The 72,089-nt window shown below is 39.7% G+C and overlaps 1 protein-coding gene and 1 long non-coding RNA gene across 8 annotated transcripts; both read left to right on the top strand.

Annotated features, from left to right (window-relative positions):
- The first annotated feature begins 37,621 nt into the window (after positions 1 to 37,621).
- LOC104240167 (uncharacterized) lies at positions 37,622 to 41,904 on the top strand. Of its 7 annotated transcripts, none has more exons than XR_011407607.1 (8): positions 37,622 to 37,760; positions 38,018 to 38,060; positions 39,130 to 39,268; positions 40,551 to 40,617; positions 40,956 to 41,041; positions 41,149 to 41,227; positions 41,381 to 41,500; positions 41,639 to 41,904. It is a non-coding gene; the product is annotated as an uncharacterized lncRNA (long non-coding RNA). The 7 variants fall into 7 exon arrangements; XR_011407611.1 differs by having other exon boundaries at positions 37,637 to 37,760; positions 38,023 to 38,060; positions 39,130 to 39,204; positions 40,963 to 41,041; XR_011407608.1 differs by having other exon boundaries at positions 37,637 to 37,760; positions 38,023 to 38,060; positions 39,130 to 39,204; positions 41,639 to 41,835.
- Positions 41,905 to 44,172: 2,268 nt separating this feature from the next.
- LOC104240169 (uncharacterized protein At5g39865-like) lies at positions 44,173 to 45,491 on the top strand. The gene has a single exon (XM_009794944.2). It carries the CDS (start codon positions 44,411 to 44,413, stop codon positions 45,221 to 45,223), a length of 813 nt encoding a protein of 270 aa, XP_009793246.1. The 5' UTR covers positions 44,173 to 44,410; the 3' UTR covers positions 45,224 to 45,491.
- The last annotated feature ends 26,598 nt before the right edge of the window (positions 45,492 to 72,089 follow it).

The raw sequence follows: 72,089 nt of genomic DNA, 5'->3' as shown, positions 1-72,089 counted from the left end.
TAAGTTTAACGATAAAATACGGGGTAAAAAGAGATAGTAACCAAACCGAAGGTGGGGGTTGTTGCCCGGATGCAGAGATGGTCGATGGGACCTCGGGGTTGGCGTTAGTATCGATCTCGAACTATTGGGGTCGGGGGATGGGATAACAATTAAAGATATAATTAGACAAGGCTCTTTTGGCCGATATTAAGTTATATAATGAAGAACAATTTAAGAGGCGATGAATATGGAGATGGCCTCGAGCCAGTACTAAGTGATAAACAAGAAGAATGACCGAAGATAAATGGCTTTGAGCCAAGGGGAATAAGCAAATTAGAGAATAGAGGAAGAGAGAAGTTATTATTGCCCTTGAGTAGGATGATTGGAGCTGCTTTACAAGATGTTGATGACCCCCCTTTATAGGAAAGGGACGCCCAAACTAAGTACAAAATGTGTAGTATGACAAATGAGATGTGATAGCCTGTTAGCGTTATGTCGCATGTGGGCTGACGTCAAGCCGCTTGAGTAGATTTGATCGACCCCGAGTGTATTCCTCGGGGGGATTCCTGCATTCGTCGGGGCTTCAGCCGATGTTATTCTTGGCAAGGCATCGACATGTTTCGAGGAAAGTGACTGACCCTAGATCCCGTGTTTCTGGGGTCACTCTTCAAAGCATTATGTCAAGGGGAAATCGGTCCACCCGATTTCACCGCACACAGATAGTCTCCGCATTTTTTAGAGGGAAGTGATAAGAAACGGCATCGACATATTATTTCTCAATCTCTTGTAGTGCAGTCATGCCGATGATGTTGCACCCCTTTGATAGGTATCGGGGTGCTTCGCCTTTTCGCTTCTTCAGGATCACCCGAAAAGTTACGACCCTTCGCTCTTTGGAATTGTACCGTTTCTAAGGGTTCATCTTCTATGAACGCATTGATTGCTCCTGTCGTTACATTTTTTGAGGGCGGTAATGACGTCGTCGGTTGCTTTTCCTCCCCTATAAATGGGGCTCCTTGTGGCTGGCTTTTTTATTCAAACTCCCTTCGATTCTTATCTCTTCTTCCTTTCCTGTTGTCTTGCATCTCTACCATCTTACCGTGTTTGAGGCGTGAGGCTTCAGGATTTTACGCCATATGCGCCTTGACTCCTTTCTTGGTCTCTTTTCAGTTGGACAGAGTTGCGTTGCCGTGATATTGCTGTTGTTGTTGTTGCTGCTGTTGCTATTAGCTTGGGGTGACGAGGTAGAGGGCAGATTCCTTTCGAGACTGGGGTATTTTTGGACTATGCATCGCTGCTCAAGAGGGGGCTCAGATTATACACCGTTGCTCACCCTCCTCCCTTAGCTTGGCGTGTTGCACCCCTTTTGGATTCCTGGGAGGTGTGGTGGCGGTACCCGCTGGCTGTTGCCTCTCGGGCCAAGGCAACGTCTCAAGAAGTGTCTTGGTGGGATTGATAATGGCGGGGTTCATGACAGCCACATTTTTCACCCAACCAATTCTCGTCTCCTTCCCTCATCTCTCTTCATTTTGAAGATGCCATTCTAAGGAATCGAGATAAGGTCCTTGAGGGCCTCGGACTTGGAAGATATTGTCTTTGAGGTCATATGCCTGAGGGGATGACGACAGAGATGCCGCATAAAAAGTAGGCTAGACTCTTAGGCTTTTGATGTACGCATATCTTTGGATTTCCTTTTATGTGTGATGATCCCCTTGTGGGCTTCTGTAACCATATGTAAGGACCCCTCGAGGGCCGTTGTTTATGGATCTTTATGAATATGAATATACATTTTCTTGACTCTTGCTTTCAATTATTGCCTTGCTTTTGTATGTTCTCATGCCCTTCGAGGCCCTTGGACGTCTTCCTCCATTGTTAGTTGTCGATGCTTGGCTTGGACGCGAGCATTTTTCCCTATCTTCTGTTGATTGGTATGGCTTCTTTCTGAGCCTATTGTTATACTTCGGATCGAGCCTAAGTTGATCTGATAGGCTCGAGCCGTCGGGTTCTACGAATCGCATGGAATAGTTGGTGGAGTTCTGGGTCTCGAGAATGGTATCCCGAGTTCTTCTCCCTCTACCGGACCTTCCTCGTGTGGGCCTGTGACGGGCTTAGGTCCAATCTGCTTTGTCAAGGGGCCAAGCCTCAAAAAAAATTGGATGAGGGCAAGTCCCTTAGGCTCCTTAGCGAAGAGAAGGAAGATGAGCTGCAGTATTGGCGATATGAGGCGTATCAGAGCCCAAACTACGAGAGCTTTTTGGTAGAGCAGGAGACTTCTTGTAGTATGCACTTCACCCCTTTCTACCTTTAAGGCTTAAGGGCGACGTCAACCACATCAGAGTTGTTTGTGTGGAGCTAAGGGCTCAGGTGCATGCTCAAGCTTCAGAGGGGACGAATGCCTCGGCCAAGGTCTCTGCCTTTGAGGTCCAATTCCTTGTGGCAGCGCCAAAGTTCGACCTGGTATGATTGGGAAACTTCAAATCTGATCTTCCGAAGTTTTAGAGCTAAGATAATTGATGCTTGGGCCAAAGTAGCACTAAGTCGAACCAAGGCTGATTGGGAGATGGTGATTTGTATGAAGGGTGCTGCTGATGCCCAAGCTGAGCTGAAGTAAACCCTCGACCGAGAGAAGGGGATCGAGGAATATGTTCATTGCAGATCCCGAAGAGAAGCACTCTAGGAGGTCGGTGCAAAGAACTCCGTTTTCCCGGAGGAATTGGCTCGAGTAAGGGGAACTAATCGTGGCGCTTGGTCATTTCTTGCTGAAGTTGTGAAGGGCAAATTTTCACAAGCCGTAGCCCTTTTAGTGCGGAGTGTAGATTTTGCAGCTTTGTCGCTTTGTTTCTGATATATGCAGAATATGCCTGTAGAGGGAGAATGCGCCTTTTTTGCACATGTAATATATAAAAAGGAATTTGAAGCTTTATCTCTTCTTTACCTTTTTCTTTGTTATTGCTTTCAACCGGGCGGGCTGGTTTTGATGTTTGGTGGGATCCTCGTAGGTCCGGGACTGATCAGACAGGTCCGGGGGCTCTTAAGCGTGATCCTTGATATGAGCAGGTTTTGGGGCCTCCATACTTGGCCTGGCTATTTAGGCTTGTCTCCGAGTCGGGCTTCGGCTCGAGCCTCCTCAACCTTGCATTTTTTGTGCCCGTGCGGGTACGTAATATTTGCTTTTATCTCCTGCCCCTGGACATTTGCCGTTCCAATCATTTTGGGTCCAGTCTCCGAGTCGCATTGTGACTCGAGCTTCAATTGACCCTCAAGCTCTTTCCTACCTGCATGGGCGGATGATGATAGCCCTTTGTGTTTTGGGTTGAAGTGACCTTACGGGCGCGCGGCCCAGAGGTTTACTCGGCCGGCGACAGTGGCACTTGTGTCGTGCCCTTAGGCACATTACAGTTTTCGAGTCCAGTCTCCGAGTCGCGTTGTGATTCGAGCTGTAATCGACCCTTAAATATTTTTGAGTTTCTGGCCGGCGACGGTGGCACTTATGTCGTGCCCTTAGGCACATTACAGTTTTCGAGTCCAGTGTCCGAGTCGCATTGCGATTCGAGCTATAATCGACCCTTAAATTTCTTTGAGTTTCTGGCCAGCAACTGTGGCACTTATGCCTCTTGGTCGTTGAGACCTTTCAGTATGTGGCTCGGAGGCTTGTATAGTTAACTATTTTGGATCTGGTCTCCGAATCGGGTTACGATTCAAGCTCATTTTAATCCACAAGTTGTCAAAAACAATTTTAGCTGGCGACAATGGCTCTTACGCTGTTTGGTCGTAGAGACCTTTCAATATGAGGCCCGTAGGCTTGCTTAGTTGGCGACAATGGCTCTTACGCTATTTTTGCCCGTGGGCTTTTTATAGGCTTTGTTTCCGCTCGTTAAGGTCTTTTAGAGTATTTTTGCTTGACCCATCATCAGTTCTAGAGGAACCTCGATTTCAAGTCGTTGTCGGCAATGTTTCGAGCACCTCGTAAGGTTTATAGCTCGTAGGTCGAGTAGATCGACGCTCTTGCAATTTGTAGCCGACATGGTCGGATCTCGTTTTTGCCTGTTGAGGGAAGCTTGTTTTAACTGGTTCTTTACGAAGTATATTCGAAGTAGTGGCCTGCGATTTTTAGTGACAGTGGGGCATCCCCCAGTCGTGTTATTTTGGTTGTATCAGCCATTTTGACCGTAGTCATGTGCGTTTGGCCGTAGCCATTTTTGATCCCAAGCGATAGTTTAGGTGTCTACACCGAGGGTATGCCCTTTAGGGATTCTTACAAATGCGATGTATAGCCTAAACTTCGGGGTTTTCATGCCTGTTGAGGTCTTACAGTTTGTCATGCCTATTGAGGTCTTACAGTTTGTGATGCCTATTGAGGTCTTACAATTTGTATGATGTAGAATAGATCTAGTTAAGCCGAGTCTGCCCGCTTGGGGTCTTACAGTTTTAGATTTTCCAGTGCACGGCGATTGGCGGCAGTCTCCAAGTCATCAAGTTTGTTTAAGCTTGAAGACCGCTTCTCGTGAACTCGGAGTTGCATTGTGAGGGCTTTATGAGCTCGGGGTTCTGACCCTGAGGTCGTGTGGGTGTTGAACCGTTTAAGTCTCCGAGTATCTCGGGACGTATTTGGCGGAGAGGCCTTTGCTGTGAATATGCCAAAATAGCCTTTTTCGAAGTATGAAATGCCTAAAAGATATTCTTTATTTCATGGCGTAAATATAGGCTGTAAATACATGTTGTCCTGTTGCTGCGAGCTCGTCCCGCATGGGTACGGCTCCTCGGGCTGCTTGGCCCGGTGCATTGCCTCCTGTCGGGGCCTCGTTCTTCATTTTCCAAAGCTGGGCAGACTGTAAAGGGAGTCTCGTAGGCCCTTTGAATTCTTTTTTAGGGAGTGTGCGGATGTCGCCTTATTGGAAAATCTTGCTGGCAAGAAACCTATTTCGGGATAAAAAGACTGACTGAGGGAAAAAGAGTGCGACGCCTGCTCGAGGGCCCCTGTGGGGTTTTATGATCGGGCGCCCTAACAGTAATACCGCTTGAGCATCGACACATTCCAGTTGCTCGGGAGCTGCTCGCCTTCCATGGTGCCAAACTCATAGGAGCCCTTGCCAACTATCCTAAGGACACGGTACAGCCCTTCCCAATTCTGGCCTAGCTTCCTTTCATTGGTTTCGCGTGTTGACTGTAACCTTCCTTAGGACTAAGTCTCCGATTCCGAAATATCGGAGATTCGTTCTCCTATTGTAGTATCTTTCGATTTTCTACTTCTGGGCAGCCATTCGAACCAGCGAGGCTTCCCATCTTTCATCGAGCAGCTCGAAGGCCGTTGCTATGGCCTCGTGGTTTGATTCTTCGCTAGCGTGCCGGAATCTAGCGCTTGGTTCCCCGACCTCCACTGGTATTAGTGCTTTGGCACCATACACTAGAGAGAAAGGTGTATCCCTTATGCTTGATTTTGGAGTCGTCTGATATGCCCACAGCACCTCGGGCAGCATCTCTCGCCATTTTCCCTTAGCGCTTTCTAATTTCTTCTTCAGGTTTTGAATGATGGTTTTATTCGTGGATTTGGCCTGGCCGTTCGCACACGGGTGGTATGGCGTTGAAAGGATCCTTTTGATTTTGTTTTCCTCAAGGTCTGTGTTACCTTGCTCTCGATGAATTGCCTCCCGTTGTCGCATGTTATTTTGGATGGGATCCCGAACCAGCATATGACGTGTTCCCATGTAAAATTGATGACTTCTTTCTCTCTTATCTTTTTGAAGGCATGTGCTTCCACCCATTTTGAGAAGTAATCAGTCATAAACAAAATAAATCTAGCTTTACCTAGTGCCGTTGGCAAGGGGCCAACGATGTCCATTCCCCATTTCATGAATGGCCATGGTGATAAAATGGAATGTAGTTGTTCGCTGGGTTGGTGGATCATGGGGGCGAATCTCTGACACTTGTCGCATATTCGGATGAACTCCTTGGCGTCCCTTTCCATGCTATCCCAGTAGTAGCCTGCTCTAATTACCTTTCAGACTAGAGAGTCTAACCCGGGGTGGTTTCCGGAGGTGCCCTCGTGGATCTCTCGGAGCACATAATCCGTGTCGCCCGATCCTAGGCATACTGCCAAGGGGCCATCGAAAGTTCTCCTGTACAGGGCCCCATTTTTGTTGAGCAAGAATCGGGCCGCTTTGGTTTGCAAGGCCCTTGACTCTTTTGGATCGGCGGGCAGTTTCCTGTCCTTTAGATAAACGGTGTATTTGTTTCTCCAATCCCATGTCAGGCTGGTGGAGTTGATTTCCACGTGACCTTTCTCGACACGGACTTGAATAATTGGACAACAGCTCCGGGGAGCAGGTCTTCCTCCTCAGCAGACGATCCCAGGTTCGCTAGGGCATCGGCCTTGCTGTTCTGCTCTTGGGGTACATGGACTAAGGTCCATTCTTTGAAGCAGCGCAACCTGATTTAGATCTTATCCAGATATCTCTGCATCCTGTCCTCCCGGGCTTTGTAGCTCCCGTTCACTTGACTTACCACGAGGAGCGAATCGCATTTTGCCTCGATAACCTCGGGTTCCAAGCCCTTAGCCAACTCCAAACCTGCAATCATAGCCTCATACTCGACTTCGTTGTTAGTTAGCTTTGTGGTTTTTATGGATTGTCTGATTGTGCGGCCGACGGGCGGCTTTAGGACTATACCGAGTCCGGATCCTCTGACATTTGTGGCACCATCCATGAACAGGGTCCATACCCCGGAGGACGTACCTGATTTTAGTAAAAGTTCCTTCTCTACCTCGGGGACGAGGGATGGCAAAAAATCGGCCACGAAATCTGCCAGGATTTGGGATTTAATGGCCGTCCAAGGTTTATACTCGAAATCATATCCTCTGAGTTCAATGGCCCATTTGGCTAGTCTACCCGACAACTCAGGTTTGTGCAGTACGCTCCAGAGAGGATAAGTCGATAGGACACAAATGTGGTGGCACTGAAAGTAAGGCTTCAGCTTGCGCGAGGCGCTTATTAGTGCAAACGCATATTTTTCTACATGGGGGTACCGGGTTTCGGCGTCCCCCAAGGTTTGGCTTACACAATACACAGAAAATTGCATAGCTTTCTCTTCTCGAACAAATACACCACTCACCGCTATTTCGGACATGGCCAGGTATAGGCACAGTGTTTCATCCTCCTTGGGCGTGTGCAGCAAATGCGAGCTAGACAGATACCGTTTCAGTTCTTCCAGGGTGTGTTGGCATTTCGGAGTCCATTCGAAGTTGCTCTTTCTTTTGAGTGTCGCGCACCCTTTTTCCCGTGAAATTGGGTTTATGACATTTTCTTGGGACAACTCGTTCCTTTTAGGAACTGGGTTTTGCATTTGAAGAGTCGCCACCTAATGATTTAAGGTGTATTAGGACACCAATAGGGTTAAATTCTAAGTTCGATTGAATAACCAGAGATAGGGTAAGGGATTGAAATTATCCTAAAGGGAAGGTGTTAGGCACCCCTCAGGATCCACTAGTGTGTTTCCCGGCCAGACAGTTTATTGTGAATTTGTGCAATTAACAAGTAACAGATAAGGCTCATATAAGAGAGGATTTAGATTAAACACATAAGAGAACATATAATTAAAAGAAGAGTTTTGAAAAGAAGTTTGCAAATAAAAGGGAAGGGGTCCTAGGTTTATATTTAACATGGATCACATCAATGCGATACCCGGTATGACACTACTCAAAAGAGGGGATACACGTGGTATTAGTGCACCGGTCATCATATCCATATCTAACCTTCCCACCCCGTTAAGGTATTTAAAGTGCGGATTGGTCTCGATCACTAATACATGCTATTACCCGTCCCATTCCTATCAGTCCTGGAGGAGCTTAGGACTACTATTTCCTAAAGGGGAGGGATATTAGGCTGATTTTGGTTTCAAAAGGTAAAAATCTAAAGCGACATACAAAACACATATACTGCATGTTGGGGGAAGCATATAAACAGATAAAGGCTCATGTATACCTCCTCAAACGAAAACACATAAATAGCATGACTTGCACATACTTTTAGGTCTGATTAAAATACTAAAGACGATGAGAGTTTGATCATTGAGGTAGATCAGTTTATTACATAACTCAGATAAGAAGTCTGAGTCAGGCATGCCTGCTGGTTGTAGCAATTAACAAAAGCGAATTCAATTTTATGGTTATTACTCTAAGGCTTGCCTAAATGTTAGATGAGATCCTATAAACATGATATCTAATTGATTCAGAATGTCTCAAAACGAATTGTTTGAAATCCTATAGGCATGCTTGCTAATCCTCGTTAAATAAAGGAATTAGGTTATTTAAAACCGGTTCAGAATAGACTGATTTAAATTAGACTAACTCCAGATTCTGTAGGCGATAGTATCTAATGTTGCTGATTTTAATCCCTATAGGCATGATATCTAACATTGAATGATTTCAACATCATGAACATGATACTTACTTATAGCCATTTAGAACCTAAAGCATGATATCTAAGTGGCATGCAGAATTTTAAATAATTCCTATAGGTAGGTTATCTAGATGTGAAATTGATCATGAAGAAATTAAGATAAACCCTATAGACATGGTGTCTAAAATGCAGAATTGAACACGCAAAATAAAAAAAACAATCCTATAGGCATGTTTTCTACCCTTGAGCATACATGATTTCCCAACCCTTTTCACTAGCCAGCCCCAAGTGTTTATTACAAATTATTACAGACCAGAAATAATGAAATACATCAGAAAAGTTCAAAGAAACGTTACAACCAGAGGAAGCCTGACTCTTGACTTTCTCTCTGAGTTTTGGAATAAACCACCTCAAATGTCATTGATTCAAAGCCTTTCTCAGACTTGAGTGTGTCAAAGTTCCCTAAAGGTCTCAATAGGACCCCGGGCAGTGCTCACACCCAAGTTACATAACCAGAACAGAAATGAGTGTTGTGTGGAAGTGTCAGTCCTTATGTGTCCAAGTTCAGAGAGAGCTCATGGGTCCCAAGGCAAGGCTCACACAAGGGGGCAGAACTTAAGTTCTAAGAAGATAGTGAAAGTGTAGGAAAAGAGTTTCAAAATTGAAGAGATAAAGGAGAGGGTAATGGGGTGATAGGGAGACAGTAATCAATAACATATAGAGTTAATAACTCCATACAAAGGGGGGTCAAAGGTTGGGAATCCATTGCAAGGAGCCCATGCACTTAGGCATGGATCAGTTTTGGGCATGTACAGCAATAGAAGGTGCTGACATGCTTATAAAACAATTAGAACACACAACATCTGGAGGAAACATGGAGGTTATGATCCCAGGGGAATTAGGTTTGGGTCATGCACAGCAATGTCCAATGTTGTCATGCCTCAAACCAACCACAAGAATTAAACACATTGGGGTGGGGATTTAGAATTCACAAGTCATGCTAAGTAATGGTAAAACATTAACTTAGAATCAGAAAAAGGGCAGATTACAGCATGCTTAATAGTGGAACTTGGTTAAATACAAATAGGAGACAAACAAGAATACAAGAAGCAGTAGAGAAGCATGTTGTTGTTGATGCAGAAGCTAAATTAGAACATACCAGTAAAGATGCAAATGAAGGAAAAATAAGCAAACTTCCCACAGCCTATCCTTGGCTTTCAGCCGGCTAGGTAAGGTACAATACAAGTAGCAACAGAGAAAAAGAGAGATTTTAGTGGAGTGTATGTCTGAACCCAAGTGTTTTATGCCTTGTGTTCGTGTGTTTGAAAGAAAAGAAGTACAGGGTATTTATAGCTTTCTGAAAACGAGTAAAAGAGAAGTAATAAGCTACAAACATAGAAATAATCACAATTCAGAATCAATTATACAAGTGATTTCCTTTAATTAAGGGATCACTTGCTTAACGGGCAGTGACAAGTCCAAAATAAGGAAAGAAATCAATTTGTAAGAAAGCTGATAGTTGCCATAAAAGCAGTAGTAAAACAATCAAGTAAGTAATTAAAATAGGTACAGAAATACATTTATTTTGGGAAAGAATTCAGTAAGGCAAAACAAGGAAAATAATCAATTAACCTTAACAGGCGAGTGAAATCAGAATTACACAAAAGAAGGGTTTGAAATCAGTCACAAGATTGAAGATCGATCAAAGAGAGAACTTCAGCATATAAATAGAATGCACAAACACTAGACATGCGAGGCCAAACCTATTGGCAAAAAGAAATAGCATGCAATAGTAGCACAAAACTTAGTAGATAGCAAACATTCGAGACATGATAGTCCAGTAGGTCAAATCATATTGAATCAGTAGTGAAGAAAACACCAAATATCAAAAGCATGCGAAGGTATCACAGCAGCAAGTAGGGAAACCCCTTTTGACAAATTAGGGTTTCAAGCATAATCGAGCTTTAAAGATAACAGAAACCCAGAACCAGAGAAATCACATAAAGGGATAAGAGATTCTGAAACAAAGAACTTCAAATCGAGTCAAGTACTTAAATGAACAGTTTCAGACCCAAAGACATATGGTTTTCAACAATAGCATTCAAGCTTAAAAGATGATAAACAAATAAATTGCACAAGCAGTTTTCAGAAACTCGAATAGACCCCGAAAGAAATTAGGGTTTTTATCATGCAAACTCAGATAGAAGGGAAATACGATCAAACATAGCAAAACATGTCAAAAATCAGAGAAAAGCTTTGAAACAACTTAACAGGAAAACCCTAATCAGAAAAGATAAAGAGTTTTGAAAGCAAAGTTTAAAAGAAACTTCGAGAAAAACACTTAGAAGTTCAAAGCAAGCATAGATCTGAAGCAGATCTGAAAGAAATCGAAAGAACTTTAGAGATTAGGGTTTCAGAAGAACCCCAAGTGATGAGAAAGGCCTCGAAAGCCATCGATCTAAGCAGGAGAGTCAAAGGCTTGACTCGAATGGCCAGGGCTGGCCGGAGAAAGGTCAGAAACGACCAGAGAACAGTCATCGAGCAAGGATTGGACCAAGCCCCTTTAGAATCTGGTCATGAGACCACATAAACGAACACGTAGAAGCCATGGGAGGCTGATACAAGTCTTAGATGATCTTGGAGAGCCATGGATTAAGGTAGATCAAGGTGATGGTGGCTAGGGTTTGATGTTGTTGTAGAGAGGATTTGAGAGAAGAGGGGGATTCAGAGGCGGCGTATGGTGGGAAATGATAAGGTTTAGGGGGGTCGTTTGGGTTTAATTAGGAAAGGGGTAATAAGAGTCGTTGATCTAAACGATCAACGGCTGCGATTAGGTGGGAGTCCGGGTGGGTTATTTAAACGGTATTGGGTCGGGGTTTAATAGGAATTGGGCCAGGGTATTTGGGATTCAAATTGGGGGTCTAATTTAGGCTATAATCGAAATAGAATGGGGCTAACATTTAAATAGCCAATTTTCGCCATTTATTTTATAAAAAATAGCAAATTAAATTCTAAAAATAAATTAAAAGCACTAAAATGATTTATAACATATAATTATCAAATTAAAAATACTGGACTTAATATTTATAGATATAAACGCAATTAAATCTAAAAAGTGGCTAATATCGCAATTATATGCAATTTAGTTTTAAAAATAATAAATAAATTTGTAAAAATGTAAAAAAATTATTTTTAGCTATATTTTGGCACAAATATGAGAATCTGATGAATGAATTACCAAAATGATAATTTTGGAAATATTATTGGATTTTTTATGAATAAAATAGGGGAATAAATTGGTTTACAAATCTTTAAAAATTAAGAAAACAATTGGACATACTTATATGCATACATATGCTATTTTGAAAGTATTTTGCATATAAAAAAATATATAGGAAAAAATTGAGTATCAACATTGAGTAGGGCGAAGAAGTGGTGGCTTTTGTCTGACGACCTCAATATGAATCTACCCAGGGTCGCGATCCGCCCCGTCAGCCGTTGGACGGCTTTCACATTGTTCACCACCGTGATTTCTTCGATGGCCCTTATTTTGTCGGGGTTGATCTCGATCCCCTTGTTTGAGACCATGAAACCCAGGAATTTGCCCGAGCCTACTCCGAAGGCACACTTTTCGGGATTGAGCTTCATGTTGTAGCTTCTGAGGATGTTGAAAGTTTCCTGAAAATGGGTCAGATGGTCCTCTGCACGCAGGGATTTAATAGCATATCATCAATGTATATTTCCATTGTTTTACTTATTTGATGCTCGAACATTTTATTAACTAGGCGTTGGTATGTCGCTCCTGCATTTTTTAGCCCGAAGAGCATCATGTTATAGCAATATGTACCATATTTCGTGATGAATGAGGTCTTTTCCCGATCCTCGGGGTTCATCTGGATCTGATTGTAGCCCCAGTAGGCATCGAGGAAGGTGAGGGTCTCGTGGCCGGCCATGGCATCGATCAGACAATCGATATTAGGTAGCGGGAAGGAATCTTTGCGGCATACTTTGTTTAAATCTTTATAATCTACGCACATCCTTAGCTTATTCCCCTTTTTTGGCACTAGCACTACGTTAGCTAGCCATTCGAGATACTTGACCTCCCTAATGGATCTGATTTTAAGAAGTTCGTTACCTCCTCTTTGATGAAGGCGTGTTTTACCTCGGACTGCGGTCTCCTTTTCTGCTTCATGGGTTTCAATTTGGGATCGACACTCAGTCGGTGGGAGGTTATTTCCAGTGGGATACCTATCATATCCAGGTGGGACCAGGCAAAATAGTCGATATTGTTACGAAGAAATTGAATAAACCATGTCCCGAGTTTGGGGGTCAGCCCCATTCCCAGGTATACCTTGCAATCCAGGAGGTTCTTGATCAGAACGGTCTGCTCCAACTCTTCGACTGTCGACTTGGTCGCATCTGATTATTCGGGGGCGAAGAAATCTTCCTCGTCGTCTCCAAGAGTCTGCATGCTTCTCTCCTCGTTTGAGGCCAAGTGTATGGGGGGTGGATCGCAAACATCTCCCCCACTGCCCGCTGTTCTCCATGTATTGTCGTGATGACGTCCCTTGTGGGGAACCTTATCACCTGGTGCAAGGTCGAGGGCACTGCCCTTATATTGTGTATCCAAGGCCTGCCAAGCAAGGCGTTGTATCTCATGTCGCCATCGATAACCTAAAACTCGGTGCTCTGGGTTGTGCCAGGTGTGTTGATCGAGAGGGTGATTTCTCCTTTTGTTTCTTCTCCGATCATGTTGAAGCCGTGGAGGATTCGAGGGATGGGAACAACTCGATCGAGCAACCCCAGCAGTTCTACTACTTCTGACCTGATTATCTTGGACGAACTACTCGGGTCCACAAGACAGCGCTTTATCCTTGTGTTATTTAAGAGAAATGAGATCACCAGCGCATCGTTATACGGTTCCCCCATGGCCTCGAGATCCTCTTCGCCGAATATGAGGGTTTCTCTGGATAAGCATTTTTGGTCCGGTCCCTCTTCTATAGCGGATGTTTTCATTCGTTTGGACATGGGTCCTTGGAGATTGTTAGTTCCTCCAATAATCATGTGGACACTATGTTGGGGACCCCTCCATTTCGGTCAGATTAAACCTGGAGGTGCACCGGACTCTAGGTTGGTTGTGCCATCTTCTTTGTCGCTTTTGAGGTTTCGGATTCTCATTTCACTAGTCGAGCCAGGCGTCCTGCCCTGAAAGTGAAGATCCTGGGCATGAAGAAGTGTGAAAGATAACTTGCATTTTTGCAACGAAACCAGCAAGAAAATAATCACTATTATTTTTATCCCCATGGTGGGCGCCAAACTGTTTATCATGAAAATGGTAACAACAATTAAATTTGTAAATGGGATTCTAAAAATACGTGATCTATTCTCGAGCTAGTTGTTAAAGTAGTTAATGCTAAGAATGTTAAGTTTAACGATGAAATGCGGGGTAAAAAGAGGCAGTAACCAAACCGAAGGTGGGGGCTATAGCCCGGATGCAAAGATGGTCGATGGGACCTCGGGGTCGGCGTTAGTATCGATCTTGAACTATCGGGGATAGCCGGGGATGGGATAACAGTTAAAGATATAATTAGACAAGGCTCTTTCGGCCGATATTAAGTTATATAATGAAGAACAAGTTAAGAGGTGATGAATACGGAGACGACCTCGAGCCAGTACCATGTGATAAAGGAAGAGAGAAGATATTATTGCCCTTGAGTAGGATGATTGGAGCTGCTTTACAAGATGTTTGTGACCCCTCTTTTATAGGAAGGGGACACCCAAACTAAGTACAAGATGTCTAGTATGACAAAAGAGAATGAGATGTGATAGCCTGTTAGCTTTACGTCGCATGTGGGCTGACGTCGAGCCGCTTAAGTAGATTTGTCGACCCCGGGTGCATTCCTCGGGGGATTCCTACGTTTGTCAGGGCTTCAACCAACGTTATTCTTGGCAGGGCATTGACAAGTTTCGAGGGAAGCGACTGACCCGAGATCCCGTGTTTCCAGGGTCACTCTTCGAAGCATTATGTCAAGGGGAAATCGGTCCCCCGGATTTCACCACACATAAAACGTCAACCAGATGTTGACTTATGTGTTAGAGGGCTCGGCTATGAGTTCCGATGGTTCGAATAGCTTCAGGACGTGATTTACGACTTAGGAGCGTGATCGGAATGTGTTTTGGAGGTCCGGAGTAGATTTAGGCTTGAATTGGCGAAATTGGATTTTTAGTGTTTTCCGATTGATAGATGAGATTTTGATATAAGGGTCGGAATGGAATTCCGAGAGTTGCAGTAGCTCTGTTGTGTCATTTGGGATGTGTGTGCAAAATTTCAGGTCATTCGGACGTGGTTTGGTTGGGTTTTTTATCAAAAGTGGAATTCGGAAGATTTTGGAGTCTTAGGCTTGAATTTGATGTGATTTTGGTGTTTTAATGTTGTTTTGAGCATTCCGAAGGTTAGAACGAGTTTGAATAAGGTTATGGGATATGTTTGTGCTTTTGGTTGGGGTCCTGGGGGCCTCAGGATGATTTCGGATAGTTGACGGAGAGTTTGGGAGTTTGGTGAGGCTGCAGATTTTTCTGTTCTGTTGTTTCCACACCTGCGGATTGGGGGCCGCAGGTACGACATCGCATATGCAGAATGCTGATCGCAGAAATCTAAAGGACCAAGGGAGCTAGAACCGCAGAAGTGGTCAAGGAGCCACACTTGCGATGGCGCAGGTGCGGATTATGCGTCGCAGATGCGGGGTTGGCGATTTAAGTGATTTGCGCAGAAGCGCACCTGGGACCGCAGGTGCGGGTCCGTAGGTGTGAGTTTCAACCCGCAGATGTGGTTTAGCTGGGGAAAAACATATAAATTGTTTCCTTCGCAATTTTTGAGTTATTCCATCATTGCTAAGTTGGTTGTTGGAGCTTTTTGGGCGATTTGAAGAAGGAATTCAAGGGGGTTTCATTAAGGTAAGGATTTTCGACCTAAAAATCATTCCTATGGTATTATTTCACGGATTAGAGCTGTAATTAATGGAATCTAAGGGTTAAAAATTGGGGAAACTAGGGCTTGGTATTGGAGACCTAGGCTTGAGGATTTGATGGACCATTTGTGGTTTGGTACTTTTGATATGTACGAACTCATGGGGAGATAAGGAATCTATTGATGTGAATTTTATCTAGTTCCGAGATGTGGGGCCAGGGGTCGGGTTTTGGTTAAATTCAGGATTCATATTGTAAATTGATTATTTTTGCATGGGCTTCGTTCCCTTAGCATATTTTGACATCGTGGTTCTGATTTTGGATAGATTCGACGCGAGTGCCGATTCGAGGGGCAAAGGCATCGCGGGCTAGAGTTTGAACTGGATTCTGGTGAGTAATGATTTTAAATGTTATACTGAGGGTATGAAACCCCGGATCTGCACATCGTGGTGCTATATTAAGGTGATGCACACGCTAGATAACGAGCGTGGGGTCGTGCACCATTGGGGATTGTGACTTAGTCCATCCCGAATGACTATTTTACCGCGTATTTGATTGAAAACTAATTGATATCATCATATTTTGGGCTGAATGTCATATTTGGGCCTCGTGCCAACTATTTGAACCCTTAGGGGAATTTTACTGATATCTCCTCACTGTTTTGACTTTATACCTGAACTCAATCATGCTATATTCTATTGTTTTCATAACTCAGCCATGTTTACTCTACTTTAACACTTAAATGATATTTTGGGATGAGCACCATGTTTTACTGTTGCCCGAGTAGCTTGTGAGATTCTGACTGAGTAAGGCAGAGGGCCTACGTTGTGAGGAAACACTGATTATGATTATGAGACTGAGGGCCTGAGATTTGTACACCATGAGGTGGCTTGATGATATAAGGTTGAGAACCTAGTGATGATGTCACGAGATGGCTTGATATTGCACTTGGGCCGTAAGGGGCCCCTCTAAGAGTCTAAACACCCCCAGTGAGCGCGGGTATCTATTGTGATATGAGATATAGTCCGAGGGGCTGGTTATTGTTCCATGTGTTGTCCGAGGGGCTGATTCTATTGGTATTGTGCCCGAGGGGCATTTCTCCTTATGTGTTTACCCTTTTTTTAGTTGTATGTCTTTTACTTGCTTAACTGTTTAAAAAGGCATTTTGAGAAGCTTAAACTGAACTAAAATGACTTTGCATATTTTCACTATTTCATTACTTTTTCGGCTTTTACTGCTTCCTTATAGCCTGTGATGTGCCTTAAGTGATTTTCTTACTTCTCAGTCTTTATTTATTATTATTACTCACTGAGTTGGAGTACTTACTTTACTCCCTACACCCCGTGTGCAGATTCAGGCGCTGCTGATCCTGCTTGCGAGGGTTGAGAGCTCCCGGCAGATTTCGGAGTTCACGAGGTAGCTGATCGGCATTCGCAGCCCCGTGCATCTCCCCTTTTATCTCATTTCCTACCTCTTGTTAGTGATTCTATAATAGCTTTGTAGACTCTTCAGACTTGTAGTATATTGATAGATGCTCATGACTAGTGACACCCCGATGTCGGACTGTGTTGGTTTTAATTCCGTAAATTGTACTGTTCACTGCTTATTTTGGGATTTTATCATGTTTAAGACTAATTACTTATTATTTTAATTGCTTAAAATTGAAATGGGAATGTGTCGGCTGGCCTTGTCTTCACGAGAGGCGCCATCACGACCGGGTCCGGTTTTAGTGTCGTGACAAGGAAGGAGGTTGCTTTGCATGGAATAGTTAGGAATGGTTTCTAGGACGGATTGCATAAGGGTATTTCTACCCGCAAGATTGAGAAGCTTAGCTTTCCAACCCAAAAGTTTAATATTCATTTTGTTAATGATGAATTGGTAGTCTTTGCCATTACGGAATTGATTCGATAGGTGAAAACCTAGGTATATTCCAAAATTAATAGAAGAATATCTATTAAGTGTTGAAGTTAAGGAGGCTTGGGTTTGAGAGGAGACATAGTTGGAGAAAAAAACTTCTAATTTTGAGAAATTTATTTTTTGACCTAATTGGATATTCAATATGTTGAATATATTGATAATAGCAAAGGCATACTAAATATCATCTCGGGAAAATAAAATAAGGTCGTCCGCAAAGAGCAGGTGTGAAATTAGCAGCCTTGATCTACTGAGTTTAATGGGAGTCTAGTCGCCATCAGAGTGGCCTGATCGATTAAGTAAATCAAGGATTACATGCAGATGATGAAAATGTAGGGGGGGAGAGGGTCTCCTTGACGAATGCCTCTGGAAGGTTCAAAAAAAGTTGTAGGCTTTCCATGGACCATAATAGAGATAGAAGCTGAGGAGATACAATTCATGCTGAGAGTAGTGAGAGAGGTGGGAAAATCTAAGTTGTGAAGGGATTTGCGAATGAATGACCATTCGAGGTAGTCAAAAGTTTTTTCGAGGTCTAATTTGAGCATCATATTGCCAATTCGACCCGTGTTTCTCCTAATGCAGTTGATGGCTTCTTGAACAATAATAGCATTATCCACAGCTAATAAACTACATTGATTGGGGATGATAAGATTTTTGAGGAAGGGTATGATCCTATTAACGATGATTTTAGCGATGGTTTTGTAAATGGTGTTGCAAAGACTAATTGTCCTATATTGCAAGGCATGCTTAGTATTTTTTACTTTTGGAATAAGGGTAATGAAGGTGCTATTAAAATCTAGTGGTATATTGGAAGTCGCAAAAACATCCATACAAGTTTTAGTCATGCAGCCTTTGTATCAGCCCAGTGTTTTTAAAAAGATTGGGTGGAACCCATGGGAACCTACCTTTAGGGATTTAAAGGATTTAATGGACTGGTGGATTTCAATTTCAGAAAGGGGTCTAGTTAAGTGAAGCTTATCCTCATCAGAGAGGGCATACTCATAGGAGGTCACGAAGGAGGTTAGAGCTAGAAGTTAGTTCAGTGGAGTAGATTGTGTGATAATGGTTTAGAATAATATTTTTTATCTCATTTAAATCGAAGCACAAGTTGCCTATGGAGTCATTGAGTCCTAGAATTATGTTACGTCTACACTATTGAATAGTAGAAATGTAAAAAAAAAACTTTGTGTTAGCATCACCTCGTTTAACCACTGGACTCTTGATTTTAGCTTCCAAAAGTCTTCTTCATTTTTAAGGACAAAATTATATTTGGTGATGAGTGATTCCTCCAAATTATGGTGGAAAGAAGTTTTTCTGGTAATGTCCCTTTTTTGGAGCCCTGCGAGCTGGCAAGCAAGACCTTTATAGTATGGAAAATATTACCAAAGGTGTGTGTGTTCCATTCTTGAATATGTTCTGTAAAGATTTTGATAACATTGTGATATATAGAAGATTCATGCAGTGGTGAGCCACAATGTGCTTAAAGCTGGGATGACTAAACCATACAGTTTCAAGTCTGAAAAGCTTATTTGAACTAGATGTACCTTTTGTGAGAGAAAGAATTAAGGGACAGTGATCTGACTGCGTTCTGCGAAGATAAGTGATACTAGAGTCGGGATATAAGCTTAGCCAAGAAGGATTGGCGAAAAAATGGTCTGATATTTCAAAAATAAGATTTCGCTTAATTTTTCTTAAGTTGGATCAGGTAAATCTAGAACCTGTAAACCGTAGGTCTAGCATATTTACGTTGTGCATGCAAGTGAGAAAGGCATTTGCACGATTATTGTTAATAGGATCACCACAAAATTTGTCAGCAACCGAAGCTATTTCGTTAAAATCATCACTTAGAATCCAAAGGGATTTATGCGAAGCAGAGAAATGTTCTAAATTATGCAAAAGTATTTTCCTATTATTAAAGCTAGTACTATCATAAACTAGGGAAAGGATCCATGGTTGAGCAGAAGGACTAATATGGACATTTGCATGGATCTCTTGGTTAGTAATTGCGATAGGTTCCACCTGAGCTATCTCGTCCTCCCTCCACATCTTGACCAAACCACCTGAAAACCCGATAGCACTAACATGGAGCATGTTAGTAAAACCTAGCTCATGCATCAGAACCTCATGGGCAGGTTCTTACATCTTTGTCTCAGTGAAATAGACCATGGTTGGATCGTTCCAGGAAAGGACAGCTCTACGGTTCCTCCTAAAGTCAGCGTCGTTTTCACCTCTACAATTTCCTAATAGAATTTTCATTATTAGATTCCGATTTGATGATGAGCTCCCTCCCGAAGCCAGCAAGAAGTTGAGGGTGAGTGTCAAGCGGTGATAGTGAAAGTTTTCTGGGGTGCAGCATTCTCTCTTATAGTTGGGACAACATAATAGAGTAAGACAATAGATCTATTGGGTAGATCCTCATAATGACACCCAGCTTCATAATCAATGGTGGAACACAGATCAAGAATTTTCTTTCGCTATTTTGGAGCAAGGAGAGTGTCAAGGAGTTCGTTTATTGTTATATTCTGGAGAAGCTAATTGAGGATGTTTGCTTAAAAGGGGCCAAGTATAGCTACCTCCGATGGTGGAGGTGGCTACTCTGGTTGTTGTGGCACCTCTTAAAGGAACTGTAAAAGGAGTGGCACCACTTGTTCTTCCACCTACTAGTCTAGTGAAGCGTACTGGTGGATCATAGTGTATGATGAGCTCCATGAGTTGGGTGGTAGAGGTATACTCCAATGTGATGTGGTGTCGCTGACGATGGAGCCGCTACCAATGTTTGCATGTCGAGTATCTAGTTGTGGAGCTCTAGCGCTATGATTTCTTGGACTTAGAGAAGTTAATGTGCATGTTGCATTCTCATGTTGGAGTGCAGCCCCTATGAGACATAGTGGGATATTGTTGCAGTGTTTTCCATCAGCAGAGTCACTTGTTAGAGCATGAGATCGTAGTTCCAATATTGTGGCAGATTGTGGTTGTTTGGTGGTACATCATGTGCTTGAGGCAGATGATCTTGGTGGTTGTGGCGAGGGTATTACTGGTGATATTAGTGGATCTTGTCTTCATAAGCTAGAGGAAACTGGTAGGGATTGTAGTATCTATTTAGAGGGAATACATACCCTATCAGAACAAAGGGTTCTTGGAGGTAAAAAGTTTGGGTAATGGTGTGGATTTAGGTGTCCATCATCCTGGGGAGATGATGAGTCGGAAGAGACACATGTTGGTACCTGGTGTTGTTCCCATAGATTCTCCGGTGGTGGTTTCCGTAGTTCCTGCTTTGTTGTTCCTTAAAGGTGAGTGAGAGATGTTGTTGATGAGTTGGGGAGTTTTTTTATGGTTTGTTTTGTGAGGGATAGGACACAGTGATGGTGGTGATATATGAAGAGGCATGGAGGGGGTAGGGGGTGTAGGGTTTTGTAGGTGTTCATTATTGAGAAGGGCGGTGATGGGATTTGAGTGATCGGTGATGGAGTAGGTTTTTGCCATAATAGGTACTGGTGTAGGTTTTGTTGCAGGTACTTGAGGAGGTTCCTTAAATGTGTTTGCAGAGGTAATGATTGTTCTTTTGAGTGATATGTAGGAACACGTATCAAGGATATATAGTTGGAGTAATTTTCTAGGTTTGATGTGATTAATTGCATGGTAATAGTAGCAATCTTAGGAATTGTGTTTTTGTTCTTTTTCCTTGGGTGAGGACTTTATCTGGAGTAATTTTATATTCAAGCAGTGAGGAACTAAGGTGGGATAGGTTTGGATTTTTGGTAGTGGAAAGGATATTTTTGGGTAGTGTCGTAGTGGTGTGAGAAAGGGGGTGGGTATGGAGAGAGTGTTTGGAGGCGTAGACAAAGAGAGATGTAGGTTACCTGGGTGTGCAATAGTAGTAGGGGGTATGGTGTTTTGTCAGTTGTGTCGATAAGAGAAAGGATGTAGAAGGGGTTGTGTGGAAGAAAACTTGATAGGTAGAGAGCCACATGGTGTGGATGTGGAAGGTAGCGCCATGTGAGGAGATTTTTTAAAATTTGTAAAAGCTAAGTTTACATGGCCATAGGACTGTGGTATGAGAGAGCCCATATGGGTAGGGGAGTTGTGGTGACGTGGCAAGTTCTCAGTGGTAGAGGAAGTTTGAAGGGTTGGAAAGTTGGGAAAACTTTGGGGAGGAGGTGGAGAAGTTGTGCTGTCAATTTCAAATCAAATTTTTTACCCAACATTTGAAGATGTTGCTTTTTGTTCTGTTTCCAAAATAATTCTTCAGGAGAAAACCTTTTCTGTAGGATTGTTGTATGGAAAGTCTTTTTCGTTAACATCTTGTAATGGATTAATATTGTGCTCTTTTTTATCTTTTTTTTTTTCTAGTTTTTCATCGTCACCAGATTTTGCTTCAACCTGATTTTTTCTCTTTCTTTTTGGGTAAACAACAGTTTTCCAAAATCCATCAGATGTACCTGGAGTGTTGGTGTCATCACTTATGGAAGGGGTGGTATTGGCTTCCCTATTGATTTGGCACTGTTAGCTTTTGTGCCCCAAACATCCACATAATGTGCATAGAGGATTAGTGTCCTCGTAATAAATTTTTTGAAGATGAGTGCCAAGAAGGACTGTTATAGGCAAAGGCCGGCCAAGTGGTGCTAGGATACACAACGACCTCGGCTGGTTTGGACTGTGCAGTTATCTATTTTCTGGAGTGATCCTATCAAGTTTCCAACTTTTTACAAAATTAAAACATCATAAAATTCTGTGAGGAGTTCTTGCAAACGTACCCAGATTGTAGCAAACAATGGCTGGGAATCATGTGGATTAAATTTTGGTTTCCATTATCGGACTGAAAGGTATTGTGATCTGATAAACCATGTCCCCTGATGTAGTGCCTTTGAATAATTTTCTAAATATACAAACTTTATGAGATAAAAATCATTACACAAATCTATAAGATTTAGTGTCTCTAATGAATGCCATAATCGATGTAGTTTATCCTTTAGGAGATTGTAGCCAACATTTCGCCCAAGAAGTTTAATAACGAGGGATTGTTTCCAAAGTGTGTAAAGCCATTCTTTTCTAGTGCTGATATTGGTATGAAGTTTGCGCGATTTTTAGATTTGTGACGAGCGCAAAACACAATATGAAATTATTGTTCTCTAGTCAAAGATAATATAATTTAATTATTGTCTTCACGGGGATTGAATTTAAATTGTGTTTGAATAATTTTTAGTTAATTACTATTCAAAAAAAATAACACTTGATTGGAATGATTATTAACTATAATTAACTATTTAAATTTAAGCAATTATCAATTGATCACGGATGACAAGAGTTGAGCAACACAAAAAATATCAGTAAGAGAAATAAGGGTAATTGACTAGACTGGTGCAAGATACTTGACTCGAGATCCCCTTCTTGAAGTAGTACACTCTATATACTATTGATTCTTGCGAATTCACCAGATAATTAGATTACACTTAAAGTTAAGGTTCCTCTTTTGATTAAACGTTAAATTCCATAAATAATCCAATTGGAGCATTGTGAATACTTTCTATGAACATAATTATGGTTTTAGTCTAAAAGGTGTCACGACCAGGAATTCCCACTGTCGGGGCCGTAATGACGCCTAACATTTCACTAATTTATTTTTTAATAGTTTAGATTAAATAAAGAGAAGAACTTAAATAACTGCAGAAATCTAAAGAAAATGTGGAAGCTAAAACAGCCAAATGTCTGTTAAAATCCCTGGACCCAGCGTTACAAGTGCACGAGCTACTAGAATAGTACATACAAGGGTCTGAAATAAATATAAAGTTGTCTGAAGGAAAATACACAGCTAAATAAAGGGGAGGGGAACTCCAGGAGCTCCGGGCACTGAGCAGTTGTACCTCAAGTCTCTGCAAAGCTGATCAATCCCAGCACGCTAATAACCGCCGTTGGGACCGACTCTAAAATGTGCACAAGAAGTGCAGAGTGTAGTATGAGCACTACTGACCCCATGTACTCTGTAAGTTCCAAACCTAACCTCGATGAAATACTAACGAGGCTAAGACAGGTCACCCACACTACAACCTGTACATAATATATAATAAAAGCAGAAAAGAAAATACGAAACAAAATAAGATAGTCAACTGAAAATAATAGCTACAGCCTCATGAATTAAGCCAATGTCTCTCAGAATTGCCAATCCTTAAAGTTTCAAATGAAAATACTGAAAACCAACACAACTCAAGGAAACGAAAACACATAAGTTGTTGCGGAGCGCAACCCGATCCCACCATACACCACAGAATTTTCCCTTATTTCACCGTAACAATATTAACACACACACACACACACACACACACACATATATATATATATATATATATATATATATATATATATTGCGGCGTGTAACACGATCCCATCATATATCAATATAAGTATCATAATTCACCCTTATTTCACCGTATCAATCCACCCTTATTCCATCTTTTGCGGCGTGCAACCCGATCTCACCGTATCGGTACAAATTCACCCTTATTTTACCATATCAATCTACCCTTATTTCACCTGTTGTGGAGTGCAACCTGATCCCACCATATCAGTACCAAATATTCAGTTTGCATAATCAAATTAAAAATTCAAATCACAAGAACCTTTAAGATCAATAAATACCAGGCTGAACCAAAAAGAAGCCTTGTACAACATGGGAATTCACATAGGTAATACTACACAGCAAATCAAGTCTGATAAATGATAATTTAGCAGGTGCAAGTAAGTCAGTTAAGGCAAGTAGCAATGAATCATGAAAATGGGAAAGGATATAACATTAATAATAGAAGTAAACATTTATTAACATGTAGCAAATAAGCATGGAAGGCATTTAGAGCATATAACATTTAAGACATTAAATAAGATAAATAAGGAAAAGCGAAAAATCAGGGAAAACAAGTAATTCGGTAGTGTATAAATTCATCACCTTGCATATACGCCGCAACACATGAAATTCACATAGCACATAGTCCGAGGGTTCCTAATTCCCTCAAGTTAAGGTTAGACTCAACACTTACCTCACTCCGCAGTCAATTCAGAGCTCTATGTCACGACCCTAAACCCAGACCCGGTCGTGATGGCGCCTCTCGTGAAGACAAGGCGAGCCGACGCACATTCAATTCATTTTTAATCAAATAAAATAATTCAAATTAAGTCTTTAACATAATAATAATCCCAAAATAAAGGTGAATAATACAATTTGCGGAATAGACATAGTCCGACATCGGGGTGTCACCAGTCATGAGCATCTACTAACCGATTAAAACAGGAAGAGTCTACATAGTCTATTACAGAACTAAAACAAGAGAAAAGAAGATAGGGGGAGAAGCACTAGGCTGTGAACGCCGAGCAGCTACCTAGTGAATCTTCGAATCCGCCTGAGCTGGAAGAAATCAACACTCGCTAGCGGGACCTAAAGCGCCTGAATCTGCACACAGGGTGCAGGGAGTAAAGTGAGTACTCCAACTCAGTGAGTAATAACAATAAATAAAGGCTTAGCGATAAGAAATCACGTAAAATCACATCAACATGCTATAAAGAAGCAGTATAAAATCAGTAAAAGCAATGAAACAATGAAAACATATAAAGACACCTTAGTTCAGAATAAGCTTCTTTAAAACCCTTTCTAACAGCTAAACAATTAAATAAAAAACAGCTAGAACAGATAAACACATAAAAATCCGCCCTTCGGGCACAATGTCAATAGAATCCGCCCATCGGGCAATATCATGGAACAACACCAACCCCTCGGGCTATATCTCATATCACAATGGCTACTCGCGCTCACTGGGGGTGTACACACTCCGGGAGGGGCCACTTACGGCCCAAGCGCAATATCAAGTCATCTCGTGGCATAATCAGTAGGTTCTCGGCCTCATATCAACAAGTCACCTCGTGGCGTACAATCTTAGGCCCTCGGCCTTACTCAGTCAGAATCTCATAAGCCACTCAGGCAACAATAAAACATGATGCTTAGCCAAAATTATCATTTAGAATATCATTTAATGTGTTAAAATAGAGTAAACATGGTTGAGTTATGAAAACAGTAGAATATAGCATGATTGAGTACAAGTAAAAAGTCAAAACAGTGAGGAAATATCAGTAAAAATCCCTTAAGGGTCCAAATAGTTGGCACGAGGCCCAAATATGGCATTCCGCCCAAAACATGATGGTAGCAAACAGTTTTCAGTCAAATATGCGGTAAAACAGTCGTTCGGGACAGACTAAGTCACAATCCCCAATGGTGCACGACCACACGCTCGTCATCTAGATTGTGTGTCACCTCAATATAGCACATATATGAAATCCGGGGTTTCATACCCTCAGGACAACATTTAAAATCATTACTCACCTCAATCCGGTCCAAACTCTAGCCCGCGACGCCTTTGCCCCTCGAATCGGCCTCAACTCGCGTCAAATCTATCCAAAATCAGAATCACGACATCAAATATGCTAAGGAAATGAAGCCCATGCGAAAATAATCAATTTACAACATAAATCCTGAAATTAACCAAAATCCGACCCCCAGGGTCATATCTCGAAACTCGATAAAATTTACATCAATAGATTTTTTATCTCCCCACAAGTTCATACATATCAAAAGTCCCAAAATTTGACCACAAATGGCCCTTCAAATCCTCAAGTCAAGGTCTCCAATACCAATCCCTAGTTTCTCAATTTTATAAACACTTAATTTCCATAATTACAGCTCCAATCCGTGAAATAATACCATCGAAATGAGTTTCAGGTTAAAAAATCTTACCTCCAGACGTTATCCCTTGAATCCCTCTTCAAAATCTCCCAAAAGCTCCAAAACCGACTTGAAACGGTGAAGAACAACTTAAAAATCGCGAAGGAATCCTTTTATACCTTCTGGCCCAGGAGGTTCGCACCTGCGGTCCAGCTACCGCTTCTGCGGTCCAAGACGTCGCATCTGCGGTCCTCACTTAAATCCTCAATCTCTGCATCTGCGATGCACAATCCGCACTTGCGCCATCGCAGGTGCGGTTCCTCAACTGCTTCTGCGGTTCCTTCCTTCCTAGGCTCTTTCCGCTTCTGCGACTGGTCTTCCGCATCTGTGGGGATCGCACCTGCGGCCTCCCAACCGTAGATGCAGTTATGACAGCAGTCCTAAAACTTCAGCTGTCATTTTCAAATTCCAAACTTTCCGTCAACCATCCGAAATCACCCCGAGGCCCCTAAGACCTCAACCAAAAGCACAACCAAGTCCTATACTGCTATCCAAACTTGCACCAATCCTCAAAACACCTCAAACAACATCAAATCAACCAAAACACATCGAATTCAAGCCTAAGATTCCAAAATCTTCTGAATTACGCTTTTGATCAAAAAGTCTACCAAACCACGTCTGAATGACCTGAAATTCTGCACACACATCCCAAATGATACAATAATCCTACTGCAACTCTCGGAATTCCATTCCGACCCATATATCAAAATCTTACCTACCAACCGGAAAATGCCAAAATTCCAATTTTGCCAATTCAAGCCTAAATCTACTCTGGACCCCCAAAACACATTCCGATCATGCTCCTAAGTCCCAAATCATCCCTGGAAACTATCTGAACCATCGGAAGTCACATCCGAGCCCTATAACACATAAGTCAACATCTGGTTGACTTTTCCAACTTAAGCTTCCTCTAAAGAGACTAAATGTCTCAAACCTTTCCAAAACCTCTCCGAACCCGAGCCAACCAACCCGATCACACATAGAACCGATAAACAAAGCAATAAGAAGCAGAAATGGGGGAAACGGGGCGGTAACTCATGAAATGACCGGCAGGGTCGTTACACTCTACCGGGGCCTTTCCCCTAGAATCCGCCTCCAAACCACCCGTATCTAGCCACAATTGATTCAATAATATCATACATTTCTAAAGGAATCAATTACAATGCATAAATTTAGAATTTCCAAACTTTTTCCCAAAAAGTCAAAAATCAAACTCGGGCCCGCTTGGTTAAAACTTGAGGTTCGGACCAAAATCTATTTACTCATTCACCCCCGAGCCCGGTCATGTAATTTGTTTCGAAATCCGACTTGAAGTCTAAATTTCAATTTCACAAAATTCCCTAATTCTACCCAAACCCCCAATTTCCACCATGAAAATCCTAGATTCTAGGTTAAAAATTTATGAAATGTAATGGGTAATTGAAAGAAAGTATGTTAGAATCACTTACCAACAAATTAGGGAAGAAAAACTCTTGGGAAAATTACCTCTAGGGTATTATAGTTTTGAAATTTTGAAAGAATGGACAAAATCACGTAATTGGTCTGTTTTTAATCACTGGGCGTCAGGTATTCATCGCGTTCGAGTGAAACCTGACGCGTTCGCTAAGAGCAAAGCCTCACTGTCTTACGCAATCACGAGTTGGCCTACACATTCGCGTAGACTTAGCCCCATTGGCCTCCTCATTCGTGATCCCTGCATCGCGTTCGCGAAGAACAACAGTCAGGTCCCAGCCCAGCCCAGCCCAACCCATCCAATGATATGTGTTCGCGTGGGTGTGGATGCGTTCACGAAGGGTAGTCCCCCCACTGCTCCACGTTTGCGTCCTGTTCCTCGTATTCACGTAGACTACCTTTCCCCCAGTCCCCACTTACCTTTCGCGATCGTGATTGGATATACGCGATCGCATAGAAGCTTACACCAGACAACAATATGAATGAGAAAAACAAGAAATTTTCTAAGTTCAAAAGGTCCGTAGGCTATCCGGAACTCACCCGAGCCCTCAGAGCTCCAAACCAAATATGCACACAAGTCTAAAAACCTCATACGAACTCGCTCGCATGATCAAAATACCAAAATAACACCTAGAACTACGAATCAGACACCAAATCAAATGAAATTTTCAAGAAAACTTTAAAACTTCTATTTTAACAACCGAACGTCTGAATCACGTCAAACAAATTCCGTTTCTCACTAAATTTAACAGACAAGTCATAAATTTAGTAATGGACCTGTAACGGGCTCCGGAACCGCAATACGGGCCCGGTATCAACAAAATCAAAAATCGGTCAATTCTTAAAAATTATTAAACCTTTAAACTTTTATTTTTTGACAAAAATTAATAACTCGAGCTAGGACCTCCGAATTCAATTCCGGGTATATGCCCAGGTCTAAAATCACGATACGGACCTACCGAGACTATTAAAATACGGATCCGGATCCGTCTGCTCAAAACATGACCGAAGTCAACTCAAATGAATTTTTAAGGCAAAATTCTTATTTTTATCAGTTTTTAATATAAAAGCCTTCTGAAAAATACCCGATATGCGTACGAAAATCGAGAAAGGCTAAAAGAAACTATTGGAGACTTCAAAACATAGAATTAGGTTCTAAAACTGTAGATGACCTCTTGGGTCATCACAAAAGGTAACTTCTCACGAATATTTCCCTATTTCTTGTTCGATTAATAATTCGAAAGGCACTTTCGATTACCTAGTTGAATTACGAATTTAAACCAGAACATAAGATGTAAAGAAATTCATATAAAGCTCTTCTTTCGATTAACCAGAATAATAAACAACTTCACAATACAATTCAAAACTCCATCAATTCATTCAAGCAATTGTCAAGAATCAAATCCCTAATCAATTTATCAATACATTATGTATGTCAACACCCTAAGAGAAAACTACTCCATAACAATGGAAAAAGTCATCTCAAGAAGGTTTAAAGACATAAAAATATCAACGTTAATCATTCGATACAAACTCCCGTATTGCATCGATTGTTGGTTGAAATCTTGTTCCTTCTTGCCTTGGTTGTTTCCCAAATCTTTCGTAGGTAAAAAGTCCCTTCAAAAACGTATTTTTAATGTATTTATACTATGTAAAAATGGGTTTGGACGGAACTACCCTTTCCAAGCCGAAGTGAAAAATTACTCTAAGAAAATTATTCAGGCGCGGCACGCCTCGCAACGCCCCATGCTGGCGCCAGTGGGTATTATTCAGAGGCTTTTTCCTGATAGATTTTCTCCAACTGCATTGCCGAGCCACGCCTCATGCGGCGTGGTAGTGCAAATTTCTTAGAGTAACTTTTTTCTTCTATTTTTTGATATTCAAATTTGGCCCTCGACCCCTGGACGCGATCCTGAGTTAATTTCTTGGACTTTTACTCAGACTTCAAAGCTCCAAATTGTACGATTTAGCTCCAATTTGTCTTCTTAATTCAGAATTATTTCCCACAAAATATAAAATACGTAATAAGTGCAACGCAAATACAAGTAATGTGCAGTAATTAAAATGCAAAATACGATTAAAATACAAGTTTCTAGCATACGATCAATTTGATTGGTCATCCTCAAAAGATATGTTGGTGAATACACTACAGTCGAAATCTACGGAGCTATTGATGGTGTCAGAAGATAGAAATTTTTAGTTAAAGCTGCATTGGTCAGTGACCTCCTCTTTAGGTTTGTTTACGTTGCCAAGTAAGCGAGTAACCGTTTATTTTTCTCATTATTCATTACCGTGTCAGAAGTTTCAGCCATTTGGTTGTTTGTTGTTGATTGGTTATTTTTTTGTGGTTGGGGAAGGGTGGTTTCTCTCTCTAGAACTTTAGAGAGAAGTCAGAGATACATTTTTTAAGATAAAGTTGATCGTCCATTAAAACTTGTTGCTTTGTATATAGGTTTTCAAGCAATATATCCTGGTGGTTTGTTTCTGAAGGTTGCCTAAATTGATTTTCAAAAAGTTTTATGCTCTTCTTATGGGTTGATTCCAGTGTGTCTTTTGTTCTTGTGTTTTGTACATTAAAAATACTATTTTTGTTATGCTTTCTTTATTTTTTAGTTTAATTTTCAATGTTATGCTTTCTTAACTATATTATGTTTCCTCAATAGAGCAATCTGGTCTTATCATCATATCATATTAATACAAGTGTGAAGCTAGTGAAGGCTGAATTACTAAAATATTCATAAAATGTTGAATGACAATTTTGCCATTCATTTAAACATTACTTCTATAATAATTTTGTATCATAATGTAAACTTACCTTTTAGTAAATGTTAAATATCTATAAAAATAAATTAAAATAATTACCTTGAAATTTTAATGCTTTGCTTTGAAATTCTTAATGTACTTTAAAAATAATAATCATGGTGCGATGAAGTCTTTACGTTTTTCAAAATTAACCTTTTGAAATTTCTGTAAATGTACAAGCATTTCATAACTTTTAATATTCGTTGCTTATAAATATAACTATTTCAGAACCATTTTGATAAAGAGATGAAAAATTTCACAATTTGAAAGTACTTCGGTATTGATATTATATTTGTTCTATTTCATTGTCTTGATGGAACAAATTGGAGAATTTGTGGGAGTTAATATTAGTATAATAAAAGAATGACATATAAGACAAGTTATTTTCTTTTCTCTGGATTCAAATTTTTTTTTCTTATTTTAAAATGTTGATTGTCTGTTTCTTTTTAGTATATTATAAGATTGGAATAAGGAGACTAAGGAGTACTTTGGATGCAGAAAGAGAGAAAAACTATGTAGAAGCGAGAGAGCTGATATGTATTAGGATAATTAGTGTTGCAAATATGGTTTTCTTTGCTGCATAGTATATGCGTCTGGTAGGAGTGGTACATGGACACCATTCACTTTTCCTCCAGTTTCATAATTATAGTTTTTTATAATTTTCTCCATACAAATACCAAATTTATATCAATGTTATATTCGGAGGAAACATATATAGCCTATAGGTATCCTTTGGTTAGCTATGTTTTCTTTATTCTCCACGCCTTTTAAACCTCTAATCACATAGGACTTTGAGAAAATATAAGTATGTATTTATTTAACACTGAACTTTGTATCGATCCGGACGGTCGTTTTGAGAGTTGAAGCCTTATTCCCCATTTACTACTCATTTTGTGCTTTACAATTGTCATATGACTTACCGTATTAGTCGATTCGGGTCCGGAGAGATTTCGAAATGAATTGAGACACTTAGTCTCAATGTTGGAACTTAAGTTAAGAAGTTGGACCGGATGTTGATTTATGTGTAAACGACTTCGGAATAAATTTTTGATGGTTCTGTTAGCTCCGTTGGGTGATTTTGGACTTAGAAGCGTGTCTGGATTGTGATTTGGAAGTCCGTAGTCGAATTAGGCTTGAAATGGCAAAAGTTGAATTTTTGAAAAGTTTGACCGGGAGTGGACTTTTTGATATCGGGGTTGGATTGGAGTAAGTCTGTGGTGTCATTTGTGACTTGTGTACAAAATTTGAAGTCATTCGGGCGTGATTTGATAGGTTTCGGCGTCTTTTGTAGAAGTTAAAATTTTCTTAGTTTCAATAAGCTTGAATTGGGGTGCGATTCGTGTTTCTGATGTTGTTTGATGTGATTTGGAGGCTGGACTAAGTTCATATCATGTTTTATGACTTGTTGGTATGTTTTGTTGAGTCCCAGCGGCCTCAGGGGGATTTCGGATGGTTTTCGGATCAAGGTTTGAAGTTGAAAGACTGCTGAAGTTGGAACTCTTCGCAGGTGCGGGGAGAGCAGTGCAGATGCGAGTTTTGGAAGGGGTGAGCAGGTGGTCATAGGTGCGAAAGGTTTTCCTGTCATGACCCGAAATTCCCAACTTCGGGACCATGATGGCGCCTAACATTTCACTTGCTAGGAAAACCAACGTTAAAATAATTTATCCCATTTTTCAACATTTCAGATTCAATAAAGTGAAAGAATTGAAATAACTACAGAAATCCAATGTAAAAATGCGGAAGCTAAAAGCCAAACATCTGATCAACCTTGGACCAGGTATCATAAGTGCTCGAGCTACTAGAATAGTACAAACAAGGGTCTGAAATAAATATAAAGCTGTCTGAAAAGAAAGTACACAACCAAACAAAAAGGAAAGGGGACTCCAGGAGCTGCGGGCGCTGAGCAGCTGTACCTCAAGTGTTCACAAGTTGTCCAATCCGAGCACACTAATAACCGGCCGCTAGGACCGACTCCAAAATCTGCACAAGAAGTGCAGAGTATAGTATGAATACAACTGACCCCATGTATTCTATAAGTGCCAAGCCTAACCTCGACGAAGTAGTGACGAGGCTAAGGTAGGTCACTTACACTACAGCCTGTACGCAGTATATAAAAATGACAAAAAAAGGAAAATACGGAACAAAATAAGACAATCAACTGAAGATAATAGCTACAGCCTCAAGAAATAAGCCAGTAATGATCAGAATTACCAATCCTTAGAGTTTCAAGTGAAAATACTGAAAACCAACACAGCTCAAGAAAATAGAAACACATAGATTGTTGCGGCATGCAACTCGATCCCACTGTACAACACAATCCTCCGTTATTCCATCGTAACAATATCAACAATCAAAATAAATATATGTTGTGGCGCGCAACCCGATCCTACCATATAGCAATATCAGTATCACATTTCACCCTTATTTCATCATATCAATCCATCATTATTTCACCTATTGCGGCGTGCAACCCGATCCTACCGTATCAGTACAAATTCATCCTTATTTCTCCGCATCAATTCACCCTTATTTCACCTATTGCAGCATGCAACCTAATCCCACCATATCAGTACAATTACTCACTGAGTACAATTAAATTCATATTTCAAATCACAAGAATCACCATAACTGAAGAATATAAAGCGGAAATAGAAAGTAAACCTTATACCAACTTGGAAATCCACTTATGAAATACTACACTGCGAGAGTCCAGTAAATGACAATTAGAAGGTGCAAGTACGTCAATTAGGGCAAATAGCAGCAAGTTATGAAAACATGAAGAGGTCTAACATTTTTATCAGGAGAAATAATTATTGACAAGTAGCATTTAAAGCATGAAAGGCATTTAGGGCACATAACAGTTAAGATATGGAAGGAGATAAAGAAGGAAAAGCGGAATATCAGGAAAAACAAGCAATTCGATGGCGTATAAGCACTCGTCACCTCGTATATACGCCGCAACACATGAAATTCACCTAGCACATAGTCCGAGGGTTCCTAGTTCCCTCAAATTAAGGTTAACCTCACTCTGCAGTCAACTCAGAGCTCTACCGGGGCTTTTCCCCAAGAATCCGCCTCCACCCAAACCACTCTTATCTAACCACAATAGACTCAATAATACCAAATATTGCTAAAGGAATCAATTACATTGCATAAATTTAGAATTTCCAAACTTTTTCCCAAAAAAGTCAAAAATCGACCCCGGACCCGCTTGGTTCAAACCCGAAATTCAGACAAAAATCTTATTAACCATTCAACCTCAATCCCGGTTATATAATTTGTTTCAAAATCCGACCTCAATTTGAGGTCTAAATTCTAATTTTACAAAAAATCTCTAATTCTACCCAAAACCCCCAATTTCCACCATGAAAATCCTAAATTTTAGGTTGAAATCTTGTGGAATGTAATGGAAGATTGAAAGAAAATAGGTTAGAATCACTTACCAATGAATTGGGGAAGAAAAGTTCTTGGAAAAATCGCCTCTAAGGTTTTCTAGGTTTGAAAATTTGAAGAATGAGAGAAAATCCCGTCTAACTCAGCTTTTGACCAGTTGCAGATGTCGCAATTGAAACCTAATGTGAGACACATTTCGCAATTCCATAGAAGCTCTATCTCTACTATCATCGCAATTGTGATGATTTGTTCTCAATTGCGAACATTGGCCATCCCGTAAATGCGACTTTTTGGTTGCAATTGCGATTCTTTGATGCCCAGTCCTTCTTCGCAAATGCGAGGAAGTGGTTCACAATTACGAACCTGACAGGAATACTGACTGCTCGCAAATACAGAGCTTTCTTCACAATTGCGAGGATCGCATTTGCAAGCCAGACCTCGCAAATGGAAGATCTGCAGCAAACACCAGAAACCAACAAATTGTTCAAAGTTCTAACCATCCGTAGCCTATCTGAAACTCACCTGAGCCCTTGGGGATCCAAACCAAACATGCACACAAGTCCGAAAACACTATACGAACTTGCTCGCGTGATCAAATCACCAAAATAACACCTAGAATTATATACTGGACACCAAATCAAATGAAATTTTCAAGAAAACTTTAGAACTTCTATTTTAACAACCAGACGTCCAAATCACATCAAACTAACTCCGTTTTTTACCAAATTCGACAGACAAGTCATAAATATAGTAATGGACCTATATCGGATTCCGGAACTAAAATACGGACTCTATATCAACAAAGTCAAATATTGGTCAAACTTTTAAAGTCATTAGGCCTTAAACTTTCAAATTTCGACAAAAGTCGATAACTCGAGCGAGGAACCTCAGAATTCGATTCCGGGCATACGCCCAAGTCCCAAATCACGATACGGACCCACCGAGAGAGTCAAAATACGGATCTGGGTCCGTTTCTCAAAATATTGACCGAAGTCAACTCATATGGATTTTATGGCAAAATTTTATATTTTATCAGTTTTTAACACAAAAGCCTTCAGAAAAAATATTCGGGCTGCACACGTAACTCGAGAAAGGCTTAAAGAAGCTATTGGAGGCTTTGAAACATAGATTTAGGTTCTAAAACTCTATATGACCTATCGGGTCATCACATTCCTGCACTTACGTGACCGCAGATGCGCAGGGGGATCGAAGAAACGGATCTGAGGTTGGGAGTTGGATCCGTAGAAGTGGCATCAAGGCTCACAGAAGTGAGTCTGCAGGAGTAGAAGATTTGGCCGCAGGTGTGGAGGAAACCGTAGAAGCGGGCGTTGAGTTGCTCCTGCGAAGCCACAGAAGAAGAAGTGCTGGGCAGAATGTTTAAATACAAGGGTTCGCGATTTTGGCTTCATTTTAAGATTTTGAGCTCGGGTTTTGGCGACTTTTGAGATAGTTTGTTAGGATATTCTTGAGGTAAGTCCCTTGTGCTCATTTTCTTATCAATAATCTTGTTTCCTCATTGATTTTTCTACCTAGATTGTGTAGTTTTGATATGAAATTTGGGGGTTTGAGGCTAGGGATTTAGAGAGTTTGATTTGGGGATTTTAGTGGCGTTTTTGTGTTAGATTTTGATAAATTTGTTATGGTTAGACTCGTGGTTGAATGGGCTTTCGGGCTTTTTGACTTTTGTTAGATTTCGAGACGTGGGCCCGAGGGCCGTCTTTGGCTGATTTTTGGCTTTTGATTACTAACTTCGTATTTTCTTGTGGAATTGACTTTTTTAGCCCGTGTTGATTATATTGTACTATTTATGGCTAGATTCGGGACATTTGGAGGCTGATTTGCAAGGCAAAGGTGTATTGGTCTAGAGATTTGCTCGGATTGAGGAAAGTAACACTTTTAACTTGGCTCTAAGGGTAAGAAACCCCGAATTATATGTTATATGATTGGTGTTGAGGTGATGCACATGCCAAATGACGGGCGTGCGGGCGTGCACCGAGAGAATTGTGACCTGGTCGATTCTATGGCACTATATAGTAGATTTATCTTATTGATATTCGTGTTTTCATCATGTGCTAAAGTAATTGAGCTGCCAATCATGCTAAAGATCATGTTTAGGCTATATGCTCATACTGTTGGGACCCATAGTGGTCGTTTCTTGTTGTTGACTTATTGATTTCATTGAAATTTCATACTTAGTCATATTCATTCATTACATATTATATCTCAGTCTCTGTTGTTATTTATTGATATGTTATATCATCATTTTCGGGCTAGTTTTATGATATTGTAATCCCCGTGAGAGAGAGACTGGAGAGATTGATGACTGAGTGAGACCGAGGGCCTGTTTATGAGTAATATTTATGGGATCGGGCTGCAGGCCGCAACGGATTTTTCTAATATATGATAGCGTTTGGGCTGAAGGAGCCCCTTCGGAGTCTGCACACACCATCAGTGAGCGCGATTGATTTATATTGAGGGATGGATCTTCCCTGGACATGGATCTTGTCCGAAACATTTATACCTAGGGATGAATCTTCCCCACGGAGTGGATTGGCCCTACCTAGTACTGAGTGACTAATGGTCAGTTGATGTATATATTCTGGGATGGATCTTCCTTGGGCCGGATTGGCAATATACAAGCATTTCGAGAGTGTGACCACATGAGGATTTCAGTATGGTGCATCACATACAACATATGTATTGGTATGTAGAAGTAGAGAAGTGATATTCTTCATATCGTTCAGAATTGCTCTATCTTACTGGTATTGAGTTTAACTGTTGAACTTGAAAGCATGTCTACGTTTCTGTACTATTATTTCTATATTGATTGTACCGGTTGAGTTCGTCACTACTTTCAGTCTAAAGGTTGGATTTGTTACTTATTGAGTTGGTTGTACTCATGTTATACCTTGCACCTCATGTGCAGATCCAGGTGTTTTCGGTCACAGCGGTTGCTGAGTTGCGGAGTCAGGATCTTCGGAGATTATCGAGGTAGTTGCATGACGTTCGCAGACCTTGACTCTCTTTCCTTACCTTTATTTATGTTCAGTTCTTATTCTCTAGATGGTGTATTAGATTGTATCCCTGTATAGATGCTCATGTATTGTGTGACACTCCGGTTTTGGGAGAGATTGTATTGAGTTGCGAACTATTTTTAAAAGGTTTTCCTTAAATTTAACTGTTTTCGCATTTTCAAAGCTTTTATTTTGTTGAAATGGTTGAGTAATTGGCTTGCCTAGTTCCACCATAAGCGCCATCACAATGGTTTTGTTTTGGGTCGTGACACAACTAAAAAGACTCAAGTAAAAGTCTTTTAATGTCTTAAGCTTTTAGGTTGTACATGAAGTTTTCTTGGCTCTTTTGATTTATAGAAGAAATTTTCTTGGCTCTTTAATTTGATGGCAGTTAGGTAAAGTTCAAACTGTTTGATCATGTACTCATGGTTTTTATAAGTAAGTACTATATATCCACCACACAAAAAAATATTCATGTAAAGTTGATTGAATATCTATCAAACTATTATTAAGCATATTATTTAATATATTTATGTGATTTCTTAAAATTATATGGGATACACGCGCGAAGCGCATGCTCAAAACTAGTAAAATGAAAGTACAGTGAGACCTCTCTATAACAACATCCTTATATAATGGCACTTCACTATAAAACTCAAGTTTTTCCGAAACCAAATTTCATGTTTTATTATAATATATATTTTCTATAACAGCAATTCGCTATAATATCCAAAAATATCTTGAACAAACGAGGTTGTTATAGAGAGGTTTGACTGTAGTATACTCTGCTTGAATTGGTAAATATAAGTATTTCATTACCGTTAGATTCTCCTATCTAATAAGAGGGAGTTAGCACACACCTGGACGACATGTCTGCTTCACACTTCAAGGGTAATATTGTCTTTCCATCTAACTTCTTTTAACTTCACTTGGATTATATCGACCACTTTGGGAAATCTGGCAATCACCGCTCTCTACAAGCTCTTCTTTGGCTTCTCTCTTCTCACTCTTCTTGTTCTTATCCGTACCAGGCAGACAGCTCCTCTTTGTTCTCAACTTTGCGGTTTATAGATTTTACACCTTCTTCAGGTGAGCGTTCTATTAGCACTGTTTCTATTAATTTAGTTTGCATTATTTGGGCCCCTTTGATTCTGATTTCCTTTATCACGTATTTCCAATACTACGGAGTATTATCTTTTGCAATTTTCTATTATTTGAATTTTGTGTTCCCATCGCTGCTTTCTGTTGCTCTGTAAGTGTTTCGGAAAGTTCTTCAATGAATTAGGATTTCCATAAGATTTTCTAATTATCTTTGGGTTTAATTTGTGGCTTCATGACTTGGGAAGAGAAGTGGCTGGTTGGACCTGCTTTGGATTTCGATATGAAAAGGTAATACACGGACGAACTATGCCCTCTCTTTAACTTGGGGTGTTTAAAAAAGAATGAAAAACTTTTGAAACTTCTAATCTTAAACCGATCATAACATTCGTGTCATTGAAAAAACTTCTAAAATTTATGATCTTTAATAAAACAAGGCTATGAAAGCTTCCATTAGGGGTTTTGTGTAAAGTAGAGTCTCTACAAGTTGGATATTGATAGATAGATAACTCACCCCTGATAAAAAAATTGGTAACTTACGGAAAAAGCTAAAATGAAGTTGATAAACTAAATACACCGGATGACCGGATTAAAAAAAAAGGGAGTCTTTGTATAAAATTAAGCAAGTGAGACGGTATAAACAAGTTGCAGATATCTATTGCAAAAATAAAAATACAGCTAACTATTTTGCCAATTCTGAAATATGTAATAAGAATAGATCTATATAAGTTTATGATATCTCAAAGTAAACTTCACTAATAAGTTATCACCATAGCATGACCAGTATGATAGAGAGTTAGTAGCTGTTATTACCAAGGTTCTTCAAAACATTCTGTTAAGAACAATGAGAATTATGATCAAAACTTATGTAGAGATTCTTAGTGATCTTTACTTGTGTAAGATGTTCCTTGCATTAGAACTTAGTATGAATGATGTGCTAAGTAAATATTTGAACAGACGTGTTTATCACTTTATTTCCAGCGTTTATCACTCCTACCTAAGGCGGACCCACATATAGAAGAGTGGCTGCTGAAACACCCATTAAACTGCTAATGAGCATATATAATAAAATTGATATTTTAATACTATATGATATGAATTGTTCATTAAGCACCTATAGCATTGGATAGTCTTCTGCTGCATGAGGTTAAGAGGATTCGCAAAGGCTGCTAAAGCACTTCGCCAGAGAATGGTTTAGAAGCAATATTTTCATTTGGAACTTATTTATTTATGTCCATGTAGTGACTGATGTACAATTATTCAGAATTAGCTTAGAGTAATACAAAAAATGATGAATTTATCTTTAGATGTAAAATGACAATCACCTTTTCAGAAGTATGGTTCGTCTCTCTTTTCACAGGTTACGGGTTGCGGCTAAGACAGACCCAAACAGAGAAGGGTGATTGCTCGAGCACCCATTGACTTGAAATTCTAGGTCCGCCACTGGTCCGACTCTTGAATCTTTTTGTGCTTATTTTCTCTTCCACTGGAAACACGAGGTAACACCCAAAGTTTGAATTCAATTCAAACATAGAACAAAATGGTGCTCCATTATAGCACTTATTCGTACTCTCTTAGCTTTCTTTTAATTGTATTTTGCAAAATCCTGCAACTTGAGTCAATGCGCATCGTATATTAGTTCTCTGGTTCCTAATTTTTTCTTCTTTTATACTTTATTATCTTTCAAAGAAAAGCTTCGTGAAAAAATGCACGTCTTTAAACTGTAAAGTCATCTATTTGTTATTTTACATGATCATCCGATACTTGGGTCGCACAAATGAACGGTAGAAATTAAACAATTTATCAGCTATAAAGAATTTATCAGGAATTCACAGATATATGACCAATTTGTAAGTCCTTTTATTTCTCCCAGTGATTTTTCCTTCCTGAATGAGAACTATACAATGTATGATAAAATTATATGCATAGAAACACGATAATTTACATCTGTTGCTAATGCTATTCAATATTGCTAATTCTCTGTATTGCTTGGCCAATATGTGGAGTTCATTTTCATCATATGGGGAGTGACTGTTTCGTTTCTCTTATCGATCTTAGATTTCTCAAAGTTCTCTATCTCCAAACAGTTCTCCTCTTACTCCTCTGATCTTAATGTTGCTACTGAATTTTTCTTTCTGGATCATTATTTTCTGGTGGGTATTCTTCTTTTTAGCTTTTGTTTCTTCTATCATCTGTTTTATCTTCGATGACATGTTAGGAATTTGTGTTTTCTTATGAGGTCTTAGGGCTATCGGGCACAGAAACTTTAACATGCGAAGAGCTTTTGTAACTTAGGTGTTTGAGAAATTTATTCGAAGTAGGCTTTCTATTATATTTCTTATGCATCTCACTGCTTTCTCCCTTCTCTGGTATTATTTCATGGTTCTTTTGACAAGGATTATGTTGTAAAAACTAGCTTTGAACATTACATAGAGACTGAAGTATTACTTTCTCTCAATGCCAAAACGCATCAAAATCTCCATCCAGCAAGTTTTTTTTATCTCTGTGTTCTTCAGTTGTTGCTTCGATTTTTTGTGCCTATCAATATTTGATTTTCTTTCACCGTTCATTAATGATTTGAGGTGAGCTCCTTGCTTGTTCTTTTTGTTTCTTTTTTCAGTTATTTCTGTTTACCTTATGATTCTAGGTGCTTCGTTGTCTCTACTTATAAGAGAGAAACAAAGAGAAGTTTTCTTTTTTACATACAAAAGAAGTTACTGAAACAGTTTGGATCCATGCTTGTGAAAACTGGGAATCTAATTTGACCTCTTTGTCACACAGGGTCATTCAACAGTTTCATTTCTTTTGGATGAATCACTGATCTTTATTTTGGTTAGCTTGACTGCAGGTAGAGAGATTCTTTACCGGAAATACTGTAAAATAAAATCGCATATTTAGGTATCCCATGTAATTAATTAGACTTCTAATTTTTTCTTAATGTGAACCACATAATATTTAGGAGGCGCTTCATTATTGTTCCGGGATCTTCAAATAAGGCCTGCCAATTAATGTTTACACTTTACACTGTTTGTAAACTTCTAAATTTCCTTTAAATGTTTTCCCTTCATTTGATACGTCTTTGACTTTGACAGTTAATGCCATGCTTTACTTATTAGGAGATTGGTTACTGTTGTAATATTTTCGCTTGGCTTGAAAATTTGTGTTTAATTTTAATATGCTCGGTAGCTTTTAGTTGATTTTGAAGTAGTTCACCAAGATGACAAAAGAAACAAAATAAATATGCATTTGAAGAGGTGCTGAGATCCACTCAGGTAAACTGGTTTTATGTGTCTTAAAAACCTGTATGTTTTACCAAGCTCTTCTTTTTATCAGTTTGAGATTGTGTATGAATGTTACTATGATTTGTTATACTTGAAAGCGATTGTTCTTGCCCATTGGATGAAGAGGAGCTAAAGGCCAAAAAGTTTTCAAGGCATCTGATGATAACATATGATAAGGTAGTTGTTATGGTGCAATTGATTGTCTTTATTCTGAAACAGTGAATTATTCTCTGTTAAATTCTCTTATGATGAGGTTTGTCAGTTGTGACTTCCTTATCCTTGCATTTTACATCATTACTCAAGGTAATTTGCCTCTTCGTACTGTTGAAGGTGGGGAATTACACTGGTAAAATATTACAAACCAGCAGATGCAACCAATTATACACCTATTTCATGTTGCAATTACATGTGGAGATGACATAATAGTTACTGGCTTGAAGATGTATATTGGTAAGCTCCCGTTTATTTTTTCTTGCTTGTACTATGTCCAAATTACGGACGATGATTTATTGGTCTACTAACAATTGGAAGTTCAAAGTGCTTCTCTCATATCTGTATTTCGTCTCACATATCTATATTTACTGATAGGTGTTTCGGATATAACAAGAGTGGCAACTGAGATGGGCACTGTAGTTGATTGTCGAAAGGGAATGATGGGTTAAATGTGCTTGTGCTGAAAATACAAATTTTCTATATTCTTGTGGCTATTACATCAATAGTATTTAGCTGTAATCAGTACCTATGGTTATCCGGATAGCAGTAGCATTGTAGAGTGTTTTACGTCCTCTTTTGCAGATATTGTACTATCATACATACTATTTATATGATGGATGAAAAGCCTACTGGTTATGATAGTCCATAGTTAGAGATGAGTACTATTTTGGTGACGCCGGAATACTTGAAAAAATCAAGCATACTGCTTAACCTGTTGGGCCCACCTTTATCTAGTACATAAGCTAAAAAACAGTACAAAATATAGGTTGACTCATATAATCCGTCAAAAGACCCGTTATCAACTCGTATTGTTAGCTTCCAACCCACTCATTTGCTAGCACAAGAATATGCAACAAGACACTGAGTTGACATCAAGGAAAATTATTTTGGAACATGGATGCAATTAACATTTTTTAATGGAATTGACACTGAAAACACGTGCGAAACATGCGTGCAGTGATTAGTATTAAAAATAGTGCGACTATGCTTGTCCTGATTCGTTTCTTTACTTCCTGAGTTCCTTCTTCCATATAAATTTCTTTTTTCCTTTCTTTCTATTGTAGACTACTTAAGTTAATTTCTCTTCGTTCCCTATTTGAGTAATTTCACTATCAATGTTAAGGTGACATTATTAAGGCTTTTAATACAAGCCAGTCGATAAAAAATAGTTACACCGCTAGTCAAATAAAAAATATATATTATATACTCCTTATTAATATATAAAAGATATATTTATCGGCTGTCGAACGATTTGTCTAGATTTTTTTAAATAAATTGGTTAGGTTCTTTTCTTGCGAGAGGGAAAAAGAATCGGTTTTGTTTTTGTTTTGAAATTCATTCACTAGATCAAAGGTTCTTTTACGAATTAATATTTTGCACTTACGTCTTTTTTCCTTTGAAGAAAAATGCTTGGTAAAAGAATAATTATTCTATTTTACTTTGAAATATTTGTGAGTAGAGAAATTTTTTCAAAAAAACTTCAACGTTTGTGAAAATTTCTCAGGTGCAAATTTACTTCTCGCAAGTTAGAAATTTATGTAAGAAAATTTACAAAAAATACTAGAATATCACACTTGAAGATGACCTTGTATACGGTCAAATTCGGACTTGCCCTTTCCGTGCGACTGATAGAGACTGGAGCGCAATAAGCCAAGGATCAGCCTCATATCATATCAAACTATGGTGCAAAGTTAGGTTGGCGAGCTTGAGACTTTAAGACCGATTAAAATCGAGACTGCCAAAATCGAGATCGATCAAGATCGAGACCGAATAAGATGGATATTGAGAGAAACTTACTAGGTCGAATAATGGAAAGACGAAATATCCGCAATCGGGCGAGGATCACGACGCAAATCCCGGTACGTATCAAGAAGAGGCCGATTAATTAGCCAATCATGGAATTTCTTACTGTATTTAGAATTGTATCAAGAGTAGGACTCCCTTACTATATAAAGGGGGTCTGATCATTTGTAAACATCATCACATTTACGCAATACAAAGCAATATACTACCTTTCTCTTAAGCTCTCCATACTCTGTTACTTTGTTCATCTTTTCCAGTGAAATATTCGTTTGGTTCGAGGGCAACCTAGCTCGAGGACCAAAGCTATACATTTCCTTTGGTTTGCTTTTGTTTCTATTTACAGTCAATATCTATTTACGTATCTTCTTACTTTGTGCCAAGTTATATCACGTATCCTTAAAACTACGTATAAATTCAATTGTTATCCGATTTTAGGGTAAACAAACCTATTAATATTTGTTCCCTCTTTACCACTATACTAGAATCTTCTTTTATGTTAAAGGAATTTAATATTTCATATGTAGTTAAAGTTTTTATCATGATATAATGTTTCGAAAAAGAAAATTCAATTGAACTCCGCCACTATATATCTCAATCCCTTCTCACATGTAGTGGCGGAGGCAGGATTAACACTAAGGGGTTAAAAAAAAAAAAAAAAAATTAAAAAGTTTATAGCTAGTGGGAATAAAACCAATACCTTATAATGATTTTGAACCCTCTTGACCACTAAGCTATGCTTTTGGGTTGTGTTAAGAGGGTTCAAAATATAATATATAAATATAAAAAACAGATTTTGCCTTACATATACAATGTAATCTTTCGGCTAAGAGGATTCGGGTGAACACCCTTCCGCCCCTAAATCCGCCCCTGCTCAGAGGTCCCTCACCTCTTTTTCCCTCTAGTTGCACCACAAATATTAAAGAATATTACCCTACAATGCACCCAAAAGTGAGACCAATTTGGATTTTAAAAAAAATTTCAAAAACAAACCAACATTTCGTAAATTTTTAAAAGTAATAGGAGTAAGAAAGTTCCTCCAAGGATAAAAGCAGAAAGAGAAAAAATACACAAAAGGAAAGGCCACTGTGTGTTAACCAGTCGTCGTCGACAGCGACCCGTCACCGACCCCTCCCACCTTCATTTCCATTTCCATTTCCAGTTTTTCAAAAAAAAAAAAAAAAATCCGCTCCCTTTTCCCCTATTCATATATGTTCGGTTTGATTTTACGATTCTCTCTCTACAATTTCAAAATATTCTGTCTCAAGAATTGCTTCCTATCCACGCCATAAAAATATATTATCTAAACCCTGAAAAAGAAATTGATTTCGAAGAAATCAGGTGATAATGGATCGTTTTAGGGACGATGAACACAGAGAAATCCAAAAACCGAAAGCATCGATACTTAACCGATCGATGACGGTTCATACTGCCGTTAACCCAATTGAATTCCCAGAAAAGCCCGTCACATATTTCTACCCTTCTCCTCCTTCAATCGAACGTAACGGCTCCGTCAAAAAACTGCACAGCCCATCGATAGGATCAATGGGAAGTTCCTTCAAAGGTACCGTTAAAAAGCTATGCTCTCTTTTCGAGTCACGTAAACCGTCAAATGTACAACCTCAAAGCCCTACCAAGCATTTGAAATCCTTCAATTCCGATTCTAGGGTTTCGTCATTTTCTGATTTGGGGATTTTCCTGCCTGGAACGGAGGACAGTGTCGTAATTTACTTTACGAGTCTTCGTGGGATTCGGAGAACGTTCGAGGATTGTTATACTGTGAGGATGATTCTTAAGAGTTATAGGGTTAAGATCGACGAAAGGGATATTTCGATGGACAGTGTGTATAAGAAAGAATTGCAGAATGTTTTGGCCGAAAAGTGTGTCACTTTGCCACAAGTTTTCGTCAAAGGGAAGTACATTGGAGGAGCTGAAGTGATCAAGCAAATGAACGAAGTGGGCGAGTTGGCGAAGTTGTTAAGAGGACTTCCCCTTAGGCCACCGGGTTATACTTGTGAAGGATGCGGGGATGTGAGGTTCTTGCCTTGCTCGAATTGTGATGGAAGCAGGAAGTATTTCGATGAGGATGAAGCACAGCTCAGGAGATGTCCCGAGTGCAATGAGAATGGCTTGGTTCGTTGCCCTCTTTGTTGTTCTTAATTTTCATAGTGTATGAGTTAATAATAACTATTACAGCCTGCTCACTGCCAAATAGGTTTTGGTTTGTGCAGCTAGTTGTCTAAGGTTGAATAGCTTTTGCGTATCTAAGGCAAAAGTAATGTTTGTTTAGCTTCTTTAATTGACATGTGAATGCTTGTATATGTACATAATGCTTGGAAAACTTCTCTGTGGGGATGAAGGGGCTTTTTCATCCCCGTATAGTCATGTAAATTTGCCATCCAATATAAGGTGTGGTTTTGATTGAAAACCTATTTAGTTTCTTTAATAAGCGACCATGAAAGTGAAATAAAGATCCTTGTTGCAAAGGGCAATCATAGTTTGCATTAATTATAGCGAACATTTCTATACTATGCCCAGACTGCTAGCAGTGGCATTTGAACCCTATAATATGCCAATGGTTACGATCATATAGCACATGCATGCGGTCACACCCAAGGGTGTGGGCTAGTGATCAATGAAGTGAGATGAAAAGCAGGAAGACGAGAGTTCAAATCCCAGCACAGAGGGAACATGCTAGGTGACTGTTTTTTATCTGCTGGGCCCCGTTGCATAGAGTTATGCAGTACCTGTATTGGTAGAGGTAGCAGGTACCTCGTGGAATAGTTAAGGTGCATGCAAGCTGGCTTGGGCTTAACCATCCCCCCAAACCCCCCAAAAAGAAAAAAACCAAAGACAAAGAAAAAAGCACATGCATGCAATTTAGGCCTGGTTATGTAACAGATGCAACAAGATCTATCATCCTTGGAATGACTTATCGACCTTACACAGCACCTCACAGTTTGTTCAAAACATGAGTATCTTCCCATGCAGCCATGATAGTCTGCTCTTACTACAATTTGTGCACCGTTTTCCACTTCTGTTGAAAGATCTGGCTTTTATTTTTTCTCCTTCCCTCTGTACCTGGAACCTTATGATCCTCTTTGCTGATCAGTTGAACTTTGTCTTGTCGCGTCCTCTCAATGGTTACAACTTAAAGTTATTTTTCACTATAGCTGCGCATTGAGTTGTATCTTTAAGGTCTTGAGTAGTGATATTCTAGTAAGGACTAAATTTTGGTTCAGCCATATTTAAGTTTTATTCAAAATGGATTATACTGTTAGGATGGGTAAAATTGGTTAATTAAAGATAAAAGTGTATCTTGTTGACATCTCTCATGGTGGAGCTAAGATGCAACAGAGCCTGACTCTGCATAACGGGGATGAGGCAAGATGTCACTTGCTTATGCATTATCCACTTGGGAAAAAAAGACGTCTCTTTATCCATGTATTAAGTCCATTCGGTGAGGCAGCATCCTTCCTCTCTTTTGCTTCTATCATAACTGTTGTCCCTTTCTCAATTCTTTCACCTGTCTACATGTCTCCTAAGCTCCATCTATACATGCTTATGACATCTGCAAGTAGTTAGACATTTTTAGTTGAGTGACAATGAGCTCAACGTTGGCCTTTTATCTTCCTTCAGCTAGTCTTAAATTGAGTTTTACATGTCCAGACAAAGCCTTTTAAATTGATTAAGCTATTGAAAATTTTGCTGGTTTGGATTGGTTTCTGTGTTCCTAACTCTGGTAATATAACTTTGAATTGTAAACTTTGTTGGTCAAGCGCGGAAAATGTTAGCATCTTTATCTGATGCTAATATATCAGTATAAAGTAGAAGCTGGAACTCTTTTGAAGTGGTGAGGCAGCATTTGTTTGGTATTGTTGCATTTACTCAACTTTTTATTTGAATGTATTTCAAATATGTTCCTATGTTTGCTCTTTGTTTATGTTCGTAGAAGAGGCAATGAGCACCCCAAATAGCAATTGAGATAGTTCTACTGTGGGTGATGGAATGATATAAAAAAGCCCCATGTGCCAATAGGCTCCAGAGTTCTGATTAAAAATAGTCTGCAGAATTAGGGAAAGCATAAGGTGAATATTTGTCCCCAAGTAATTGCTATATTTTGTTTCCCATATGGTATTTATCTACTCAAGTATATCTACTAAGGAATAGTGGGCTTGATACATTTTTCTGTAGAATTGCTGGTTTTATGTACTTTATGTTATTTTTTGGACACTTTAACTTTCCTGATAGGTTCTTTTAGATAATAAATTAAATTTCCTAAGTTCCACCTTTTCATTCTTTATACGGACGAGGGTCAAAAATATCCCTCTACTATTATAAAATGTTCGCTTATAGCCTCCGTTATACTATTGGTCCAAAACAGCGTGCAAAAATACCCCCCTGCCGTTAAGACCCTCCCCCATGGAAAAATTATCTCATGTAGCCTGACATATCGTCAAGGTAGATGCCACGTGGCATGCCACCTCATCGCACTTATTCCATTTTACTCCCTTCCCAACTTTTTCATTCACCACTACCTCCCCCTTAACTCAACCACCACCGACATCACCTCCTCCTTTACCACATGCACACCTATTCTTCCACCACCGTCAAATCACTATTTTTGACCACTATTCTTTCACCAAAATCAAATTGAATCGAACATTTTGAGTATGATGCAATATAAATATGAAAAGAAAGGAGTATGGGATGATGGGATAATAAGGATAAATTACAGAACAGGCACCTAAAATGGCCATATGTAAGAAAACGAGAGATAAAGATGTTGCTGCTTCAAGGATTACTTTATTAGTTGAGACAAAGTGTTTATGGTTAGAGCATGGAAAAATTGCAGAATTAGAATTCCAGTTTTAAACATCATGAACAGTAGGTGCTCGCTAAGCCAAATTCAATTGACTGAGAAATCACATATATCCTGAACCCATACACTGCAGATCCTGGATTGCGCCCAATATAGGTTCGCTATCCATAGTTACCTAACCATATAAGTATTTTTATCGAAAAATCAAAGGCAAGAAAGTGCCTTCCAAGAAAATATTATTGTTCTAGTTTCCTAATTAAACTAGCTAACTGTATCTGTCACCAATGTGACTTTAATTAGATTTCATACTGTTTTGTTTGCATACTTATTTATTAATAAAAAATACAGGATTTGTACTGCATACAATACTTTTTGATTCAGTTTGATTTTTGGTAAACAAATAGTGGTCAAGACTAGTGGTTTGATGGTGGTGGAAGAATAGGTCTATGGTGAAGGAGGAGGTAATGTTGGTGGTGGAAGAAATTGGGAGGGGGTAAAATGGGGTAAGTTCGATGAGGTGGCATCCACCTCAGCATATGTCACGTTCCGTGGGATAATTTTTCTATGGTGGAGGGTCCTAACGGGCAGAGGGGTATTTTTGCACCAGTTTTATGACGTCGGGGGCTATTATGGACCAATAGTATAACGGAGGGTATAAGTGAATATTTTCAAATAGTAGAGAGATATTTTTTACCCTTTTCCGTTCTTAATATTACATGTGAATCAGCTTGCTTTCATATTCAACCCAAAGGTTGCAGGCCTTAAAAGCTCAAAATATTAGTTAAAAAGAAAGAAGCTGGAATTTTGTTCCTGCTTCCATTGAGATTTCCTTATAAGATCCAGTAGTCAAGCTGTAACCTTTGAATTGAATGCTTTTATAAGAGGAATTTAGTGGTAAGTAGCTTATGCAGGGCCTGTATGCCTCTGTCATATTAATATAAAACTATCAAGTCTTGATATCTTAAAATGTATTTTCTAAGTCTCAACTTCAATTGGGAGGTTGATGAAGCAAAAAGGAAGAAAGCTTTGTACAGATAATTTGGCACATTGTTTCAAGTCAGAACAAGAATGTTAGAAAAGCAGGAATGTTTAAAAGCAATTTGCCATTTTTCTTGGCCAACCTGAGTCCATCTCGCCTTTTTGCTGTGTCTGTGCTTCCGCTTTCTACCTGAGGTTTATGTTACTTTTACTAGTTAATGGAATGATGAGGCCTTATGTTAGTACTTGTTACATATCATTTACATGGAAGTTTTTTAGTGTCTTCTCTATTATCTTCTGGTTGCCATGTGTAATAGCAGAGTTATGCTGTTGTAAGGAGTTGAATTAAGAAAATGTTCCTTTTCTTCTTTTTCCAATGAGGATGCTAAAGTTAACAGCAAATTTCCTTTATGACAATGATTTATGTTGATCAATCTCCAAATCATCCTTTCTTTGTTACATACATACATACACTATTAATAAGGGAGAGTTTGAGGAGCTTCCGGTTAGCTGCTGGTCTGCGCAGGGGTAATTTCGCAAGATTGGTGTTAGGAGTAATTAGGACATGTGATGCCCCCATTAGCTCCAGGTTTGACGCGTGCTTACGAAACTCAATTCAAGTTGCTGCCGTGTTCTCTCTGAAGCAATTCTCATCTTTATCAGCGATTACTCTGTTTTTTTTGTGCAAAAATTTCATAGTTACTCAAATTCCTGCGTTGTTTGTCTTTCCGGTGAGTTTAGTTCTGCGCTCCTTTGTCTTCTTTTTGTTTTTTATGGGATCAGAATTGTGGGTAAAATGGTTGGTGCTTTGGAGCTGGCTGCACAGTTTTGAATTATTTATGTCCGACTTTAGTTAACTGGGTTTCTAGCTTAGAACGGAGGTGAAATTGGACACTAAATCTGAATATTTATTCCATAATGATAATAATCTTAGATGAGAGCTTCGTTTTTCATGGGTGTGTCAATTTACCGTGGTTTATCATTCTCACAGTTTTTTATTTGGCTAACCTTCTTGTGAAGTAGAACTGGTTAACTCTCTCTTCATAGCCTCAACAGGACTTCTGTTAGGGCACAATGAGACTGTCCAACTGTAAGTATGAATTTTTCAGTCAACAATTTCCATTTTATTGTTTCCTTGAAAGTCATTTTTACTTCTTATATATTTAAATTCATGACAGACGAAATTCCAGTTGAACTTTGGAGGTGTGTGGGTAGAGCAGGCTTGGAATGGCTTACTGAGTTGTTTAATGTTATATTCAAGACTAATAGGATGCCTGAAGAATGGAGGTGGAGTACAATGGTTCTGTTGTATAAGAACAAAGGTGATATCCAGAGCTGTAACAACTATAGGGTATCAAATTACTGAGTCATACCATGAAAGTCTGGGAGAGAGTGGCAGAAATGAGAGTGCGAAGGACAGTGTCTATTTCAGACAACCAGTTCGGGTTCATGCCGGGGCGATCTACCACTGAAGCTATCCACCTTATTAGGAGGATGGTGGAACAATACAGGGATAAGAAGAAGGACCTCCACATGGTGTTTATTGATCTAGAGAAAGCGTACGACAGGGTTCCTAGGGAGGTCTTATGGAGTTGCTTAGAGGTTAAAGGGGTCTCGGATGCCTACATTAGTGTGATTAAAGACATGCATGATGGAGCTAAGACTCGGGTTAGGACAGTAGGAGGCGACTCCGAGCATTTTCCGATTGTTACGGGGTTGCACCAAGGGTTTGCGTTCAACCCTTCCTATTTGCCCTGGTGTTGGATGCACTAACTCATCATATTCAAGGGGAGGTGCCATGGTGCATGCTATTTGCTGATGGCATAGTTCTAATTGACGAGACACGAGGCGGCGTCAACGAGAGGCTAGAGGTTTGGAGACAGGCCCTTGAGTCTAAAGACTTCAGGTTGAGCAGGACGAAGACGGAATACCTCGAGTGCAAATTTGGGGCCGAGCCGACGGAAGCGGGAGTGGAAGTGAGGCTTGACTCTCAAGTCATTCCTACGAGGAGTAGTTTCAAGTACCTTGGGTCTGTTATTCAGGGGATTGGGGAGATCGATGAGGATGTCACACACCGTATAGAGGTGGGGTGGATGAAGTGGAGGTTAGCATCGGGAGTCCTGTGTGACAAGAAAGTGTCACTGTTACTAAGAGGTAAGTTTTGTAAAAGTTGGTTAGGCCTGCCATGTTATATGGGACCGAGTGTTGGCCGGTTAAGAACTCACACATCCAGAAGATGAAAGTAACAGAGATGAGGATGTTGAGGTGGATGTGCGGGCATACAAGGATGGATAAGATTAGGAATGAAGATATTCAAGAGAAGGTGGGTGTGGCCCCATGGAGGACAAGATGCGGGAAGCAAGACTCAGATGGTTCGGGCACATTCAGAGGAGGAGCACTGATGCATCGGTGAGGAGGTGTGAACGACTGGCTGTGGTGGGCATGAGGAGAGGTAGAGGGAGACCTAAGAAGTATTGGGGAGAGGTGATTAGGCAGGACATGACGCGACTTAGGATTACTGAGGACATGGCCCTTGACAGGGAATTGTGGAAGTCGAGCATTAAGGTTGTAGGTTAGGGGAAGCTGTGAATATTTCTGCAACGCACTAGAGTGGGACTAGCCAGTTAGGAGTTAGTCTTAGGATGCTACTGATCAGCTACTGATGCAGGGCTTTATCGGCTGGATGTTATTATACCTTCGACCTTACATCTTTTTCGTATTTCTATATTTCCTACATCTCTTATATTATTGTTATTTTGTAGTTTATGTTATTTTATGTTACTTTATTATGAGTCAATTGATCGTACTAATATATCGTCTCTTGTCTCTTGTTGCTTTCTTGAGCCGAGGGTCTCCTGGAAACAGCCTCTCTGCCCCTCGGGGTAGGGGTAAGGTCTGTGTACATATTACCCTCCCTAGACCCCACTTGTAGAATTATACTGGGCCGTTATTGTTGTTGTTGTTGTTGTTGTTGTTCTCTATGACCAATTTCACATACCACAAGTATTTTACGGGACTTTCATAAAAGTAAAATCCCACTTCTTTTATTATTTTCATTTTTCTTTTTCCCAAAACGGCACTGTAGCTAATTGACTTTGTTTTTCTCAACTATTTTCTAGATAAAAAAAAAAAAATCTTTGAATATGATATGGCTAGCAGTGTAATGCAACAAATGCACCATTTTATTTTACTCAACTTCTTTCTTTTACTGCTTCGATCGCCTCATGTCTCTTTGGTATTGTATTTAATCTCCATGTGAAATTAAATACCACTGACAAGTGTTGCTTAATGTTTTTTGAAGGAAAGGATACAACGATTAATACATAGGAAGTAAAATAAAATCTTAATTTACACCTTTAAATCACTCTCTGGATAACTTTCCTCCATAATAATAATAATAGATTTTGCACCTGTGTTTATCCCATCTTGCTTCATAGAGCTTTAGCTGACTATACAATTTGATCTTTATTAATCTTGCTATATCTTCTTTGTAAATTTCTTACTGTAAAAGGCTGGCTGATTTTAGTTTAGAACAAAAGCCAAATAGGCTATTCAAGTTTTGTATTTACCTTAAAAATTTCCTTAGTTTCAGTTCGAAGGAATAAAATGAAATTGCAAGTCTTTGCACTCTTTTTTTATTTTACGGTGTAAAATATAAAATCTTTTTATTGTTCATGATTAAAATTGTATTAGGCTGGCAATTTTCTTGTCTCGGTGTGATCGTCATGTACTAACCATATCAGATTTGTTTCACTAAGGTCCTTGAAAATTGTTAGTTTGATAACTTGCTTACTAACCAACTGACTATATGATAATTAAACGAGTAATTCCTTTGCAACTTTTTTAAAACTTCCTCGTGGAGTATCACCTATCTTATTTCTCAACTTTTGGACTTGCATTACCCAATTTTATTTTTTGTATATACTGGAACCATTCAGATAACTACTGTGGTATAATCTAGCATCCCAAAACTTCTTTAGTAATTGTATTTATAAGACTCAACATGATTAATTTTAAAAAAATTAATTAATTTAAGAATTTTTTTACACATGCGTTTGTCTGCTATATTTGGCTTCCTAATGTGGCTAGATACGTAATGCAACTGTACATGATACATTGTTTTGGTTAAAGCATCTCAACAAATAAAGTCTCTAGATTTTATGATGTTGGTAAACTTTTTGACAAATCTAATCTGCTTCTGTATTCTTTATTTATTCACTAGGTCACGTAGGATGAAGTGGCACTACTGCTTAGCAAGTTGAACAGTTTGACAAAGCTAAATGATCGAAGCTTAGGAAAATACCTGCAACTTTTTTTACTATAACTATTTATGACCTCATGATGTACCTTATTTTGATTTTACTAGGTTATTGATATGGAAAGTTTTAAAATCAAAATCTGAAACTTATGGGTTGTAATCAATATGCATTCTACGAGAGTGTAGAGCGAGAGATAGTGTTACCGATGAATTACTTGCTACGCGATAAGTCTCTACTCCATAAGTGATGGAAAGAGCTCTCCAAATTATCCTCAGTCTTCCCAGTTAAATCATGTATGTAAATACTTAAACTTTATATTACTGACTTTTAATTGTGCCTAACTACTATACTGCAATCTAGATTTAGTAGGTTATTGTTAATGGAGGTTAAAAATCAAACAACTGTGCATCAACACTTCTGTTACTCCTATCTCTCTCTGATTTCATCGTTAGGCTTGGGCCCATGCATAGCACGGGCTAACACCACTAGTATTGTTGTTAGATTAGAGTCATGGCTATGTAGTTGATGCTGATTTTGGAGGCTTTTCATGAGATTCTTGTTTTTCTTTGTGTGATGATTGGTCAATTTACGTATTTTCTGATATTGGCAACATTACAAAACTTTTTCTCTTGGTTTTGGTTGTATTATAATTTTTTTGGATTTTTTCTCTTTTGCATACTTTACACAGGGTTGAGCTTGCAATTTGTCAGTACCGGCTTAACCATGAAACAACTAAAACTATTGCTTTAGGCCCCTCAATTTTTATTTTTTTTTGGGGTGGGGGTGGGGGGCTATTTCTAGAAATAATACGCTTATATTTTTTCTTAAAATTTTTTGAGTACTATTCAAAAGAAAATTAAAATTTACATATAAAAGGAAAGGCAACATTTTAGCTCTGTGAATAAATGACCATTTGACTTAAAAAAATAGGGAAGTACAATAACTCTATAAATCACTTACATACAATGATACAAATGAGGAATGAATTTGATAAGGAAATAATTATTCACTTTTACTTTTTTTAGTAAGAAATATGTTAATACTTTACCTTCACTTTCTTAGTTTATGCAAGAGCGACGATATTTTATTTCACATTTTCCATCAATTTACATACTTTATCTTATATTCTTTCTTATATTTTTCTAAGATCAACTATTTGTTGTTCACCATTAATTTCTATTGCTTCTATAAAAAACATAGTTAACATTTACTTCTGATAAAATATATTGTGTCTCATTTCTATTCTTTCTCACGTTTAAAGCTTGCGGAAAATATTTGAAGCAACAATAAAAAACTTGGAATTAAGTCTTCAAACTTCTTGAATCGGGTTCTTTCATTCTAACTTTCTCTTTTTATCTTATATTTGTTATTATTGTTATTTCTACTTCATAGGTATATTTTTTTAAATTAGAACTAAAATATGTCACCTAGAAATATAAACTTGTTACCCCCCCCCCACCACCACCACCACCACCAAAAAAAAGAAAGAAAAAGAGAAGAGTTGAAATTTAATATTATCTTGTAACGACTCGATCGACTATTTTGAGCTTTAGCATTTCATTCGGTGGTTTAGGATTTTGAATAACTTCATATGATGTATTATGACTTGAGTGTATGGTTGATTTTGGTTTTCGAGTGGTTCGGGATTGATTTGGATGAATGACTCTTGATTTGGAAGCTTTAAATTTGAAGAGTTGACGTTTGGGTAAACGGATTCGAAATCAAGTTTTGATTGTTCTGATATGTTTGTATGATGATTTTGGACTTGTACGTATGTCCAGATTTCGTTTCGGATGTTCCTAGAAGAATTCGTCACTATTTGTCGAAAGTTGGCAATTTGAAGAACTAAAGAGTTTATAAGTTTGACCAGGAGTTGACTTTAATATTATTAGACCCCAAATGGTGTTCCGAGACTTTGAATAGGTCTATATAGTTGAATTGAACTTGTACGAAAAGTTTGAACGTAATCCGAAGTGTTTAAGTGTGATTCGAACACTCTTTTGAAAGAATAAAGATTTAACAACTTAAGAGAAACTCTATTCAGTTTGAGCCTCGATTCTTCGTTGTAATGTTCCCATGGGTATTTTGAGGCTCTGTATAATTTGGATAATGCATTTGTACTTGTTGGTATGATTGGATGGTGTCCCAAGGGGGCTCAAGTATATTTTGGATCATTGGTTGAGAAATTAGTAAAGTTAAGGATTTGGAGTTTTACCATGGTCAATATCGGGTCAAGATGACTTCTTTTTGGTGTTTTGAGTGCGCGAGCAGGTTCGTAGTTTATTTTCTGATTGAAACGCATATATGATTTTTGTCAGGCAGTTCCGAATGAGTTTCAGGTGCTAAAACGAAGATTTTTTTATTGCCGATTTTTTAGTATAAAAAATTATGAAAATATTATTTATGTCCTAGAAATTTTAAAACTTTAAAATATCACATCTCCCTCGTTTAAGGACAAATCGGGTAATTTAAAAAGCTATCTTGGATGTAATCTCGCAAGGATCATATTGGGCTTATCAAACATTTATTTCGAGATCATCTAAGATCTGATTTGGGTTGGGACAACTACTGCATTATTTAAGTTACTTTTTCTCACAAGGTTTTGGAGCTCGAGAAAAGGCGATTTTTAGGGAGTTTTTATCTATTTCATTGGGAAAAGTATTTTGACTTGGATTTGATTATATTATGATCATGCCCAACTCTAATCCTAAAAAGGATAAGCGGTCGCTGCAAATATAATCTAGTCTAAGAGTCCGGAATCGGATTGTAACGACTCGGCCGGTCAATTTGAATAATTTAGTCTCGATCCCATAATTTATGCTTCCTCTATGTTATATTGTGGTTACATGACTAGCCGGGGTGTTTGCTTTTAATTTCGGGTGAGTTTCGGAGTGGAATGAGACACATAGTCCCTAGGTTGGAGTTTTAAGTTGAAAGAGTTGATCGTAGTTTGACTTGTATGAAGACGACTCTGAATAGAGTTTTGATGGTTCCAATAGCTCCATATAGTGATTTTGGTCTTAGAAGCGTGACCGGATGTTGATTTGGAGGTCCCTAGATCGTTTCGGCATGAATTGGCGAAAGTTGGAAAGTTGGAAGATTTTGAAAAGTTTGACCGGGAGTTGACTTTATTGATATCGGGGTCGGATTCCAATTTTGGAAGTTAGAATAGGTCCGTAATTTCATTTATGACTTGTGTGCAAAATTTGGAGTCAATCAGAGTTGTTTTGGTATGAATCGACATTTGTTTCGAGATTCGGAAGTTCATAGTTGCATAGGCTTGAATTTGGGTTGCGATTCGTAGAATCGATATTGTTTGATGTGATTTTTGGCCTTGAGGAAGTCCGTTATGTGTTTTGCAACTCGTTGATATATTCGAGCAGGTCCCGAGGGCTCCGGGTGTGGTTCAAATCGAATTCGGACCAATTTTGAACTTAGCTTCATTGTTGAAGTCCCAGGCCTGTTGGTGTCATCACACCTGCAGAGAAATTGACCGTATGTGCGGAATCGCGGGTATGGATGGTGCTGTGCAGATGCGAAAAAGAGACCCCATGGCTGGTCTCGCAGGTGTGGACACCTGGGCGCAGGTGCGCCTACGCAGGTGCGGAACATTTTCTGTAGAAGCGAGTTTGAGGAGGACGCTTGGGGACGGATCGCAAATCCTTGGATTTAAGTGGAACCCTCACATGCGATGGTTTTTCCGCAAGTGCGGTGCCGCAGAAGCGACCCAAAGGCCGCAGAAGCGGAAGTCACTGGGCAGAAATATGAAATTCGAGGGTTTTAATTCATAATCCATTTTGAACTTAGAGAGCTAGGTGGGAGGAATTTTTCAAGGGTTTTTCAGAGAGATCATTGGGGTAAGGAATCCTAACTTGATTTTGGTTAATTTACAAGAATCTATTGTTAAATTCATCATTTAATTAGTGTTTTGGAGTTGAAAATTGGGGGAAAATGGTAGAAACTTCTTGTCACACCCCAAACTCCGAGAGCGCGACCGGCGCTCAACCAAGTGAACCCGGCCGAGCAAGCATGTTAGATATTTCTACCCAAACTCACTCATGAACAAATAGAAGACATATTTTCATTAACTAGACAATAGGGAGATCATGTATACAATACCAACTCATTTTAATTAGTTACTTCATTTTTAACGTCTCAAAATACACACAATTTCTTAGTTTGCAGTGGAATAAATGATTCAAACACAACATAACTCGTTTATATATATAAACCACACTATATCTACGAAGCCTCTAAAAGATACAAAAGAGTATTATGATAGTGCCGGAAATAAGGCTCCAGCTATACCTCAAAACGTGGTAATAACATGAACAAAAGATATAACACATGACCCCGGATGAAGTGGGGCTCACCAAGTCTGTTGGGAAGAGTGAGTACCACTATCGATGATCGACACCGCCTGCTATGGAACCACCTGCATCCATTTAAAGATGTAGCACCCCCGGCAAAAGGGACGTTAGTACTGTCGAATAGTACTAGTATGCATAACTAAATGCCATTTCAATAGAATGAATAATAATACAAGGAGAAAAAAAATCATGAGATCAATGGAAGCCTCAAACAATACCAAAACATCAAGTTAGGAACACATAAGTTTGCAAGTAAATATCCATGTTCTTAGGTTGGGAGATCTTTAGTACCAGTATGCCATCATTCACAATACCACTGTACTTTTACATGGAGTCTGATCACGACCCGATCGACTAGGTCGTCTCATTTGAGACATCCACCACAATCACAATTCAAATTTCAAATCCCAGCATAGTCACTACCATGAGTGCGATATGGCATCTGATCAAGGCCCAATCGGCTAGGCCGTCTCACCCGATACATTAACTTTTTCTATCAATCATCTCACATCATACCTCTTTCACATCTTTTCGATTCATTGGCACTAGCGGTGTGATGACCTAAAAGGTCATCACATTTAGGTCATCACACGTTTTGAATATAAATTCTATGTTTTGAGGCCTTAAAAACCTCCTTTTTATCTCACCTTGATTTGCGTGCGCGGTCTGGACGTATATCCGGAACACTTTTATGTGGAAATTTGATAAAAATGCTAATTTTGCCTTTAAAATTGAATTTAAGTTGACTTTGGTCAATATTTTAGGTAAACGAACCCAGACCCGTGATTTGACAGTCCCGAAGGGTCCGCAGAAAAATATGAGACTTGGGCGTATGCCCGGAATCGAATTTCGAGATCCCAAGCCTGAGAAATGAATTTTTGAAGGAAATTGTTTAACTGAAATTATAAGAATTTTTGGAAACTTAAATCTGATTAAATTTAATAGTATCGGGCCCGTATTTTGGTTCCGAATCCCGGTACTGGTCTTATATGGTATTCAAGTTGTGCCTGTAAAATTGGGTAAGAAACGGACTTCATATGATGTGAATAGGACCCTCGGTTGTTAAAAATTTGAACTTAAGAGTTATGGAGATTTTTCTTTGATTTTGATGCTAAACTCGTAGTTCGAGATATTAATTTGGCGATTTGATCGCACGAGTAAGTCCATATGAAGTTTTTGAGTTAGTATGCTTGTTTGGTTTGGTGCCCCGAGGGCTCGGGTGAGTTTCGGATAGGTTTCAGGGTGTTTTGGACTTAGGATTTTCTGTTGTTTTGCTGCTTTTGGTGTGCTGGTGTATTGTTCTTCACGTTCGCGAAGGAACTCTCGCGAACGCGAAGAGTAAGTTAGTCTAAGGGAGATTTTCTTCTACGCGAACGCGAGGCTCAGGTTGCGAACGCGAAGCATTGGGGGTGTTACCCTTTGCGAATGCGACTTGGCTATCGCGAACGCGAAGGCCATTTGGTAGGGAATTAGGGAAGGGATTTTACCCTACGCGAACGCGACATAGGTCTCGCGAACGCGAATGTCAGGGGGGCTAACCCTTCGCGAACGCGAAGAAGACCTGTCCAGTGAATTAAAAATAGAACCAAAAATGGGAATAACCCATATTTTCATTTCTCCTTCCCTAAAATCAAACCTTAGGTGATTTTTGAAGGAAATTTCCAACACCAAGTCATAGGTATGTGTTCTTAAACTCATCTCTTTCATTTTTTATCAACACCCATTAGATTTCTAGGCCTAAACCTTGTTCTTCCATGGTAGAACTAGGGATTTTGGGTAGAATTAGAGCTTTTTGAATAATTGGAATTTAGACCTCGTTTTGGGGTCGGATTTCAAAACTAATTGTATATTCGGACTCATGGGTGAATGGGTGATCGAGTTTTGGTTTGAACCACGAGTTTTGACCAAGAGGGTCCGGGGTCGATTTTTGATTTTTTGGGGAAATTGATAGAAAACCTATAATTAAGCGCTGTGTATGATTTCTTTAGCATATATTGATGTTGTTAAATTAATTTGAACTATATACAAGTAAATTGGAAGCAAATTCTAAAGGAAAAGCGGTGTTTGAGGCTTGAGTTGGCCGTGGAAGTTCGAGGTAAGTGTTTGGTCTAACCTTAGATTGAAGGAATAAGAGTCGTGGTCTTATTTGCTATGTGTTGATTGTTGAGTACGATGTATAGGTGTGGTGACGAGTATCTATACGTTGGTGTCAAACATGCTCGTGAGTCTTATACTATGATTGTTTTGACTCCGTTATGTATTGTCCATGCTTAATATGATAATTTTTAATATAGAACAAGGCTTATGGAAGTATTCTTGGTAATTGAACATTGTAGAGCATTGGCTCAAGTTGAGATTTATGTTGTGAAGTGATTGTGGAAATGAGGAGAGGTTTATGATATTGTTTCCCTTGTCGGGGTATTATTGCTTATGATATTGTTTTCCTTGCCGGGATGTTATTGCTTATGATATTGTTTCCCTTGCCGGGATATTATTGTTATACCATTGTTCCCTTGCCGGGATTCTATTGTGATTTTTATTGATTCCCTTTCCCGAATTGCTTGTGATTGTTGCTTGGGTAAGGATAAGTGGAAAGCACAAAGGGTGATGCCGTGCGTGATATTTTTGAGTGAGTGTCAATGCACGAAGGGTGATGCCGTGCCGATATTTTGAATTTAAAAGCATGAAGGGTGATGTCGTGCCATGATATGAGTAATAATGCATGAAGGATATTGTCATGCCATGATTATGTGAGGTAAAAGCATGAAGGGTGATGTCGTGCCGAATATATTGATTCTTATAGTGAGAATGAGAGTAAAAGCACGAAGGGTGATGCCGTGCACTTGTTATTGTTCTCCTTATTCTTGCTTATAATTGAATTTTGGTGTTCCTTATGCTTCTTTACTGAATTTCTGTTTGTACATGATATTCCCCGCAACATGTTTCTCCTTCCCATCTTTAACTGCTAGTTTCTGTTGTTATTATTTGTTGTATATGATATAACTGTACAAGTTTATTTAGTAGTCTTGTCCTAGCCTCGTCACTACTTTGTTGAAGTTAGGCTCGACACTTACCAACATATGGGGTCGGTTGTGCTGATACTACACTTTGTACTGTGTGCAGATCCCAATGCTGGAGATTTTGGACCACAGTGAGGTTGCTTCCTTCAATCCAGCGGCGAAGACCCGAGGTAGTCCTGCAGACATCCGCAGGCCTTGGGATCCCCTTCTATCTTTCTATTCTATTTTTATGTATTTCAGAGACAGATTTGTATTTTCCATTCAGACCGCTATTTGTAGTATTCGTAGATAGTCCGTGACATTGCGACACCAAATTCTGGGTAGTGTTGTATTTTGGATTTTCGCATTAGTATTTGGTTAAACTATTAGATTTCATTTTCCGCATTTCTGTTCATTATGATTATTCCGCTATTGATCACATGTTAATTCGTAAATGTAAAAAGGTTAAGTAAAAAGGGTAATAAAATTTGTAACTCTTAGCTTGCTTAGCTTTTATGAGTAGGGGTCATCACGACTCTCGAGGGTGGAAAATTCGGGTCGTGACAAGTTGGTATCAGAGCTCTAGGTTGCTTAGGTCTCACAATTCACGAACAAGCTTAATAGAGTCTGAGGGATCGGTACGGAGATGTCTGTGTTTATCCCCAGAGGCTATTGAGTTAGGAAAAACTTCACATCTATTCTTTCCTGTCGTGCGACTTGGTTTCTCAATACTAATTGAACTTCCATTCTATTCTTTCGCAGATGGTGAGAACATGTACTGCTTCATCAGCTGACCAGCAGCCCGAGCCCCAGTAGCAGCTCCTGCGAGGGGCAGAGGCCGAGGCCGTGTTAAGGCTCGAGGCAGAGCTCAGCCCAGAGCTCGAGAAATTGCACCAGCGGCGGAACCTCAGGTTGAGTTTGACGATGAGGTTCCAGCCCAAACAGTTCCAGTAGGACCAGCTTAGGTCCCAAAGGGGTTTATCGCCACCCCGGTACTTCAGGATGCTCTGGTCTATCTAGTGGGCCTTATAGAGAGTATCGCCTAGGCAGGCTTGCTTCTTATAGAACCAATCGTCTCTCAGGCTGGAGGAGGAGCCCAGACTCCTACTGCTCACACTCCGGAGCAGATGGTTCCCTAATTTCAGACTCCAGCAGCTTAGCTAGTTAAGGTAGTTCAGCCGGGTGTTGTGGCACAGACCGGTGAGGGTCCAGCTATGTCTGATGATGCCTTGTAGAGATTGGACAAACTCACCAAGCTTTTTACTACCACTTTTGGTGGTACTTCTTCTGAGGACCCCCAGGATTATTTGGATAGTTGTCATGAGGTTCTGCGGAACATGGGCATAGTGGAGACCAATGGGTTCAACTTTGGTGCCTTTCGTTTGTCTGGATCCGCCAAGACTCTAGGTGGAGAGATTATTGTTTGGCTAGACCAACTGGGTCACCGGCTTTGACTTGGGATCAGTTTTCTCAACTATTTCTGGAGAAGTTTCTTCCTATCACTCAAAGGGATAACTATCGGAGGCAGTTTGAGCGTCTCCAGTAGGTAACTATGAATGTCACTCAGTACGAGAGTAGATTTATTAACTTGGCCCGTCATGCTCTTATTATACTTCCCACTGAGAGAAAGAGAGGCGTTTTGTTGAGGGACTCGTTCAGCCTATTCGATTGCAGATGGATAAAGAGACGGGGAGCGAGATTTATTTTCAGGATGCAGTCAATGTGGCCAGGAGAGTTAAGATGGTTCTATCACATGGGAGTGGTCAGGGGTCTGACAAGAGGTCTCGTCATTCGAGCAGGTTCAGTGGTGCCTCGTCTGGAGGCAGGGACTATTTTGGTAGGGGCCATCCTTCCAGGCCGTTTCATTTAGCACTATAGGCTTCTCATGGTTCTCCAGGTGGCCGTGGTTCCCATATGTAGTATTCTGATCAGCTGCCCTACAGTGCATCGCCAGCTCCTATTAGTGCACCTCCACTCCAGAGTTTTCAGGGTCGTCAGTCCCAACAGCCAAGGGCTTGTTATACTTGTGGCGACACGAGGCATATTGCTAGATTTTACCCTCGAGCACCGAGCAGCTCTCAGCATCAGGGTTCCCGTGCCATGGTTCAGGCACCGAGTGTTCCACCGCTCGCTCAGCCAGCTAGAGGTGGAGGTAGAGGTATTAGAGGTGGAGGTCAGGCCGCTAGAGGTGGAGGCCAGCCAGTAGGAGGCCATCACAGAGATGTAGTTCAGAGTGGTAGGGCCCAACCCCAATGTTATGTTCTTCCAGTCAGGCATGAGGCTGAGGCCTCCGATGCAGTTATCACAGGTACTATTCTGGTTTGTAGTATAAATGCTTCAGTTCTGTTTGATCTAGGATCTACATACTCATATGTGTCATCTTATTTTGCACCATATTTGGTCATGCCTAGTGATTCCTTGAGTGCTCTTGTATATGTGTCTATACTAGTGGGTGATTCTATTGTGGCAGATCGTGTCCATCGTTCATGTATAGTTATGATTGGGGGTCTTGAGACCCGAGTAGATCTGTTACTTTTGGATATGGTTGATTTTGATGTCATCTTGGGGATGAACTAGTTATCACCTTACCACGCTATCTTGGACTGTCATGCCAAGATTATGACCTTAGCCTTGCCAGGGTTGCCTCTTTTAGAGTGGATAGGGACTCCTGGTCATTCCACCTATAAGGTTATCTCATATATGAAGGCTCGGCGTATGGTTGAGAAGGGATATTTATCCTATTTGGTGTATGTTCGTGATTATAGTACCGAGGTTCCTTCTATGGATTCTGTGCCTATTGTTCGTGAGTTTCCTGAGGTATTTCCTTTAGACCTGCTGGGTATACCACCCGACAGGGATATTGACTTTTGCATTGATCTGGCTTCGGGCACTCAGCCCATTTCTGTCCCGCCATATTGTATCGCCCCGCCTGAGTTGAAAGAATTGAAGGAGCAGTTGCAAGACTTGCTTCATAAAGGCTTTATTAGACCTAGTGTCTCGCCTTGGGGTGCGTCGGTGTTGTTTGTTAAGAAGAAGGATGGATCGATGAGGATGTGCATAGATTATCGGAAATTGAACAAGGTCACAATCAAGAATAAGTATCCATTACCGAGGATTGATGACTTGTTTGATTAGCTTCAGTGTGCCAAGGTATTTTCAAAGATTGATTTGAGATTTGGCTACCATCATTTGAGGATTAGGGCATCCGATGTCCCTAATACAACCTTCCGCACTCGGTACGGGCATTATGAGTTCTTGGTGATGTCATTCGGGTTGACAAATGCCCTATCAGCTTTCATGGATTTGATGAACCGAGTGTTCAAGAATTACTTGGATTCATTCGTGATAGTCTTCATTGATGATATTTTGATCTATTCCCACAGCCGGGAGGAGCATGAGCAGCATCTGAGAGTGGTTCTTCAGACTTTGAGAGACAATCAGTTATATGCTAAGTTTTCGAAATGTGAGTTTTGGTTGAGTTCGGTTGCATTCTTGGGTCATGTTGTATCATCAGAGGGTATTTAGGTGGACCCTAAGAAGATTGAGGAAGTTAAGGACTGGCCTAGACCCGTATCAGCTACAGAGATCCGGAGTTTCTTGGGTTTGGTAGGTTATTATCATCGGTTTGTGGAGGGGTTTTCATCTATTGTAGCCCCGATGACTAGGTTGACCCAGAAGGGTACCCAGTTCAGGTGGTCGGACGAGTGTGAGGCGAGCTTTCAGAAGCTCAAGACAGTTTTGACTATGGCGCCGATATTGGTTTTGCCCACAGGTTCAGGGCCATATACAGTTTATTGTGACATATCTCATATTGGACTTGGTGCGATGTTGATGCAGGATGGCAAGGTCATTTCTTATGCTTCGTGACAGTTGAAGATTCATGAGATGAATTATCCAGTTCATGATTTGGAGTTAGCAGCCATTGTTCACGCACTGAAGATTTGGAGGCACTATTTATATGGCGTGTCATGTGAGGTGTTCACGGATCACAAGAGTCTACACTATTTGTTCAAGCAGAAGGAGCCAAATTTGAGGCAGAGAAGGTGGTTGGAGCTATTGAAAGACTATGATATCACCATCTTATATCATCCGAGGAAGGCCAATGTAGTGGCCGATGCTTTGAGTAGAAAGTCAGTCAGTATGGGCAGTCTTGCATATATTCCGGTCGGTAAGAGGCCGCTTGCTTTAGATGTTTAGGCGTTGGCCAATCAGTTCGTGAGGTTGGATATTTCTAAGCCTAGTCGTGTGTTATCTTATATAGTCGCTCGTTCTTCATTATTTGAGCGTATCAAAGATCGACAGTATAATAATCCTCATTTGTGTGTCCTTAGGGACACAGTGCGGCACAGTGATGTCATGCAGGTTACATTAGGAGATGATGGAGTTTTGAGGATTCATGGTCGAGTTTGCGTGTCTAATGTGGATGGACTTCGAGAGTTGATCTTAGAGGAGGCCCATAGTTCCCGATAATCTATTCATCCAGGCACCGCTAAGATGTATCAGGACTTGCGGCAGCATTATTGGTGGAGGAGGATGAAGAAGGACATTGTTGCATATATGGCTCGGTGTTTGAATTGTCAATAGGTAAAGTACGAGCATTAGAGACCTGGTGGTTTGTTCTAGAAGATTGCGATTCTTGAGTGAAAGTGGGAGCGTATCACTATGGACTTCGTTGTTGGACTCCCACTGACTCAGAGGAAGTTCGATGTAGTGTGGGTTATTATTGATATGCTGACCAAGTCAGCACATCTGTGGCAGTCTCATATTCTTCCGAGAGTTTAGCTGAGATCTATATCCGGGAGATTGTTTGTCTTCATGGTGTGCCCGTGTCTATCATTTTTGATCGAGGTACGCAATTTACCTCGCACTTTTGGAGAGCAGTTCAGCATGAGTTGGGCACACGGGTCGAGTTGAACATATCATTTCATCCTCAGACGGATGGGCAGTCCGAGCGTACTATTTAAATTTTGGATGATATGCTCCAAGCTTGTGTTATTTACTTTGGAGGCTCTTGGGATCAGTTCTTGCCTTTAGCGGGAGTTTGCCTACAATAACAGTTACCAGTCGAGCATCCAGATGGCTCCCTATGAGGCTTTATATGGTAGGTGGTGTCGGTCGCTAATTGGGTGGTTTGAGCTGGGAGAGGCTCGGTTGTTGGGTACGGATCTAGTACAGGATGCCTTGGACAAGGTTAAGATCATTTAGGATAGGCTTCGTACAGCTCAGTCTAGGAAAAAAAGTTATGCCAACCGTAAGGTTCGTGATGTGGCATTCATGGTCAGCGAGCGGGTGTTGCTTCGAGTGTTGCCTATGAAGAGCATGATGAGATTTGGAAAGAAGGGCGAGCTAAGCCTTAGATTTATTGGCCCGTTTGAGATTCTCGATCAAGTGGGAGAGGTGGCTTACAGACTTGCGTTGCCGTCGAGTTTATCAGCCGTGCATCCAGTGTTTCATGTGTCCATGCTTCGGAAGTATCACGACGATCAATCCCACGTGTTAGACTTCAACACTGTCCAGTTGGACAAGGACTTGTCCTATGAGGAGAAGCCGATAGCTATTCTAGACCGACAAGTTCATCAGTTGATATGGAAGAGTTTTCCTTCGGTTCGTGTTCAGTAGAGGGGTCAGCCTGTTGAGGCAGATACCTAGGAGTCCGAGTCCGATATGCGGAGCCGATATCCCCATCTTTTCTCCGACTCAGGTGCTTTTCTTATGTCCGTTTGAAGACGAACGGTTGTTTTAGAGGTGGAGAATTTGATGACCCTTTTGAAAGTAATTCTATGTTCCGAGGCCTTAAAAATCTCCTTTTATCTCACCTCAATTTGCGTGTGTGGTCCGAGCATCTATCTAGAATGCTTATATGTGGAAATTTGATAAAAATGATAATTTTGCCTTTAAAATTAAATTTAAGTTGACTTTGGTCATTATTTTGGGTAAACGAATCCAGACTCGTGATTTGACGGTCCCGGAGGGTCCGTAGAAAAATATTGGACTTGGGCGTATGCCCGGAATCGAATTCTGAGGTCCCAAGGCCTCAAATGAATTTTTGAAGGAAATTGTTTAACTGAAATTATAAGAATTTTTGCAAATTTAAATGTGATTGAATTTAATAGTATCGGGCCCATATTTTGGTTCCGGAGCCCGGTACAGGTCTTATATGGTATTCAAGTTGTGCCTGTAAAATTTGGTAAGAAACGGACTTCATATGACGTGAATCGTACCCTCGATTGTTAAAAATTTGAACTTAAGAGTTATGAAGATTTTTCTTTGATTTTGATGCTAAACTCGTAGTTCGAGATGTTAATTTGGTGATTTGATCACACGAGTAAGTCCATATGATATTTTTGAGTTAGTATGCATGTTTGGTTTGGAGCCCTGAGAGCTCAGGTGAGTTTCGGATAGGTTTCGGGGTGTTTAGGACTTAGGATTTTCTGCTATTTTGCTGCTTCTTATGTGGTGGTGTATTGTTCTTCGCGTTTGCGAAGGTACTCTCATGAACGCGAATAGTAAGCTAATCTGAGGGAGATTTTCTTTTACGCAAACACGAGGCTCAGGTTGCGAACGCGAAGCATTGGGGGTGTTACCCTTCGCGAACGTGACCTGGCTGTCGCGAACACGAAGGCCATTTGGCAGGGAACTGGCGGAAGGGAGTTTACCCTACGCGAACACGACATAGGTCTCGCGAACGCGAAGGTCAAGGGGGTTAACCCTTCGCGAACGTGATAGGCTTCTCGCGAACGCGAAGAAGACCTGTCCAGTAAATTAAAAACAGAACCAAAAACGGGAATAAGCCATATTTTCATATCTCCTTCCCTAAAATCAGACCTTAGGCGATTTTTGAAGGAAAGTTCCAACACCAAGTCATAGGTATGTGTTCTTAAACTAATCTCCTTCATTTTTCATCAACACCCATTAGATTTCTAGGCCTAAACCTTGTTTTTCCATGGTAGAATTAGGGATTTTGGGTAGAATTAGGGCTTTTTGAATAATTGGAATTTAGACCTCGTTTTGGGGTCAAATTTCTAAACTAATTGCATATTCGGGCTCGTGGGTGAATGGGTGATCAAGTTTTGGTCCGAACCTCAAGTTTTAACCAAAGCGGGCCCAGGGTCAATTTTTGACTTTTTGGGAAAATTGATAGAAAACCTATAATTAAACATTGGGTATGAATTCTTTAGAATTTATTGATGTTGTTAAATTAATTTGGACTAGATACAAGTAAATTGGAGGCAAATTCTAAAGGAAAAGCGATGTTTGAGGCTTGAGTTGGCCGTGGAAGTTCGAGGTAAGTGTTTGGTCTAACCTTAGCTTGAAGGAATAGGAGTCGTGGTCTTATTTGCTATGTGTTGATTGTTGAGTACGACGTATAGGTGTGGTGATGAGTATCTATACGTTGGTGTCAAGCATGCCCATGAGTCTTATACTATGATTATTGTGACTCCGTTATGTATTGTCCATGCTTAATATGATAATTTTCAATATGGAACAAGGCTTATGGAAGTATTCTTTGTAATTGAACATTGTAGAGCATTGGCTCAAGTTGAGATTTATGTTGCGAAGTGATTGTGGAAAAGAGGAGAGGTTTATGATATTGTTTCCCTTGCCGGGGGTATTATTGCTTATGATATTGTTTCCCTTGCCGGATATTATTGCTTATGATATTATTTCCCTTGTCGGGATATTATTGTTATACTATTGTTCCCTTGCCGGGATTCTATTGCGATTTTTATTGATTCCCTTGCTTGAATTGCTTGTGATTGTTGCTTGGGTAAGGATGAGTGGAAAGCATGAAGGGTGATGTCGTGCATGATATTTGTGAGTGAGTGTCAATGCACGAAGGGTGATGTTGTGCCGATATTGTGAATGTAAAAGCACGAAAGGTGATGTCGTGCCATGATATGAGTGATAATGCACGCAGGATACTGACATGCCCTGATTATATGAGGTAAAAGCACAAAAGGTGATGTCGTGCTGAATATATTGATTCTTATAGTGAGAACAAGAGTAAAAGCACGAAGGCTGATGTTGTGCACTTGTTACTGTTCTCATTATTCTTGCTTATAGTTGAATTTTGGTGTTCCTTATGCTTCTTTACTGAATTTCTGTTTGTACATGATATTCCCTGCAGCATGTTTCCCCTTACCATCTTTAACTGCTAGTTTCTGTTGTTATTATTTGATGTATATGATATAACTGCACAGGTTTATTTGGTAATCTTGTCCTAACCTCGTCACTACTTTGCCGAGGTTAGGCTCAACACTTACCAACATACGTGGTCGATTGTGCTGATACTACACTCTACACTGTGTGCAGATCTCGGTGCTGGAGCGTTTGGACCACAGTGAGGTTGCTGCCTTCAGTCCAGCGGTGGAGACCCGAGGTAGTCCTGCAGATGTCCGTAGGCCTTGGCCTCCCCTTCTATCTTTCTATTATGTTTTTATGTATTTCAGAGACAGATTTGTATTTTCCATTCTGACCACTATTTGTAATATTCGTAGATAGTCCATGACATTGTGACACCAAATTCTAGGTAGAGTTGTATTTTGGATTTTTGGTATTAGTATTTGGTTAAACTATTAGATTTTATCTTCCGCATTTCTGTTCATTATGATTATTCTGTTGTTGATCACATGTTAATTCGTAAATGTAAAAAGGTTAAGTAAAAAGGGTAATAAAATTTATAACTCTCGACTTGCCTAGCTTTCATGAGTAGGCGCCATCACGACTCTTGAGGGTGGAAAATTCGGGTCGTGACAAGCGGCCACAATTATAATGTCATTCTTGGCACCTGGCCGTATCTCAGATTTCATACTCACCTTATCCATTTTCAAACATCGTCATCAATGTCAACCACAAAGCCTTTCAATTCAAGACATTAAGTACACATGTGAGCAATTAGGAGTCTTAGGCATATAGAGACTTTCACATAATTTAGCAAAACAACCTTCATTCAAACTTGACTTGAAGTCGTAACATTTATAACACACATTTGAACATATTCTCAAGTGATAACATAGCATGATAAAAGCATTTTGGAACACATATTGAACATATATTTTTCACCCCAAGTTTATTCGGAATAGCCAATTTTATAAAGATCAATTTGGGACTTACACCAATCACATGAATACCGTGGGAATCAATTCTAAGAAGAGGGGGTTTAGCCAACATAACTCAATTGAGTTTCCTTAAACTCTAAAATGTTTCGTAATTCTTAGCAACTTCAATCTATTTTAGAAATATAACAAATTGAATCAAAATTAGGATGATGGTCGTGGTTCTAGCTCATTTGAGCATTTTATCAATCACTAGGTGCGTATCAAGGTTTCAAGACCCTTTCTATGGAGGATTCCATCATCCCACAACCCATTCTTTACCATTTCTAGCTCACAGTTTTCCTTCGCCATTTGTTAACACATGCATGCAAATAAACAACTCTCATGCCCAACAATTAACTTGCTAATTATCCATTTTTAGTTAAATTTCAGAATTAAGGGCTAGGGTGTAGAATCTTACCTCTTAGGATGAAGACCTAGTGAATTCTTCTTACAAATTCCTCAACTTTGAGCAAGAATTGATGAATGAAGAGCTAAATGACTCCCCTTCTCACTCTATGGCATTCTCTCTCTAGAAATGTAAGACTTTGCCTTTTAAAATGATCCCTAAAGGTATTATATTAGGATGGGGTCGCGTTCAAAAATTAGAAAAATAGGAGCCCCGACACAGATCTGTGGTCGTATATGCGACCGTATAATTCTTCTGCGTCCACGAAATGGGCCGTGAAATGGCCCTCCGGAACTGGGCTGGCCTGCCCCACTCTGCGGTCGTTATGTGGCCCGTAAACTTGTTATGAGCTCACATATTGCGCCGCAGAACCTCCATCTAAAAACTATCAAGGTTGGATATGAGATCAGAGTGCGGCCCGCGAAATGGTTTTGCAGTCTCATAATGGGCCGCAAAAATGACATCAAAAATGGCTCAAACAAGTGCCTCACTCTGCATCCATTCTGCGGCCCGCAGAGTGATTATGCGGCCGCATAACGAGCCGCAGAAACGCCCAATTCTGCCAAACATTTTCCTTCAACTCCCCAGCGCACTGTTCAACCTAAAAAGTCCGTACCGCATCTCTACAATTTTTAACATATAAACCTATCTCAGCACCACGAAATTTTGGGTTTTTAGTTAAAATTTTATGGGGCATTACACTTCTTAACTCTATGTCATTCTCTCTCTAGAGAAAATTGTATATAAAAGAATATTTGATCATTAGAAATGTCTTGCTACTTGTCTAGAGTTAATTGATGAACTTAGAGAATAAATGAAAGTAAAATTTTAGATTTTTTATATTTATGTTATAATTAATAATATGTGTTTTTTGTAATATAATATATATTTCGCTACGGTATCGGTATTTGGGTATTTTATTTTAAAATACCAAATACCATACTTAATACCAATATTTTAAAAAACTTAAACCAAATACTAAAATACCGTTTACCAAATACCAAAATTTTCGGTTTGGGTACGGTAATTCGATATATACCAAATTATGCACAACCATACTTCTTAAACTAACTTTTTGAGTTTTGAAAGGCGAATTGAGTTCGTATTTGAGTAAGTCTTGTATGGTTGGACTCGTTATCGAATGGATGTTCTGATTTTATAATTTTGGTCAGGTTTCGAGACGTGAGCCCGGGTTGACTTTTTGGGTTGGTGTTTCAATTCTTTGCAAAGATCATAATTTCATTGTTTGAATTAATTTCCTATAGTTATATTTATAGTATGAAATTATTTTGGCTAGATTCGAGCTGTTCGGAGTTGAATAATTGAGAGAAAGGCCTACTAGTGGATTGATTTAGCGTGGTTTGAGGTAAGTGGCTTGCCTAACTTTGTGTGGGGGAAATTTTCTCTTAGGATTGTGTTGTTTGTGATAATTGTGATGTGTAAGAGCCGTGTACGTAAGGTGACAAGTGTGTACACGGGCTAATGCGAAAATTATCGGTTTTTAGCTGTGTGGATTCCTATCATGCCTTAATTGAGTTACTTTAACATGTTATAATAATAAATTTTAGTCTAATTTCACATGTCTACTTGTCTTATCTCTCACTTGCTTATTTCCGTACATGTTTAGTTGAAGTTCTTGTTTCCTTATTTCGTATTCATTATTAACGGTTGAATTCTTTACTTGAAATTTCTATTCTTGCAATATCTTGTTGTCGGAATTGTTATTGAGTTGCAAAGGCCGTGATTCCTATTGAGGCAAAGTGTTAAGTTGTGAAATATCATTCTATTGAGTTATTCTTCCGGTTGTTATTGTTGAGACTTTGTGTACATTGTAGTTGAGCCGTGGGCTCCTTATTGTAAAATTCTGTTATTGTTTGGTTTCTCTGGTAAGTTATGATATTGGGCATTTGAGGTGCAATTTGTGATGCGTTATGATATCGATAAGCATACAGTGGTATAAGGTAGGGGTGTTCAAACGCATGTGGTGAGATAAGGTGGGCTTGATACATGTGGCTAGTAGGGACTACTAGAAGCCATGCGGTGTAATAAGGTGAGCCAAAACGCGGGATTCTATTTCGGGAAAAATAATTTTCA

The sequence above is a fragment of the Nicotiana sylvestris genome, chromosome 5, assembly GCF_000393655.2.
Source record: "Nicotiana sylvestris chromosome 5, ASM39365v2, whole genome shotgun sequence".
NCBI lineage: Eukaryota > Viridiplantae > Streptophyta > Magnoliopsida > Solanales > Solanaceae > Nicotiana > Nicotiana sylvestris.
This window is presented reverse-complemented; position numbering and strand designations above follow the sequence as displayed.

Bases quoted from the DNA above. Each gene is read 5' to 3' on its own strand.
- LOC104240169 (XM_009794944.2), top strand. From the start codon at position 44,411: ATGGATCGTTTTAGGGACGATGAACACAGAGAAATCCAAAAACCGAAA.